Source organism: Arachis ipaensis, chromosome B10, assembly GCF_059453495.1.
Source record: "Arachis ipaensis isolate K30076 ecotype BB chromosome B10, ASM5945349v1, whole genome shotgun sequence".
Classification (NCBI taxonomy): Eukaryota; Viridiplantae; Streptophyta; class Magnoliopsida; order Fabales; family Fabaceae; genus Arachis; species Arachis ipaensis.
Window position 1 is genome coordinate 113,171,243 of NC_142435.1, and position 72,089 is coordinate 113,243,331.

The 72,089-nt window shown below is 37.1% G+C and overlaps 2 non-coding genes and 1 pseudogene across 2 annotated transcripts; all 3 read right to left on the reverse strand.

The window, feature by feature from the left end:
* Positions 1 to 15,861: 15,861 nt before the first annotated feature.
* Positions 15,862 to 15,969, reverse strand: LOC148581346 (small nucleolar RNA R71). The gene has a single exon (XR_015895740.1). It is a non-coding gene; the product is annotated as a small nucleolar RNA R71 (small nucleolar RNA).
* A 14,813-nt stretch (positions 15,970 to 30,782) lies between these two features.
* On the reverse strand, positions 30,783 to 30,890 carry LOC148581347 (small nucleolar RNA R71). The gene has a single exon (XR_015896317.1). It is a non-coding gene; the product is annotated as a small nucleolar RNA R71 (small nucleolar RNA).
* A 7,314-nt stretch (positions 30,891 to 38,204) lies between these two features.
* On the reverse strand, positions 38,205 to 40,126 carry LOC148581348 (uncharacterized; annotated as a pseudogene).
* Between the last annotated feature and the right edge of the window lie 31,963 nt (positions 40,127 to 72,089).

Consider the following 72,089-nt stretch of genomic DNA (forward strand, 5'->3'; position numbering starts at 1 on the left):
GGCGTTCAACGCCCAGTGGATGCTTCTGTTGGGCGTTGAACGCCCAAAACAGACTTTTACTGGCGTTTTCTTGCCAGTGAGCTCATTTTCTCTGTTTTGTGTGCAGAATCCTTCTGTAACCCTGTGAACTTATGCAATTGATTCTTTACCTTGTTATCAATGAACTTTATATAAACAAATAAAAATAAAAATAGGGCAAAATGCTTAGAGGATTGATGCCCCAAGGCTGGGTTGCCTCCCAGCAAGCGCTTCTTTATTGTCTTTAGCTGGACCTTGCTGAGCTTTTAGTCTAGCTTCAGCCTTGAGCACTCTTGCTCAACATTGCCTTCAAGATATTGCTTGATTCTCTGTCCATTGACAATGAACTTCTTATCAGAATCAATATCTTGAAGCTCCACATACCCATATGGTGATACACTTGTAATCACATATGGTCCCCTCCACCGGGACTTCAGTTTCCCGGGAATAGCCTGAGCCTAGAGTTGAACAACAGAACCTTTTATCCTAGTTCAAAGATTCTAGATGACAGCTTTCTGTCATGCCACTTTTTTTATTTTTCTTGATAAAGCTTGGCATTTTCGAAAGCAGTGAATCTGAATTCCTCTAGCTCATTTAGCTGGAGCAATCTTTTTTCTCCAGCTAATTTGGCATCAAAGTTCAGGAATCTGGTTGCCCAGTAGGCTTTATGTTCCAGTTCCACGGGCAGGTGACATGCCTTACCATAGACCAGTTGGTATGGAGAGGTCCCTATAGGAGTCTTGAATGCTGTTCTGTATGCCCACAGAGCATCATCCAAGCTTCTTGCCCAATCCTTTCTACGGGTATTTACAGTCCGTTCTAGGATTCTTTTTAGCTCTCTGTTAGAGACTTCAGCTTGTCCATTAGTCTGTGGATGATATGGAGTCGCCACCTTGTGGCGAATCCCATACCGGACCATGGCAGAGTAAAGCTGTTTGTTGTAGAAGTGAGTGCCCCCATCACTGATTAGTACTCTAGAGACCCCAAACCTGCTGAAGATATTTTTTTGGAAGAACTTCAGCAATGTTTTAGTATCATTGGTGGGTGTGGCAATGGCCTCAACCCATTTTGATACATAGTCAACTGCCACCAGAATATAAGTGTTTGAGAATGATGGTGGGAAAGGTCCCATGAAGTCAATTCCCCATACGTCAAACAACTCAATCTCCAAGATTCCTTGTTGAGGCATGGCGTAACCATGAGGCAGATTACCAGCTCTTTGGCAACTGTTACAGTTACGTAAAAACTCTCGGAAATCTTTATAGAGTGTGGGCCAATAGAAGCCACATTGGAGGACCTTGGTGGCTGTTCGCTCACCTCCGAAATGGCCTCCATATTGAGATCCATGGCAATGCCATAGGATCTTTTGTGCTTCTTCTCTAGGAACACACCTACGGATTATTCCGTCTACACATCTTTTAAAGAGATAGGGTTCATTCCACAAGTAGTACTTTGCATCAGTGATTAATTTTTTCTTTTGTTGCCTGTTGTACTCTTTGGGTATGAACCTTGCAGCTTTATAGTTTGCAATATCGGCAAACCATGGTGTTTCCTGAATGGCAAATAAATGCTCATCCGGAAAAGTCTCAGAGATCTCAAGAAAGGGGAGGGACGTCCCTTCTACTGGCTCTATCCGGGACAAATGATCAGCCACTTGGTTCTCTGTCCCTTTTCTGTCTCTTATTTCTATATCAAACTCTTGCAGAAGCAACACCCATCTGATGAACCTGGGTTTTGAATCCTGCTTTGTGAGTAGATATTTAAGAGCAGCATGGTCAGTATACACAATCACTTTTGATCCTACTAAGTATGATCTGAACTTGTCAATGGCATAAACCACTGCAAGTAATTCTTTTTCTGTGGTTGTGTAATTTTTCTGGGCATCATTTAAAATGCGACTAGCATAATAAATGACGTGCAGAAGCTTGTCATGCCTCTGTCCCAATACTGCACCAATGGCGTGATCACTGGAATCACACATTAGCTCAAATGGTAATGTCCAGTCTGGTGCAGAAATAACTGGTGCTGTGACCAGCTTAGCTTTCAGCGTTTTAAACGCCTACAGACACTCTGTGTCAAACACAAATGGCGTGTCAGCAGCTAGCAGATTGCTTAGAGGTTTTGCGATTTTTGAAAAATCCTTTATAAACCTCCTATAGAATCCTGCATGCCCCAGAAAGCTTCTGATTGCCTTAACATTGGCAGGTGGTGGTAATTTTTCAATTACCTCTATTTTTGCTTGATCCACCTCTATCCCCTTGTTTGAGATTTTATGCCCAAGGACAATCCCTTCAGTCACCATGAAGTGACATTTTTCCCAGTTTAAAACTAGGTTGGTCTCTTGGCATCTCTTCAAAACAAGTTTCAGGTGATCAAGACAGGAGCTGAATGAGTCTCCATATACTGAGAAGTCATCCATGAAGACTTCCAGAAATTTTTCCACCATATCAGAGAAAATAGAGAGCATGCATCTCTGGAAGGTTGCAGGCGCATTACACAGCCCAAATGGCATCCTTCTATAAGCAAACACTCCAGATGGACATGTGAATGCTGTTTTCTCTTGATCCTGGGGATCCACTGCAATCTGGTTATAGCCTGAGTAGCCATCCAGAAAGCAGTAATAATCATGACCTGCCAGTCTTTCTAGCATCTGGTCTATGAATGGTAAAGGAAAATGATCCTTTCTGGTGGCTGTATTGAGCCTTCTGTAGTCAATACACATGCGCCACCCTGTAACTGTTCTTGTAGGAACCAGTTCATTTTTTTCATTATGAATCACTGTCATGCCTCCCTTTTTTGGGACGACTTGGACAGGGCTCACCCAGGGGCTATCAGAAATAGGATAAATAATCCCAGCCTCTAGTAATTTGGTGACCTCTTTCTGCACCACTTCCTTCATGGCTGGATTTAGCCGCCTCTGTGGTTGAACCACTGGTTTAGCATTATCCTCCAATAAGATTTTGTGCATGCATCTAGCTGGGCTTATGCCCTTAAGGTCACTTATGGACCACCCAAGAGCTGTCTTGTGTGTCCTTAGCACTTGAATAAGTGCTTCCTCTTCCTGTGGGTTTAAAGCAGAGCTTATGATCACTGGAAAAGTATCACCTTCTCCCAGAAATACATATTTCAGGGATGGTGGTAATGGTTTGAGCTCGGGTTTAGGAGGTTTTTCCTCTTCCAGAGAAAATTTCAGAGGCTCTTTAATCTCCTCTGAATCCTCCAAATCAGGCTGAACATCTTTAAAGATGTCTTCCAACTCTGATTCGAGACTCTCAGCCATGTTGATCTCTTCTACCAAAGAGTCGATAAGATCAACTTTCATGTAGTCTTTTGGTGTGTCTGGATGCTGCATGGCTTTGACAGCATTCAACTTAAACTCATCATCATTGACTCTCAGGGTTATTTTCCCTGTTGGACATCAATGAGGGTTCGTCCATTTGCTAGGAAGGGTCTTCCTAGAATGAGAGTAGCACTCTTGTGCTCCTCCATTTCCAGCACTACAAAGTCAGTGGGAAAGGTGAATGGCCCAACTCTGACGATCATGTCTTCAATCACGCCTGATGGGTATTTAATGGAGCCATCAGCAAGTTGGAGACATATCCGGGTTGGTTTAACTTCTTCAGTTAAACCAAGCTTTCTGATAGTGGATGCAGGTATTAGGTCAATGCTTGCCCCAAGATCACATAAAGCTGTCTTGGTGCAATTACCTTCTAATGTGCATGGTATCAGAAAACTCCCAGGGTCTTTAAGCTTTTCAGGAAAGCTTTTCAGAATGACTGCACTGCATTCTTCAGTGAGGAGAACTCTTTCAGTTTCTCTCCAATCCGTCTTATGGCTCAAGATCTCTTTCATGAACTTGGCATAAGAAGGTATTTGCTCAAGTGCCTCTGCAAATGGAATCTTTATTTCAAGAGTCCTGAGATAATCTGCAAAGTGAGCAAATTGCTTATCCTGCTCCTCTTTCCGGAGTTTTTGAGGATAAGGTATCTTGGCTTTATATTCCTCAGCCTTAGTTGCTGTAGGTTTATTGCCTACAGAAGTGGTTGAAGAAGCCTTTTTAGAGGGGTTGTCATCAGCACTTGTGTGTGTCTGATCCCTCACTGGCAATGGAGTGCCAGAGTTAGAAGCTGGAGTGACGTTAGACGCCAGCTCCTCATCTGTTCCTGGCATTTGAACGCCAGAACTGTGCCTCTTTTGGGCGTTCAATGCCAGATCCTTGCTTGTTTCTGGCGTTGAACGCCAGTCTTGAGCATGGTCTGGGCGTTCAACGCCAGCCTTCCACCCAACTTCTGGCGTTTTAGCGCCAGAATTATTTTTCCCTGGGCTCTTACTGTCCTCAGATGGATTTTGGGTGGTTTGCTCATTTCTTGGTTTCCTGCCGCCTTGAAGTGGGGCATTTAGTGCTTTCCCACTTCTTAATTGAACTGCTTGGCATTCTTCTGTTATTTGTTTTGACAGCAGCTGCTTTGTTTGCTTTAATTGTACTTCCATATTTATATTAGCCATCCTTGTCTCTTGTAGTTTATCCTTGAATTCGGCTAACTGCTTTGTTAGAAAGTCCAATTGCTGATTGAATTCAGCAGCTTGTTTTACAAGGCTGAGTTCAGCAGTTACTGTTTTAACCTCTTCTTTCATGGAAGGGTCACTGCTTAGGTACAGATGCTGATTCCTGGCAACTGTATCAATGAGCTCTTGAGCCTCTTCAATTGTCTTTCTCATGTGGATAGATCCACCAGCTGAGTAATCTAGAGACATCTGAGCTCCTTCTGCAAGCCCATAATAGAAGATGTCTAACTGAACCCACTCTGAAAATATTTCAGAGGGGCATTTTCATAGCATCTCTCTGTATCTCTCCCAGGCATCATAAAGAGATTCATTATCTCCTTGTTTGAAGCCTTGGATGTCCAGCCTTAGCTGTGTCATCCGTTTTGGGGGAAAGTATTGATTCAAGAATTTTTCTGTCAGCTGTTTCCATGTCCTTATGCTGGCCTTAGGTTGGTTATTTAACCACCTCTTAGCTTGATCTTTTACAGCAAACGGAAACAGTAATAGTCTGTAGACATTCTGATCTATTTTCTTATCATGTACTGTGTCAGCAATTTGTAAAAATTGTGCCAGAAACTCTATAGGTTCTTCCTGTGGAAGACCGGAATACTGGCAGCTTTGCTGCACCATGATAATGAGCTGAGGATTCAACTCAAAGCTGCTGACTCCAATGGAGGGTATGCAGATACTACTCCCATATGAAGCAGTAGAGGGGTTAGCATATGACCCTAGAGTCCTCCTGGACTGTTCATTTCCACTTAGATCCATGATGGAGAAAGGGAGATGATGTCAAATAAAAAATTATTTTTATTTATTTATTTATTTACTTATTTAGAAAATAAATAAATTAAAATAAAGTAAAAAAAATAAGGTGAATATTTTCGAAAAAATTGAGGAGAGAGAAAGTGGTTAGGAAGTTTTGAAAAAGATATGATTTGGAAAAGATTTTAAATTTTGAAAAAAAAATCTGAATTTTTAGAAAATAATTTTCAAAAATTTGTTTTAGAAATAGAGAGAAAAGATATTTTTGAATTTAGTGAGGAAAGAGAAAAACAATAAAATAGCACAAGATTTAAAATTTTTTTAGATCTAATGCTCCTAGTTTTCAAAAATTTTGGAGGGAAAATACCAACGAACACCAAACTTAAAAATTTTAAGATCAAGACACAAGGAAAACTCAAGAACACTTTGAAGACTCACAAGAACACAAGAACATGAAGGAAGAACACCAAACTTAAAATTTTTTAGAAAACCAAACTAAAATTTTCGAAAAACACAGAAAAATCAACAAGAAAACACCAAACTTAAAGTTTGGCACAAAATTTAATAGAAAAATTATTTTTTGAAAAAGATTTTTAATAAAACTGGTGCCCAATCATCAAGAACATAAACCAACACTCTAGCCAATTGGGCAATAAATGTAACACTTGTTTTGAAGAAGGATATTTTTTTTTGAAAAGAAAATAAAAGACTCTGACCCAAAAGACAAAAATTTCCTAATCTAAGCAACAAAATTCACCGTCAGTTGTTCAAACTCAAACAATCCCCGGCAACGGCACCAAAAACTTGGTGCACAAAATTGTTACTCTCTTACAATTTCGCACACATGACCAGCAAGTGCACTGGGTCGTCCAAGTAATACCTTACGTGAGTAAGGGTCGAATCCCACGGAGATTGTTGGTTTGAAGCAATCTATGGTTATCTTGTAAATCTTAGTCAGAAAGTCAATTATGTTTATCAGTTTAAATAGTGGAAAATAAAGGAGTGCGAATTAAATACTTGTTGTGCAGTATTGGAGAATATGTTGGAGTTTTGGAGATGTTTTGTCCTTTGAATTTCTGCTTTCTCCCTATCTTCTTCTTCACGCACGCACGTCCCTCCTATGGTAAGCTGTGTGTTGGAGGATCACCGTTGTCAATGGCTACCATCCTTCCTTTTAGTGAAAATGGTCCAGGTGCGCTGTCACCGCACGGCTAATCATCTGTAGGTTCTCGATCATACCGGAATAGGATTCGCTATCCTTTTGTGTCTGTCACTACGCCCAGCACTCGCGAGTTTGAAGCTCGTTACAGTCATCCAATCCCAGAATCCTACTAGGAATACCACAGACAAGGTTTAGACTTTCCAGATTCTCAAGGATGCTGCCAATGGATTCTAGCTTATACCACGGAGATTCTGATTAAGGAATCTAAGAGATATTCATTCAATTTGATGTAGAACGGAGGTGATTGTCAGACACACGTTCATGGATTGAGGAAGGTGATGAATGTCACGGATCATCACCTTCTCCATAATTAGGCGCGAATGGATATCTTAGATAGGAACACGCATGTTTGAATGGAAAACAGAGATACTTGCATTAATTCATCGAGGCACAGCAGAGCTCCTCACCCCTAACAATGGAGTTTATAGACTCATGCCATCAAAAGGTACAAAGTTCAGATCTAAAATGTCATGAGATACCAAATAAATCTCTAAAAGTTGTTTTAAATACTAAACTGGTAACCTAGGTTTACAGAAAATGAGTAGACTATGACAGATAGTGCAGAAATCTACTTCTGGGGCCCACTTGGTATGTGCTGGGGCTGAGACTAAAGCTTCTCACGTGCCTGGGCTGTTTTGGGCATTCAACGCCAGGTTGTAACCTATTTCTGGCGTTGAACTCCAGTTTGTAACTTGTTTCTGGCGCTGGACGCCAGACAGCAGCATGGAACTGGCGTTGAACGCCAGTTTACGTCGTCTATCCTTGAGCAAAGTATAGACTATTATATCTGGAAAGCCCTGGATGTCTAATTTCCAACGCAATTGGAAGCGTGCCATTTGGACTTCTGTAGCTCCAGAAATTTCATTTTGAGTGCAGAGAGGTCAGAATCCAACAGCATCAGCAGTCCTTTTTCAGCCTGAATCAGATTTTTGCTCAGCTCCCTCAATTTCAGCTAGAAAATCCCTGAAATTACAAAAAAACACACAAACTCATAGTAAAGTCCAGAAATATGAATTTTGCCTAGAAACTAATGAGAATAAACTAAAGACTAACTAAAATATACTAAAATCTATGTGAAATTAACCCCAAAAAGCGTATAAAATATTCGCTCATCATTCAACCACAGAGGCGGCTAAATCTAGCCATGAAGGAGGTGGTGCAGAAAGAGGTCACTAAGTTACTGGAGGCTGGGATTATTTATCCTATTTCTGATAGCCCCTGGGTGAGCCATGTCCATGTTGTCCCCAAAAAGGGAGGCATGACAGTGGTTCATAATGAAAAGAATGAACTGGTTCCTACAAGAACAGTTACAGGGTGGCGTATGTGTGTTGACTACAGAAGGCTCAATACAGCCACCAAAAAAGATCACTTTCCTTTACCATTCATAGACTAGATGCTAGAGAGACTAGCAAGTCATGAATATTACTGCCTTTTGGATGGCTATTCAGGTTACAACCAAATTGCAGTAAATCCCCAGGACCAAGAGAAAACAACATTCACATGCCCTTCTGGAGTATTTGCCTACAGAAGGATGCCTTTTGGTCTGTGCGATGCACCTGCAACCTTTCAGAGGTGCATGCTCTCTTTCTTCTCTGATATGGTAGAGAAATTTTTGGAAGTCTTCATGGATGACTTCTCAGTATTTGGAGGCTCATTCAGCTCCTGCCTTGACCATTTAGCACTTGTTCTGAAAAGGTGCCAAGAGACCAATCTAGTTTTAAACTGGGAAAAATGTCACTTTATGGTGACTGAAGGAATTGTCCTTGGGCATAAAATTTCAAACAAGGGAATAGAGGTGGATCAAGCTAAAGTAGAGGTAATTGAAAAATTACCACCACCTGCCAATGTTAAGGTAATCAGAAGCTTTCTGGGGCATGCAGGATTCTATAGGAGGTTTATAAAGGATTTTTCAAAAATTGCAAAACCTCTGAGCAATCTGCTAGCTGCTGACACGCCATTTGTGTTTGACACAGAGTGTCTGCAGGCGTTTGAAACTCTGAAAGCTAAGCTGGTCACAGTACTAGTTATTTCTGCACCAGACTGGACATTACCATTCGAACTAATATGTCATGCTAGTGACCATGCCATCAGTATTGAGACAGAGGCATAACAAGCTTCTGCACGTCATTTACTATGCCAGCCGTGTTTTAAATAACGCACAGAAGAATTACACAACCACAGAAAAGGAATTGCTTGCAGTGGTTTATGCCATTGACAAGTTTAGATCTTACTTAGTAGGATCAAAAATATCTCCTCACAAAGTAGGATTCAAAACCCAGACTCATAAGATGGGTGTTGCTTCTGCAAGAGTTTGATATAGAAATAAGAGACAGAAAAGGGACAGAGAATCAAGTAGCTGATCACCTGTCCCGGATAGAACCAGTAACAGGAGCATCCCTCCCTCCTACTAAGATCTTTGAAACCTTTCCGGATGATCAATTGTTTACTATTCAGGAAGCTCCGTGGTTTGTAGACATTGCAAACTATAAGGCTCAGTAATGTCAAGCTATTGACAGTAAAGAAGCGCTTATTGGGAGGCAACCCAATCTTATTTATCTATGTTAATTACTTTTTCATTTTATTTTTCATTGTTATTTTATGTTTTCTTTAGGTTGATGATCATGTGGAGTCATAAAAACAGTTGCAGAATTAAAGCAGAATAAAAAATAGCATAAAAAATAACACACCCTGGAGGACAGACTTGCTGGCATTTAAACGCCAGTAAGAGTAGCAGAATGGGCGTTAAACGCCCAGTTTGGCACTATTCTGGGCGTTTAACACCAGAAAGAAGCAACAAGCTGGCGTTTAACGTCAGAACAGAGCACCAAGTTGGCATTAAACGCCAGAAAGGAAAGAAAAGTTGGCGTTAAATGCCAGAAATAGGTTGCAGCCTAGCGTTTAATGCCATAATTGCACTATAAGGGTGTTTTGCACGCCTAAATGGAGCAGGGATAAGAAGTCCTTGACCCCTCAGGATCTGTGAACCCCACAGGATCCCTACCTACCTCACCATTCAAATTCAAACTATTCCCCTCCCAAACCCACCTCCATCTCCTCCACTTCTCCTTCTACTCCTTTCTTTCTTCTTTTGCTCGAGGACGAGCAAACCTTTTGAGTTTGGTGTGAAAAAAAAAAGCGTTGCTTTTTGTTTTTCTATAACCATTTATGGCACCTAAGGCCAGAGAAATCTCTAGAAAGAAGAAAAGGAAGGCAGTTGCTTCCACCCCCGAGTCATGAGAGATGGAGAGGTTCATCTCAAGGGTCTATAGTTCAGTGGTAGAGCATTTGACTGCAGATCAAAGAGCCATGAGGAAGGAGCAACAAAGGCAAGGAAGAGAGATAGAGGAGCTCAAGAGCACCATTGGTTCTTCAAGAGGAAGAAGACGCCACCCTCACTAAGGTGGACCCGTTCCTTAATCTCCTTGTCTATTTGTTTTTCTATTTTTGGTTTTGAGCTTTACGTTTGACTATGTTTTGTGTCTTTACTACATGATCATTAGTGTCTAGTGTCTATGCCTTAAAGCTATGAATGTCCTATGAATCCATCACCTTTCTTAAATAAAAAATGTTTTAACCACAAAAGAACAAGAAGTACATGATTTCGAATTTATCCTTGAAATTAGTTTAATTATTTTGATGTGGTGACAATACTTTTTGTTTTCTGAATGAATGCTTGAACAGTGCATATTTTTGAATTTGTTGTTTATGAATGTTAAAATTGTTGGCTCTTGAAAGAATGATGAAAAAGGAGAAATGTTAATTGATAATCTAAAAAATCATAAAATTTATTCTTGAAGCAAGAAAAAGCAGTGAAAAACAAGGCTTGCGAAAAAAAATGGCGAAAAAAATAAATAAATAAATAAAAGAAAGAAAAAGGAAAAGCAAGCAGAAAAAGCCAATAGCTCTTTAAACCAAAAGGCAAGAGCAAAAAGCCAGTAACCCTTTAAACCAAAAGGCAAGGGTAATAAAAAGGATCCAAGGCTTTGAGCTTAATGGATAGGAGGGCTCAAAGGAATAAAATCCTGGCCTAAGCGGCTAAACCAAGCTGTCCCTAACCATATGCTTGTGGCGTGAAGGTGTCAAGTGAAAAGCTTGAGATTAAGCGGTTAAAGTCGCGATCCAAAGCAAAAAGAGTGTGCTTAAGAACCCTGGACACCTCTAATTGGGGACTCTAGCAAAGTTGAGTCACAATCTGAAAAGGTTCACCCAGTTATGTGTTTGTGGCATTTATGTATCCGGTGGTAATACTGGAAAACAAAGTGCTTAGGGCCACGGCCAAGACTCATAAAGTAGTTGTGTTCAAGAATCAACATACTGAACTAGGAGAATCAATAACACTATCTGAATTCTGAGTTCCTACAGATGCCAACCATTCTGAACTTCAAAGGATAAAGTGAGATGCCAAAATTGTTCAGAGGCAAAAAGCTACTAGTCCCGCTCATCTAATTGGAGCTAAGTTTTATTGCTATTTTGGAATTAATAGTATATTCTCTTCTTTTTATCCTATTTGATTTTCAGTTGCTTGGGGACAAGCAACAATTTAAGTTTGGTGTTGTGATGAGCGGATAATTTATACGCTTTTTGGCATTGTTTTTAGGTAGTTTTCAGTATGTTTTAGTTAGTTTTTACTATGTTTTTATTAGTTTTTATGCAAAAATTACATTTCTGGACTTTACTATGAGTTTGTGTGTTTTTCTGTGATTTCAGGTATTTTCTTGCGGAAATTGAGGGACCTGAGCAAATATCTGATTCAGAGGCTGAAAAAGGACTGTAGATGTTGTTGGATTATGACCTCCTTTCACTCGAAATGGATTTTCTGGAGCTACAAAAATCCAATTGGTGCGCTCTCAATTGCGTTGGAAAGTAGACATCCAAGGCTTTCCAGCAATATATAGTAGTCTATACTTTGCCCGAGTTTTGATGACGCAAATTGGCGTTCAAACACCAACTTCCTGCCCTATTCTGAAGTTAAACGCCAGAAACAGGTTACAACCTGGAGTTTAACTCCAAGAGAAGCCTCTACACGTGTAAAGCTCAATGCTCAGCACAAGCACACACCAAGTGGGCCCCGAAAGTGGATTTCTGCACTATCTGCACTTAGTTACTTATTTTCTGTAACCCTAGCTACTAGTTTAGTATAAAAACTACTTTTAGAGATTTATTTTGCATCTGATGACATTTTACACGTTTCATATTGTATTTCTGACGGCATGAGTCTCTAAACCCCATGGTTGGGGGTGAGGAGCTCTGCTGTGTTTCAATGAATTAATACAATTACTACTTGATGAGCGGATAATTTATACGCTTTTTGGCATTGTTTTTAGTATGTTTTTAGTAGGATCTAGTTACTTTTAGGGATGTTTTTATTAGTTTTTATGTTAAATTCACATTTCTAGACTTTACTATGAGTTTGTGTGTTTTTCTATGATTTCAAATATTTTCTGGCTGAAATTGAGGGACTTGAGCAAAAATCTGATTCAGAGGTAGAAGAAGGACTGCTGATACTGTTGGATTCTGACCTCCCTGCACTCAAAGTGGATTTTCTGGAGCTACAGAACTCAAAATGGCGCTCTTCCAATTGCGTTAGAAAGTAGACATCCAGGGCTTTCCAGAAATATATAATAGTCCATACTTTGGCCGAGTTTAGATGACGTAAAATGGCATTGAACGCCAGTTCTACGCTGCTGTCTGGAGTTAAACGCCAGAAACACGTTACAAGCCAGAGTTGAACGCCAGAAATACGTTACAAACTGGCATTCAACTCCAAGAATGACCTATGCACGTGTAACATTCAAGCTCAGCCCAAGCACACACCAAGTGGGCCCCGGAAGTGGATTTATGCATCAATTACTTACTTCTGTAAATCCTAGTAACTAGTTTAGTATAAATAGGACTTTTTACTATTGTATTAGACATCTTGGGATGTCTGTTTCTTAGATCATGGGGGCTGGCCATTCGGCCATGCCTGAACTTTTCACTTATGTATTTTCAAACGGTAGAGTTTCTACACTCCATGGATTAAGGTGTGGAGCTCTGCTGTTCCTCAAAGATTAATGCAAAGTACTACTGTCTTTCTATTCAATTCAACTTATTCCGCTTCTAAGATATTCATTCGCACTTCAACATGAATGTGATGAACGTGACAATCATCAACATTCCCCCACGAACGCGTGGCTGACAACCACTTCCGTTCTACCTTCGATTGAATGATTATCTCTTGGATCTCTTAATCAGAATCTTCGTGGTATAAGCTAGATTGATGGTGGCATTCATGAGAATCCGGAAAGTCTAAACCTTGTATGTGGTATTCCGAGTAGGATTTTGGGATTGAATGATTGTGACGAACTTCAAACTTGCGAGTGCTGGGCGTAGTGACAGACGCAAAAGGAGGGTGAATCCTATTCTAGTATGATCGAGAACCTCAGATGATTAGCCGTACTGTGACAGAGCATTTGGACCATTTTCACAAGAGGATAGGATGTAGCCATTGACCACGGTGATGCCTCCAGATGATTAGCCATGCAGTGACAGCGCATCGGACAATTTTCCAGAGAAGATTCAAAGTAGCCATTGACAATGGTGATGTCCTTACATAAAGCCAGCCATAGAAAGGAGTAGGATTGATTGGATGAAGACAGTAGGAAATCAGAAGTTCAGAGGAACGAACGCATCTCTATACGCTTATCTGAAATTCTCACCAATGAATTACATAAGTATTTCTATCTTTATTTTCTGTTTATTTATTATATATTTTCGAAAACTCCATAATCAATTATTATCCGCCTGACTGAGATCTACAAGATGACCATATCTTGCTTCATACCAACAATCTCCGTGGGATCGACCCTTACTCACGTAAGGTTTATTACCTGGACGACCCAGTGCACTTGCTGGTTAGTTGTATCGAAGTTGTGAATGAAAAACAATTCATTAAGACGTGTGTACAAGTTTTTGGCGCCGTTGCCTGAGATCACAATTTTGTGCACCAAGTTTTTGGCGCCGTTGCCGGGGATTGTTTGAGTTTGGACAACTGACGGTTCATCGTGTTGCTCAGATTAGGTAATTTTCTTTTTGTTTTATTTTCAAAATTTTTTCAAAAATCTTTCAAAAATTTTCCATTTGTTTTCGAAAATTATTTCAGAATTTTTAAGAATGAATTCTAGTGTTTCATGAAGCATGTTGAAGCCTGGCTGGCTGTAAAGCCATGTCTAAATTTTTTAGACTAAGGCCTCCACATGTCAGGGAATTGCTTATATCTTCTAAAGCTTGGCTGGCTATTAAGCCATGTCTAACCCTCAGATTGGAGCTTTAGACTAAGAATTGAAGATTCATGGAATTCATATTAAAAATTTTGGAATCCTTATTTTTCTTTTTCACAAATAATTTTTGAAAAATACAAAAAAATTTAGAAAATCATAAAAATAAAAAATTATTTTGTGATTCTTGTTTGAGTCTTGAGTCAATTTTTAAGTTTGGTGTCAATTGCATATTCATCTTGCATTTTTCGAAAATTCATGCATTCATAGTGTTCTTCATGATCTTCAAGTTGTTCTTGGTAATTCTTCTTGTTTGATCTTGATGTTTTCTTGTTTTGCATCTTTTCTTATTTTACATGTGCATTTTTGCATCCATAGAGTCTAAACATGAAAGATTTCTAAGTTTGGTGTCTTACATGTTTTCTTTGCATTAAAAATTTTTCAAAAATATGTTCTTGATGTTCATCATGATCTTTATAGTGTTCTTGGTGTTCATCTTGACATTCATAGTGTTCTTGCATTCATCACATGTTTTGATCCAAAATTTTCATGCATTGCATCATTTTCATGTTTTTCTCTCTCATCATTAAAAATTCAAAAATAAAAAAAAATAAAAAAATATCTTCTCCTTTTTCTTCTCTTAAAATTTCGAAAATTAGATTTGACTTTTTCAAAAATTTTTAAAATCTAGTTGTTTTTATGAGTCAAATCAAATTTTCAAATTAAAAATCTTATCTTTTTTCAAAATCTTTTTCAAAAAATCAAATCTTTTTCATTTTTCTTATTTATTTTCGAAAATTATAAAAATATTTTTCAAAAATCTTTTTCTTCATTTTATATCATAATTTTCGAAAATAACATCATCAATTAATGTTTTGATTCAAAAATTTCAAGTTTGTTACTTACTTGTTAAGAAAGATTCAAACTTTAAGTTCTAGAATCATATCTTGTGATTTCTTGTGAATCAAGTCATTAATTGTGATTTTAAAAATCAAATCTTTTTCAAAACTAATTTCAATCATATCTTTTTAAAAATAGCTTATTATCTTATCTTTTTTCAAAATCATATCTTTTTCAAAAATTTGATTTTAAAATATCTTTTCTAACTTCTTATCTTCTTATCTTTTCAAAATTGATTTTCAAATTTGTTTCAACTAACTAACTAACTTTTTGTTTGTTTCTTATCTTTTTCAAAACTACCTAACTAACTCTCTCTCTCTAATTTTCGAAAATATCTCCCTCTTTTTCAAAAATTCTTTTTAATTAACTAATTATTTTAATTTTTTATTTTAATTTTATTCCTAATTTTCGAAAATTCTCTTTCTCTCTCATCTCCTTCTATTTATTTATTCATCTACCAACACTTCTCTTCATCTCACATCTCTTCCTCACTCACCAAAAATCCGAACCCCCTCTCTCTCTGAGTTCAGATTTTCTCTTCTTCTTTTCTTCTACTCACACAGGGACCTCTATATTGTGGTAAAAATGATCCCTATTATTATTTTTCTGTTCTCTCTTTTTCATATGAGCAGGAGCAAGAACAAGAATATTCTTGTTGAAGCAGATCCAGAACCTGAAAGGACTCTGAAGAGAAAACTAAGAGAAGCTAAATTACAACAATACAGCAAGCACCTTTCAGAAATTTTCGAACAGGAAGAGGAGATGGCAGCCGAAAATAATAATAATGCAAGGAGGATGCTTGGTGACTTTATTGCACCTAATTCCAATTTACATGGAAGAAGCATCTCCATCCCTACCATTGGAGCAAACAATTTTGAGCTTAAACCTCAATTAGTTTCTCTGATGCAGCAGAACTGCAAGTTTCATGGACTTCCATCTGAAGATCCTTTTCAGTTCTTAACTGAATTTTTGCAGATCTGTGATACTGTTAAGACTAATGGAGTAGATCCTGAAGTCTATAGGCTCATGCTTTTCCATTTTGCTGTAAGAGATAGAGCTAGAGTGTGGTTGGACTCTCAACCCAAAGATAGCCTGAACTCTTGGGATAAGCTGGTCACGGCTTTCTTAGCCAAGTTCTTTCCTCCTCAAAAGCTGAGCAAGCTTAGAGTGGATGTTCAAACCTTCAGACAGAAAGAAGGTGAATCCCTCTATGAAGCTTGGGAGAGATACAAGCAACTGACCAAAAAGTGTCCTTCTGACATGCTTTCAGAATGGACCATCCTGGATATATTCTATGATGGTCTGTCTGAATTAGCTAAGATGTCATTGGATACTTCTGCAGGTGGATCCATTCACGTAAAGAAAACACTTGCAGAAGCTCAAGAACTCATTGACATGGTTGCTAATAACCAGTTCATGTACACTTCTGAGAGGAATCCTGTGAGCAATGGGATGCCTCAGAAGAAGGGAGTTCTTGAAATTGATACTCTGAATGTCATATTGGCTCAGAACAAAATATTAACTCAGCAAGTCAATATGATTTCTCAGAGTCTGAATGGAATGCAAGCTGCATCCAACAGTACTCAAGAGGCACCTTCTAAAGAAGAGGCCTATGATCCTGAAAACCCTGCAATAGCAAAGGTGAATTACATGGGTGAACCATATGGAAACACCTATAATCCCTCATGGAGAAATCACCCAAATCTCTCATGGAAGGATCAACAAAAGCCTCAACAAGGCTTTAATAATAGTGGAAGAAATAGGTTTAGCAATAGCAAGCCTTTTCCATCATCCACTCAGCAACAGACAGAGAACTCTGAACAAAATACTTCTAATTTAGTAAACTTAGTCTCTGATCTATCTAAGGCCACTGTGAGTTTCATGAATGAAACAAGGTCACCCATTAGAAATTTGGAAGCACAAGTGGGCCAACTGAGTAAAAGAGTCACTGAAATCCCTCCTAGTACTCTCCCAAGCAATACAGAAGAAAATCCAAAAGGAGAGTGCAAGGCCATTGAAATGACCATCATGGCCGAATCCAAGGAAGAAGGGGAGGACGTGAATCCCAAGGAGGAAGACCTCCTGGGACGTCCAGTGATCAATAAGGAGTTTCTCTCTGAGGAACCAAAGGAATCTGAGACTCAACTAGAGACCATAGAGATTCCATTAAACCTCCTTATGCCATTCATGAGCTCTGATGAGTATTCCTCTTCTGAAGAGAATGAGGATGTTACTAAGGAGCAAGTTACCAAGTACCTTGGTGCAATCATGAAGCTGAATGCCAAATTATTTGGTATTGAGACTTGGGAAGATGAACCTCCCTTGTTCACCAATGAACTAAGTGATCTGGATCAACTAACATTGCCTCAGAAGAAATAGGATCCTGGAAAGTTCCTAATACCTTGTACCATAGGCACCATGATCTTTGAAAAAGCTCTGTGTGACCTTGGTTCAGGGATAAAGCTCATGCCCCTCTCTGTAATAAAGAAACTGGGAATTTTTGGGGTGCAAGCTGCTAAAATCTCATTAGAGATGGCAGACAATTCAAGAAAACAGGCTTATGGACAAGTAGAGGATGTGTTAGTAAAGGTTGAAGGCCTTTACATCCCTGCTGACTTCATAGTCCTAGATACTGGGAAGGATGAGGATGAATTCATCATCCTTGAAAGACCCTTCCTAGCCACAGCAAGAGCTGTGATTGATGTTGACAGAGGCGAATTAGTCCTTCAATTGAATGAGGACTCCCTTGAGTTTAAAACTCAAGGACATCCTTCTGTAAACATGGAAAAGAGGCACAGTAAGCTTCTCTCAAAACAGAGTCAACCAGAGCCCCCACAGTCAAACTCTAAGTTTGGTGTTGGGGAGTTTCAACAATGCTCTGAACATCTGTGAGGCTCCATGAGAGCCCACTGTCAAGCTATTGACATTAAAGAAGCGCTTGTTGGGAGGCAACCCAATTTTTATTTATCTAATTTTATTTTTATTTCATGTTTTATTAGGTTCATGATCATGTGGAGTCACAAAATAAATATAAAAATTGAAAACGGAATCAAAAACAGCAGAAGAAAAATCACACCCTAGAGGAGGATCTTACTGGCATTTAAACGCCAGTAAGGAGCATCTGTCTGGCGTTCAACGCCAGAACAGAGCATGTTTCTGGCGTTGAACGCCAGAAACAAGCAGCATCCTGGCGTTCAGATGCCAGAAATGCACAGTGAAGAAGAGCTGGCACTGAACGCCAGAAACAAGCATCTGGCTGGCGTTCAACGCCAGAAATATGCTGCATCTGGGCGTTGAACGCCCAGAACAAGCATCAATTCGGTGTTTAAACGCCAGAATTGCATGCAAAGGCAATTTACATGCCTAATTGGTGCAGGGATGTAAATCCTTGACACCTCAGGATCTGTGGACCTCACAGGATTCCCACCTACCTCACCCTCTCTCTCTCCATTCATGGTCATCCCTTTTGTTTTCCATTTACCACTCACATCCATACACCCACCTACCTTCAAAACTCAACATCTCTTTCCCACCCAATCCCACCCATATCGCCGAATACACACATCTCTCCATCTCCTCCATATCTTCTTCTTCTTCTTCTTCTTCCATTCTTTCTTCTTTTGCTCGAGGGCAAGCAACATTCTAAGTTTGGTGTGGTAAAAGTATAGCTTTTTTGTTTTTCCTTAACTATTAATGGCACCTAAGGCCAGAGAAACCTCAAGAAAGAGAAAAGGGAAGACAATTGCTTCCACCTCTGAGCCATGGGAGATGGAAAGATTCATCTCACAAGCCCATCACTAAGAAAAGGATGGAGTAAACAAGAGAGCACATTCATGGATCTCAACAGGCACATGAAGAAGCTCATCATCAAGAAACCCGTGAGATACCTCAAGGGATGCACTTTCCTCCATAGAATTTTGGGAGCAAATCAACACCTCCCTAGGAGAATTAAGTTCCAACATGGGACAACTAAGGGTGGAACATCAAGAGCACTCAATCATCCTCCATGAAATTAGAGAAGATCAAAAAGCAATGAGGGAGGAGCAACAAAGACAAGGAAGAGACATAGAAGAGCTCAAGGACATCATTGGTTCCTCAAGAAGAAAATGCCACCATCACTAAGGTGGACTCATTCCTTGTTCTTACTTTCTCTGTTTTTCGTTTTAAGTGCTTATCTACGTTTGTGTCTTATTACATGATCATTAGTATTTAGTAACTTTGTCTTAAAGTTATGAATGTCCTATGAATCCATCACCTCTCTTAAATGAAAACTGTTTTAATTCAAAAGAACAAGAAGTACATGAGTTTCGAATTTATCCTTGAACTTAGTTTAATTATATTGATGTGGTGACAATACTTTTTGTTTTCTGAATGAATGCTTGAACAGTGCATATATCTTTTGAAGTTGTTGTTTAAGAATGTTAAATATGTTGGCTCTTGAAAGAATGATGACAAGGAGATATGTTATTTGATAATCTGAAAAATCATAAAAATGATTCTTGAAGCAAGAAAAAGCAGCAAAGAACAAGGCTTGCAGAAAAAAAAATAAATAGCGAAAAAAAATAAATAAAATATATATAGAAAAAGAAAAAGCAAGCAGAAAAAGCAAAAAACTCTTAAAACCAAAAGGCAAGAGCAAAAAGCCAATAACCCTTAAAACCAAAAGGCAAGGGTAAATAAAAAGGATCCCAAGGCTTTGAGCATCAGTGAATAGGAGGGCCTAAAGGAATAAAATCCTGGCCTAAGCGGCTAAAACAAGCTGTCCCTAACCATGTGCTTGTGGCGTGAAGGTGTCAAGTGAAAACTTGAGACTGAGCGGTTAAAGTCAAGGTCCAAAGCAAAAGAAGAGTGTGCTTAAGAACCCTGGACACCTTTAATTGGGGACTTTAGCAAAGCTGAGTCACAATCTGAAAAGGTTCACCCAGTTATGTGTCTGTGGCATTTATGTATCCGGTGGTAATACTGAAAAACAAAGTGCTTAGGGCCACGGCCAAGACTCATAAAGTAGCTGTGTTCCAGAATCAACATACTGAACTAGGAGAATCAATAACACTATCAAAACTCTGAGTTCCTATAGATGCCAATCATTCTGAACTTCAATGGATAAAGTGAGATGCCAAAACTATTCAAGAGGCAAAAAGCTACAAGTCCCGCTCATCTGATTGGAGCTATGTTTCATTGATAGTTTGGAATTTATAGTATATTCTCTTCTTTTTATCCTATTTGATTTTCATTTGCTTGGGGACAAGCAACAATTTAAGTTTGGTGTTGTGATGAGCGGATAATTTATACGCTTTTTGGCATTGTTTTTAGTATGTTTTTAGTAGGATCTAGTTACTTTTAGGGATGTTTTTATTAGTTTTTATGTTAAATTCACATTTCTGGGCTTTACTATGAGTTTGTGTGTTTTTCTGTGATTTCAGGTATTTTCTGGCTGAAATTGAGGGACTTGAGCAAAAATCTGATTCAGAGGTAGAAGAAGGACTGCTGATGCTGTTGGATTCTGACCTCCCTGCACTCAAAGTGGATTTTCTGGAGCTACAGAACTCAAAATGGTGCGCTTCTAATTCAGTTGGAAAGTAGACATCCAGGGCTTTCCAGCAATATATAATAGTCCATACTTTGGCCGAGTTTAGATGACGTAAAAGGGCGTTGAACGCCAGTTCTACGCTGCTGTCTGGAGTTAAACGCCAGAAACACATTACAAGCCAGAGTTGAACGCCAGAAATACGTTACAAACTGGCGTTCAACTCCAAGAATGACCTCTGCACGTGTAACATTCAAGCTCAGCCCAAGCACACACCAAGTGGGCCCCGGAAGTGGATTTATGCATCAATTACTTACTTCTGTAAACACTAGTAACTAGTTTAGTATAAATAAGACTTTTTACTATTGTATTAGACATCTTGGGACGTCTGGTTCTTAGATCATGGGGGCTGGCCATTCGGCCATGCCTGAACCTTTCACTTATGTATTTTCAAACAGTAGAGTTTCTACACTCCATGGATTAAGGTGTGGAACTCTGTTGTTCCTCAAAGATTAATGCAAAGTACTACTGTTTTTCTATTCAATTCAACTTATTCCGCTTCTAAGATATTCATTCGCACTTCAACATGAATGTGATGAACGTGACAATCATCATCATTTCCCCACGAACGCGTGGCTGACAACCACTTCCGTTCTTCCTTCGATTGAATGATTATCTCTTGGATCTCTTAATCAGAATCTTCGTGGTATAAGCTAGATTGATGGCGGCATTCATGAGAATCCGGAAAGTCTAAACCTTGTCTGTGGTATTCCGAGTAGGATTCTGGGATTGAATGACTGTGACGAACTTCAAACTCGCGAGTGCTGGGCGTAGTGACAGACGCAAAAGGAGGGTGAATCCTATTCCAGTATGATCGAGAACCTCAGATGATTAGCCGTGCTGTGACAGAGCATTTGGACCATTTTCACAAGAGGATAGGATGCAGCCATTGACCACGATGATGCCTCCAGATGATTAGCCATGCAGTGACAGCGCATCGGACCATTTTTCAGAGAGGATTCAACCATTGACAATGGTGATGTCCTTACATAAAGCCAGCCATAGAAAGGAGTAGGATTGATTGGATGAAGATAGTAGGAAATCAGAAGTTCAGAGGAACGAACACATCTCTATACGCTTATCTGAAATTCTCACCAATGAATTACATAAGTATTTCTATCTTTATTTTCTGTTTATTTATTATATATTTTTGAAAACTCCATAATCAATTATTATCCGCCTGACTGAGATCTACAAGATGACTATAGCTTACTTCATACCAACAATCTCCGTGGTATCGACCTTTACTCACGTAAGGTTTATTACTTGGACGACCCAGTGCACTTGCTGGTTAGTTGTATCGAAGTTGTGAATGAAAAACAATTCATTAAGACGTGCGTACAAGTTTTTGGCGCCGTTGCCTGAGATCACAATTTCGTGCACCACTACTGTTTTTTATTCAATCACGCTTGTTTCTATTCTAAGATATTCACTCACACTTCACCCTGATGAATGTGATGATCCGTGACACTCATCATCATTCTCATCTATGAACGTGTGCCTGACAACCACCTCCGTTCTATCTGCACTAGCTTGAGTGTGTATCTCTTAGCCTCTTAGTCCATGATCAGAGTCTTCGTGGTATAGGCTAGAATTATTGGCGGCCATTCCTGAGATCCGAAAAGTCTAAACCTTGTCTGTGGTATTCCGAGTAGGATCTGGAAAGGGATGACTGTGACGAGCTTCAAACTCGTGAGTGTTGGGCGTAGTGACAGCCGCAAAAGAATCAATGGATTCTATTTCAATATGAGTGAGAACCGACAGATGATTAGTCGTGCGGTGACAGCGCACTTGGACCATTTTCACTGAAAGGATGGATGGTAGCTATTGACAACGGTGATCCACCAACATACAGCTTGCCATGAAAGGAGACCTGCATGCGTGAAGAAGAAGACATTATGAAAGCAGAGATTCAGAAGACAGAGCATCTCCAGAACCTCAACCTGTTCTCCATTACTGAATACAAGTATTTATTTTATGTTATTTACTCTTCATAAATCCAATCATTTTTATTATTAATTTCCTGACTAAGAGTTACAGAATAACCATAACTTTCTTCAAGGCGACAATCTCCGTAGGATCGACCCTTACTCACGTAAGGTATTACTTGGACGACCCAGTGCACTTGCTGGTTAGTTGTGCGGAATTGCAAAAGTGTGATTGTGATTTCATGCACCAAAGAACATGTCTCAATTTATATAAGAATTCTTTTCATAAATATATTTAACAAAAATATAGTGCCACTGCCACCTAAAGAGGGTTTTGTCACTCATCCTTACAAGAGCTCAAGGTAACTAATAATAATAAATAGTATCCTTGTAATTATTTTTAATATGCAATTAGTCTTGCTTTATTTGTGTTATTTTGTGCATGCAGTGATTCAAAGAAATTTATTATAAGTTTAATTTATATATGGAAGTTAGTTAATCAAATAGTATTGGCTGCAAATTCAAAGAAATTAAAGCACTAACTAGTTGAATTGCTGATACACGTGGCAGAGAAGTATGATAGAAAAGGCAAGAGGTATTAGGATCTCTTCTACAAGTGCCACAAGGACAAGGTATAGGGATGTTTGTTTATTATGTTTTATTTAGTTGATACTCGGTAAAATATTATCTTTTAATTAGTATTAGTTATAGGCATTTTTGCCATTGGTTTCATTATTTTCGGAATTATAAGCATTTCAGAGCCCCAGAGTACCTAGTTTGCACCACCATTGGTTTCATTATTTTTGGAATTATAAGCATTTCCACTCATGTCCATTCCTGTCATGGCTTGCAAGTGAGCCTTTTATTACTTTTTATTATTATTAGTTTTGTTGTTTCTAGGAGTAGTATCTGGGATTTTCTTTCGAAAAAAATGTGGATGTTTTTACATATTGAGTTAGGAAGTTAGAAAAAAATGTTGTTGCAAGCTTGTTATTTTGTACATTGAGTGTTTATGGATTATACTTTTATAAATAATATATATAGCTTTACACTAATTTTGATAAGTTTTTCTATTGACTTCCTTTCTTTTGCTGAGCATTATGTTAGGCTTCTCAATTGCTTCTTTGATGTTTGACTATTTTTTATTCTTTCTCTGTGTTTACTTAGTTTTCAATGGATTTTGGTCAACTTAACTTCTTTTTAAAACAAAAAATAAAAATCTTGGTTTATGATAGTTGCTTTTGTTGACATCCAAGATGAGTTGATGAGAATTGAATAAGGTAGGGTTCTTATTAGAAGATTAGGAATTTGGGAAGAAAAGGTAAAAAGTGTTATCACTATAAGGGTGGCATGCTACTAGGAGAAGCCTCTGATTAAAGATAAGAAACTATGTATTGAAAGAGAGGTTTTCTAATTAAAGTGTTATCACTATAAGGGTGGCATGCTAGTTTCTACTTTTGAAAATTTTGTTCTTAGACAAATCATGATGGCCTTCACTAGACTCTTGCAGAAACTATTTTTGTGTGTCATTATCTTAATTGCTATATCTCTTTGTCTCCATCTCTATAATCTCTCTTTACACAATACAAGCACTTCTCATAACATAAGAATTTGAGTTACTTGAGAATTTGATAAGAATTTGTATATCTAGTGTTATTCTTCTAATTTGATGCCTTGGATTTATAGGTTACTTCGCAGGAGGGTATTGAAACAAAGAAACTTGCTTTGGATATTGCTAATATTTCCATAAAAGAAAAATTCTCAAGTTCTCCCACTACTAGTAGTAATAAAAGATAGTAATCACCTTGCTTAAGCTTACTCGGACACATCCTGACCTTGCAGGTTCTTTTACTTAATCTATTGCCTTAGTTTTTTATTTAAAAAAATGACTCTACTTAGTTTTAGCTTTGAATGATAAGAATACATGAAGCTTATCATTGATTATTGTAGCTGAATTTAAAATAAGTTGCACAATAATTGCTGCAAATTTTTTATTAGTGTAGCTATTGGCTTAATCCTTTGAGCGAGAGACACAGCAAGTACAACATAGATTGTTCAACACATAATTTACCTATGCTTTTGATCATTGATCATTGTTTATTGGTAAAGGAATAGCATGCTGCTTCCTATACAAAAACTCTTTTTTTTTCCAGTCATCTATATATAGAGGAGAATCATATAGAGGGGAATCTAAGAAGCACAGCAAATCGAAAGGACACCATCATTTGACTCAGCAGAAAAAGCAGGAGATTAAGGAAGCTTTTGAATTATGACACTGATGGCTCAAGTTTTCTGCATTCTATCTATAATCAAAATAGTAATGACTATACTTTAATGTATATTTTAAAATGCTAATACTATGATTTATAGGTATTATTGATGCCAATGTGCTGATAAATTGCTTATTTTTTATTGTGTATTATTTTGTTGAGAATTATTGATAAATATGTATTTGAAATACTAATTGAACCTTTTAATATCTATTTTAATTAGAAATTTTTTATTAGTTATTTTGTCTCTATTATAAATTTTTTCTATTGTGCGCAAATTTAATTTATTAATTAAAATAATTATACATGTATGAACAAAAAATTTTAATTTTATTATTTTTTGTATTTTTATTATAAAAGTAACTTTTATTTTTGTCAAAAAGGTAACCTTTCTATTAGTTGCATATTTTGAATATTAGACAACACTTGTATGGTTGTATATCCAAAAGAAAAGGCAACACTTGTATAGGTTGCATATCCAAAAGAAAAGGCAATGCTTTTAAAGGTTGCATATTCAAAACTAATAAGCAACACTTCAAAGGATTACAAATTCAAACTTATAAGCAACACATAAAAGGGTTGCCTTTTATGGCAAATAGGCAACACTTTTTAGTAGTGGTCAAAATATAAGAGAAAAGATAACACTGCAAAAGTATTGTCTCAAACACACCTCTGAAGTATTGTTGTTTTTCAACCAAATGCAACACTTACCAGGTGTTGCCCTCAAAATCGTTGCTTTTGAAGCAAAAAAAAAGTGTTACCTTGATCTAAGGCAACGGTCGCATCTGCAACGCCCCCCAAAAACGTTGCGTTAGGTCCAAAAGTGTTGCCATAGATCAAAAGCAACTTTTTGTCAGCCTTTAGACAACACTTTTTAAATGTTGCCTCAACCTGAAAATGTCGTGTTACGTTTGTTGGGAGGTTTGGGTTAAAAGCTCTTTTGCATGTTTTGGCATTGTGATCAGCAGTGACGGATTTAGAAAATTTTAGAAGTGAGGAAAAAATAATATAGCAAAATAATAAAAAAATATTAATATTAATATATTTAGATATTTAAATTTTGGAGTATATTAGTTAGTCAAGTTTCTAAAAAATAATATAATTAACACATCTAAAAGTATATTAATTTAAAAATACTTTTTTCATTTCAATGTTTTGGTAATATTGCATGAGTAATACATTTATTATTAGAACCGCCGCCATTGAGTTCACCAAGAAGAAGGACGACGAAGACAGTGAGTTTGGAAAAAAGGAATCGGGAGAGAAGACCACACCGGAGTGGGAGCTGACTCCATTTCCCATTCTTCTTCTTCTTCTTCTTCTTCTTCTTCTTCTTCTTCTTCTTCTTTTTCTTCTTTATTTTATAATATTTTTTGTTAGAGGTAATTTGGTAATAAATTTTAAGATTTTGGTAAAAATGATGATTTTAAAACTAAGTTAAACTTTAGGGATGATTTTGTATGCAAAAAAAGGTTGGGGACGAAAAAAAAAATTTCTACTTATACCTTAGGGACCAAAATCGTACTTCACCCTTATTAATACTAACATCTAGTCAAGCATCTAATATCCATCAAATCAAATTTTTATTGATTATTTTTTATATGATACAAAAAAAAATTATACCTTAATAGCTACAAAATCTATAAAGAGTATAACTCGAATGAATTAATTTAGAATGTTCTCTATTTTTTATTTTAGTGTTTGAATTTTCACTAAAATTATGTGAGAGGAATAAAAAACTTGTTAGAAAAATAAAAATTCAAATTAAATAATACAACCACAATTCTCATTATATGTAGGTATAGATAAAATAATATCTTTTTTCTATTAAAAATATTTAAATAATTTTTTGATATTTAATTAAAAATTTGGCATTTTATGATATTATGGTAAAAACTTTTTCGATAAAAATAATATTAAAAGTATAAACAAAAATAAATTAAACGAAACAATAAAAAGTAAATAAATGATATATATTATAAAAAATATTTAATATTAGTAATCCCATTTATATTTAAAATTTTAAGCTTGACTTTAGATAATTAAATAATTAGATTATTATTAATTATTATTATTATTATTTATTTTAAATTTATATAATACAATAATTTTTATCATTGTATTAATATCTAATAACATAAATATTTCTTACATGATTTTCTTTTGAAGTGTGGGGACAAATAAGTTATTACAATGGGACAATTATCTACACATATATATTTATTATTAATTTTTTAAAAATTTAATAGGGCAATTGCCCCCACACTAGTATATGTAGATCCGTCATTGGTGATCAGGCTCACCACACTTTTCACATGTTATCCTGGATATTTTTTTTTGTTTTCGTTCCATTTGGTCCATCTTTAACATGATCACGTCTTCTCCTTTTTGTTGGGCGTCCAATAGGCATTTTGAATTTGGGTGGGAGTGGAGTTAAGTAATCAGTCTTCTTCAATTCCAATATTTTTTACTATTCCCTAGGTTGAGGCAATGGTTATAGGTGGCTGTAAAGCATCCATCTTAAGCCATTGGTGCACATAACTCTCTGGTCTATCACTCCTTTTTGAAATGGCCGTGATGAGCGGATAATTTATACGCTTTTTGGCATTGTTTTTACATAGTTTTTAGTATAATTTAGTTAGTTTTTAGTATATTTTTATTAGTTTTTAAATAAAATTCACATTTCTGGACTTTACTATGAGTCTGTGTATTTTTCTGTGATTTCAGGTATTTTCTGGCTGAAATTGAGGGACTTGAGCAAAAATCAGATTCAGAGGTTGAAGAAGGACTGCAGATGCTGTTGGATTCTGACCTCCCTGCACTCAAAGTAGATTTTCTGGAGCTACAAAACTCCAAATGGCGCGCTCTCAATTGCGTTGAAAAGTAGACATCCAGGACTTTCCAGCAATATATAATAGTTCATACTTTGCCTGAGTTTAGAGGACGCAAATTGGTGTTCAACGCCAGTTTCATGCTGCATTCTGGAATTAAACGCCAGAAACAGGTTGCAAAGTGGAGTTAAACGCCAGAAACAGGTTACAAACTGGCGTTCAACTCCAAGAGAAGCCTCTACACGTGTAAAGCTCAATGCTCAGCCCAAGCACACACCAAGTGGGCCCTAGAAGTGAATTTTTGCATCATTTACTCATTTCTGTAAACCCTAGTAACTAGTTTAGCATAAATAGGACTTTTTACTATTGTATTTACATCAGGAGTTTTATCTTCGGATCATTTTTAGTCTTGGTTACTCCGGTTCCCCTCTGGGGCCGAGACCAATGAACTCCATTATCACTTATGTATTTTCAACGGTAGAGTTTCTACACACCATAGATTAAGGTGTGGAGCTTTGCTGTTCCTCACGAATTAATACAAAGTACTATTGTTTTTCTATTCAATTCAAGCTTATTCCGATTCTAAGATATTCATTCGCATCTCAATATGAATGTGATGATCGTGACAGTCATCATCATTCCCAACCTATGAACGCGTGCCTGACAACCACTTCCGTTCTACCTTAGATTGAATGAGTATCTCTGGGATTCCTTAATCAGAATCTTCGTGGTATAAGTTAGAATCCATGGACGGCCATTCTTGAGATCCGGAAAGTCTAAACCTTGTCTGTGGTATTCCGAGTAGGATCTGGGAAGGGATGGTTGCGACGAGCTTCAAACTCGCGAGTGCTGGGCGTAGTGACAGATGCAAAAGGATCAATGGATCCTATTCCAGTATGATCGAGAACCGACAGATGATTAGCCATGAAGTGACAGCGCATTGGAACATTTTCACTGAGAGGACAGGATGTAGCCATTGACAACGGTGATGCCTAATATACAGCTTGCCATAGAAAGGAGTATGAATGATTGGATGAAGACAATAGGAAAGCAGAGGTTCAGGAGGAACGAACGCATCTCTATACGCTTATCTGAAATTCTCACCAATGAATTACATAAGTATCTCTATCTTTAATTTTATGTTTTATTCATCTTTTAATTAGTAAATCTCTATAATCAATTGAATCCGCCTGACTGAGATTTACAAGGTGACCATAGCTTACTTCAAGCCAACAATCTCCGTGGGATCGACCCTTACTCACGTAAGGTTTATTACTTGGACGACCCAGTGCACTTGCTGGTTAGTTGTGCGAAGTTGTGACAAAGAACTAAGATTATGAACATGCGTATTGAGTTTTTAGTGCCGTTACCAAGGAATGGAACCGTCACGATTTTTGTGCACCAAGTTTTTGGCGCCGTTGCCGGGGATTGTTCGAGTTTGGACAACTGACGGTTCATCTTGTTGCTCAGATTAGGTAATTTTATTTTAATTTTAAGCTTTTTATTTCTTATTTTCGAAAAATACAAAAAAAATCCAAAAAAAATTATAAAATCATAAAATCAAAAATAATTTTTGTATTTCTTGCTTGAATCTTGTGTCAGTTTTTAAGTTTGGTGTCAATTGCATGTTTTTAAAATTTGTGCATTTTTCGAAAACTCATGCATATATTCTTCATGATCTTCAAGTTGTTCTTGGTAAATCTTCTTGTTTGATCTTCATATTTTCTTGTTTTGTGTATTTTCTTATTTTTCATATGCATTCTTGAATTCTTAGTGTCCAAATATTAAAAATTTCTAAGTTTGGTGTCTTGCATGATTTCTCTTATTAAAAATTTTTCAAAAATACATACTTGATGTTCATCATGATCTTCAAAGTGTTCTTGGTGTTCATCTTTGCATTCAAAGTGTTCTTGCATGTTTCCTTTGTTTTTATCAAAAAAATTTTATATCGAGTCTTTTTTATGTTTTTCTCTTTCTTTATTAAAATTCAAAAATCAAAAAAATATCTTTCCCTTTTTCATTCATAAATTTTCGAAAATTTGAGTTGACTTTTTCAAAACTTTTTAAAATTTAGTTGTTTCTTATGAGTCAAATCAAATTTTCAATTTAAAAATTCTATCTTTTTCAAATCTTTTTCAAAAATCAAATCTTTTTCAATTTTTCCTTCATATTTTCGAAAACTTTATGATTGATTTTCAAAATCTTTTTCTTATTTTGTTCTAAACTTTCAAAATCTTTACTAACAATTAATGTGATTGATTCAAAATTTTTAAGTTTGTTACTTGCCTAATAAGAAAGGTTCAATCTTTAAACTCTAGAATCATATCTTTTTAGTTTCTTGTTAGTCAAGTAATCAACTTTGATTTCAAAATTTAAATCTTTTCAAATTTCTTTTTCAAATCTTTTTCAAATTAAGTTTCAATCATATCTTTTTCAAAATCAATTTCAAAATCTTTTCTAACTTCTTTTCTAACTTCCTATCTTTTCAAAATTTGATTTTCAAATCTTTTTCAATTAATCACTTAACTTTTTGTTTGATTCTTATCTTTTCCAAAACTACCTAACTAATTCTATCTCTAATTTTCGAAAATCACCTTCATCTTTTTCAAAATTCTTTTTTAAATTAACTAATTGTTTTAAATTTAATTTAATTTGATTTAGTTTTTCCTTTCTTAATTTTTGAATTTTTAATTTTAATTTTTATTTAAAAACAAAAATAATTTTATTTTATCTAATTTTCGAAAATTCTCCTCCCTTACCTCCTTCTATTTATTTATTTATTTACTAACACCCCTCTTTCACCCAAGAATTCTAACATATTCCCTTGCGTTTGGATTCTCATTCTTCTATTCATATCCTCTTCTACTGACATAAAGGAATCTCTATACTGTGACATAGAGGATTCCATATTTTCTGTTTTCTTCTTTTTCATATGAGCAGGAACAAGGATAAGGACATTCTTGTTGAAGCTAATCTCGAACCTGAAAGAACTCTGAAGAGGAAGCTAAGGGAAGCTAAAGCACAACTCTCTGGAGAAAATCTGACAGAAATTTTCGAAAAAGAAGGAGACATGGCCGAAAATAATAACAATGCAAGGAAGATGCTTGGTGACTTTACTGCACCTAATTCCAATTTACATGGAAGAAGCATCTCAATCCCTGCCATTGGAGCAAACAATTTTGAGCTGAAACCTCAATTAGTTTCTCTGATGCAACAGAATTGCAAGTTTTATGGACTTCCATTCGAAGATCCCTTTCAGTTCTTAACTGAATTCTTGTAGATCTGTGATACTGTTAAGACCAATGGTGTTGATCTCGAGGTCTACAGGCTTATGCTTTTCCCATTTGCTGTAAGAGACAGAGCTAGAATATGGTTGGACTCTCAACCTAAAGATAGCCTGAACTCTTGGAATAAGCTGGTCACGACTTTCTTAGCCAAGTTCTTTCCTCCTCAAAAGCTTAGTAAGCTTAGAGTGGATATTCAAACCTTCAGACAAAAGGAAGGTGAATCCCTCTATGAAGCTTGGGAGAGATACAAGGAACTGACCAAAAAGTGTCCTTCTGACATGCTTTCAGAATGGACCATCCTGGATATATTCTATGATGGTCTGTCTGAATTATCAAAGATGTCATTGGACCATTCTGCAGGTGGATCCATTCACCTAAAGAAAATGCCTGCAGAAGCTCAAGAACTCATTGACATGGTTGCAAATAACCAGTTCATGTACACTTCTGAAATTAATCCTGTGAGTAATGGGACGCCTATGAGGAAGGGAGTTCTTGAAATTGATACTCTGAATGCCATATTGGCTCAGAATAAAATATTGACTCAACAAGTCAATATGATCTCTCAGAGTCTGAATGGATTAAAGGAATCATCCAACAGTACTAAAGAGGCATCTTCTGAAGAAGAAGCTTATGATCCTGAGAACCCTGCAATAGCAGAGGTGAATTACATGGGTGAACCCTATGGAAACACCTATAATCCCTCATGGAAAAATCATCCAAATTTCTCATGGAAGGATCAACAAAAGCCTCAACAAGGCTTTAATAATGGTGGAAGAAACAGGTTTAGCAATAGTAAACCTTTTCCATCATCCACTCAGCAACAGATAGAGAATTCTGAGCAGAATCCATCTAGCTTAGCAAATATAGTCTCTGATCTATCTAAGGCCACTGTAAGTTTCATGAATGAAATTAAACAAGGTCCTCCATTAGAAATTTGGAGGCACAAGTGGGCCAGCTGAGTAAAAGAGTCACTGAAATTCCTCCTAGTACTCTCCCAAGCAATACAGAAGAGAATCCAAAGAGAGAGTGCAAGGCCATTGATTTGACCATCATGGCCGAACCTACAAGGGAAGAGGAGGACGTGAATCCTAGTGAGAAAGACCTCTTGGGACGTCCAGTGACCAATAAGGAGTTCTCCTTTGAGGAACCAAAGGAATCTGAGGCTCAATTAGAGACCATAGAGATTCCATTGAACCTCCTTCTGCCCTTCATGAGCTCTGATGATTATTCTTCCTCTGAAGAAGATGAAGAAATTACTGAAGATCAAGTTGCTTAGTACCTTGGTGCAATCATGAAGCTGAATGCCAAATTATTTGGTAATGAGACTTGGGAAGATGAACCTCCCTTGCTCACCAATGAACTGAATGCATTGGATAGGCAGAAATTACCTCAAAAGAAACAGGATCCTGGAAAATTCTTAATACACTGTACCATAGGCACCATGACCTTTGAGAAGGCTCTGTGTGACCTGGGGTCAAGAATAAACTTAATGCCACTCTCTGTAATGGAGAAACTTTGGATCTTTGAGGTGCAAGCTGCTAGAATCTCATTAGAGATGGCAGACAACTCAAGAAAACAGGCTTATAGACTAGTAGAGGACATGTTAGTAAAGGTAGAAGGCATTTACATCCCTGCTGATTTCATAATCCTAGACACTGGGAAGGATGAGGATGAATTCATCATCCTTGGAAGACCCTTCCTAGCCATAGTAAGAGCTGTGATTGATGTGGACAAAGGAGAGTTAGTCCTTCAATTGAATGAGGACAACCTTGTGTTTAAAACTCAAGGATCTCCTTCTGTAACCATGGAGAGAAAGCATGAAAAGCTTCTCTCACTGCAGAGTCAACCAAAGCCCCCACAGTCAAACTCTAAGTTTGGTGTTGAACCCCCACATTAAACTCTAAGTTTGGTGTTGGGAGGTTCCAACCTTGCTCTGATTATCTGTGAGGCTCCATGAGAGCTCACTGTCAAGATATTGACATTAAAGAAGCGCTTGTTGGGAGGCAACCCGATGTTATTTAATCATATCTATTTTATTTTATTTTTGTTATTTCGTGTTTTATTAGGTTGATGATCATGTGAAGTCACAAAAACTACTGAAAAATAAAAAAAAAACAGAATGAAAAATAGCATGAAAACAGCACACCCTGGAGGAGAGTAGTCTGGCATTTAAACGCCAGAAACAAGCATCTGCCTGGCGTTAAACGCCAGAAACAGGCTACATTTGGGCGTTTAACGCCAGAAACAAGCAGCATTCTGGCGTTAAACACCAGGATTACACAGCAAGGGCGTTTTACATGCCTAATTGGAGCAGGAATGTTAAGTCCTTGACCCCACAGGATCCCCACATCTTCTTCTCTCCTTTTCACACCTTTTCATAACTCTCTTCCCCAAATACCCTTCACCAATCACCTCAATCACTCTTTTCCATCACTTCTTCACCACTCACATCCATCCTCTCTTCCCCATAAACCCCACCTACCTTCAAAATTCAAACTAATTTCCCTCCCAAACCCAACCCTAATGGCCGAACCCTACACCTCTCTACACTCCTATATAAACCCCTCATTCCTTCTTCGTTTTCACACAACACAACCCTCTCTTCTTCTCCTTGGCCGAATACATCTTCTTCCCCCATCTCTTCCATTTTCTTCTTCTTCTACTACTTTCTTTCTTCTTTTGCTCAGGGGCGAGCAAACATTTTAAGTTTGGTGTGGTAAAAGCATAGCTTTTTGTTTTTCCATAACCATTTATGGCACCTAAGGCCAGAGAAACCTCTAGAAAGAGGAAAGAGAAGACAATTGCTTCCACCTCTGAGTCATGGAAGATGGAAAGATTCATCTCAAAGGTCCATCAAGACCACTTCTATGAAGTTATGGCTAAGAAGAAAGTGATCCCTGAGGTTCCTTTCAAGCTCAAAAAGAATGAGTATCCAGAGATCCGACTTGAGATCCAAAGAAGAGGTTGGAAAGTTTTCACCAACCCCATTCAACAAGTCAGGATCCTAATGGTTCAAGAGTTCTATGCAAACGCATGGATAACTAGGAACCATGATCAAAGTGTGAACCCGAATCCAAAGCATTGGCTTACCATGGTTCGGGGGAAATACTTAGATTTCAGTCCGGAAAATGTAAGGCTGGCGTTCAACTTGCCAATGATGGAAGAGAACGCATGCCCCTACACAAGAAGGGTCACCTTTTATCAAAGGTTAGACCAAGTCCTCATAGACATATGTGAGGAAGGAGCTCAATGGAAAATTGACTCAAGAGGTAAGCCGGTTCAATTAAGAAGGCATGACCTCAAACCAGTGGCTAGGGAATGGCTAGAGTTCATTCAACGCTCAATCATTCCTACTAGTAACCGGTCTGAAGTTACTATAGACCGGGCCATCATGATCCATAGTATCATGATTGGAGAGGAGGTGGAAGTTCATGAGATTATACCTCAAGAACTTTACAAGGTGGCTAACAAGTCCTCCACTTGGGCAAGGTTAGCCTTTCTTCACCTCATATGTCACCTCTGCAATTCGGCTGGAATTGACATAGAGGGAGACATCCTCATTGAAGAGGACAAGTCCATCACTAAGAAAAGGATGGAGCAAACAAGAGATCATGGACCTCAACAAGAGTATGAGGAAATTCCTCACCATGAAATCCCTGAGATGCCTCAGGAGATGCACTTTCCTCTACAAAACTATTGGGAGTAAATCAAACACCTCCCTAGGAGAATTAAGTTCTAATATGGGACAACTAAGGGTGAAGCACCAAGAGAATTCCATCATCCTCCATGAAATTAGAGAAGATCAAAGAGCTATGAGGGAGGAGCAACAAAGGCAAGGAAGAGACATAGAGGAGCTCAAAAGCACCATTGGTTCTTCAAGAAGAGGAAGACGTCACCCTCACTAAGGTGGACTCATTCCTTAATCTCCTTGTCTATCTATTTTACTGTTTTTTTATTTTTGAGCTTTATGTTTTATTTATGTTTGTGTCTTTACTCGATGATCATTAGTGTTTAAGTGTCTATGTCTTAAAGCTATGAATGTCCTATGACTCCATCACCTCTCTTAAATGAAAAATGTTTTAATTACAAAAGAACAAGAAGTACAGGGTTTCGAATTCATCCTTGAAACTAGTTTAATTATTTTGATGTGGTGACAATACTTTTTGTTTTCTGAATGAATGCTTGAACAGTACATGTGTCTTTTGAATTTGATGTTTATGAATGTTAAATATGTTGGCTCTTGAAGAATAAGGAAAAAGGAGAAATGTTATTTGATAATCTGAAAAATCATAAAAATGATTCTTGAAGTAAGAAAAAGCAGTGAATACAAAATCTTGCAAAAAAAAAAAGAAAAAAAATATAAATATAGCGAAAAAAAAGAAAGAAACAGAAAAAGCAAGCAGAAAAAGCCAAAAGCTCTTTAAACCAAAAGACAAGAGCAAAAAGCCAATAGCCCTTAAAACCAAAAGGCAAGGGTAAATAAAAAGGATCCCAAGGCTTTGAGCATCAGTGGATAGGAGGGCCTAAAGGAATAAAATCCTGGCCTAAGCGGCTAAACCAAGCTGTCCCTAACGATGTGCTTGTGGCGTGAAGGTGTCAAGTGAAAACTTGAGACTGAGCAGTTAAAGTCAAGGTCCAAAGCAAAAAAAGAGTGTGCTTAAGAACCCTGGACACCTCTAATTGGGGACTTTAGCAAAGCTGAGTCACAATCTGAAAAGGTTCACCCAGTTATGTGTCTGTGGCATTTATGTATCCAGTGGTAATACTGGAAAACAAAGTGCTTAGGGCCACGGCCAAGACTCATAAAGTAGCTATGTTCCAGAATCAACATACTGAACTAGGAGAATCAATAACACTATCTAAACTCTGAGTTCCTATAGATGCCAATCATTCTGAACTTCAATGGATAAAGTGAGATGCCAAAACTATTCAAGAGGCAAAAAGCTACAAGTCCCGCTCATCTGATTGGAGCTATGTTTCATTGATATTTTGGAAACTATAGTATATTCTCTTCTTTTTATCCTATTTGATTTTCAATTGCTTGGGGACAAGCAACAATTTAAGTTTGGTGTTGTGATGAGCGGATAATTTATACGCTTTTTGGCATTATTTTTACATAGTTTTTAGTATAATTTAGTTAGTTTTTAGTATATTTTTATTAGTTTTTAAATAAAATTCACATTTCTGGACTTTACTATGAGTCTATGTGTTTTTCTGTGATTTCAGGTATTTTCTGGCTGAAATTGAGGGACTTAAGCAAAAATCAGATTCAGAGGTTGAAGAAGGACTGCAGATGCTGTTGGATTCTGACCTCCCTGCACTCAAAGTGGATTTTCTAAAGCTACAGAACTCTAAATGGCACGCTCTTAATTGCGTTGGAAAGTAGACATCTAGGGTTTTCCAGAAATATATAATAGTCCATACTTTGCCCGAGTTTAGATGACACAAACTGGCGTTCAACGCCAGTTCCATGCTGCATTCTAGAGTTAAACGCCAGAAACAGGTTGCAAAGTGGAGTTAAACGCCAGAAACAGGTTACAAACTGGCGTTTAACTCCAAGAGAAGCCTCTACACGTGTAAAGCTCAATGCTCAGCCCAAACTCACACCAAGTGGGCCCCAGAAGTGAATTTCTGCATCATTTACTCATTTCTGTAAACCCTAGTAACTAGTTTAGCATAAATAGGACTTTTTACTATTGTATTTACATCAGGAGTTTTATCTTCGGATCATTTTTAGTCTTGGTTACTCTGGTTCCCATCTGGGGCCAAGACCAATGAACTCCATTATCACTTATGTATTTTCAACGGTAGAGTTTCTACACACCATAGATTAAGGTGTGGAGCTCTGCTGTTCCTCACGAATTAATACAAAGTACTATTGTTTTTCTATTCAATTCAAGCTTATTTCAATTCTAAGATATTCATTCGCACCTCAATATGAATGTGATGATCGTGACAGTCATCATCATTCCCAACCTATGAACGCGTGCCTGACAACCACTTCCGTTCTACCTTAGATTGAATGAGTATCTCTGGGATTCCTTAATCAGAATCTTCGTGGTATAAGTTAGAATCCATGGACGGCCATTCTTGAGATCCAGAAAGTCTAAACCTTGTCTGTGGTATTCCGAGTAGGATCTGGGAAGGGATGGCTGTGACGAGCTTCAAACTCGCGAGTGCTGGGCGTAGTAACAGACGCAAAAGGATCAATGGATCCTATTCCAGTATGATCGAGAACCGACAGATGATTAGCCATGCAGTGACAGCGCATTGGACCATTTTCACTGAGAGGACAGGATGTAGCCATTGACAACGGTGATGCCTAACATACATCTTGCCATAGAAAGGATTATGAATGATTGGATGAAGACAATAGGAAAGCAGAGGTTCAGGGGGAACGAACGCATCTCTATACGCTTATTTGAAATTCTCACCAATGAATTACATAAGTATCTCTATCTTTAATTTTACGTTTTATTCATCTTTTAATTATTAAATCTCTATAATCAATTGAATCTGCCTGACTGAGATTTACAAGGTGACCATAGCTTGCTTCAAGCCGACAATCTCCGTGGGATCGACCCTTACTCACGTAAGGTTTATTACTTGGACGACCCAGTGCACTTGCTGGTTAGTTGTGGGAAGTTGTGACAAAGAACTAAGATTATGAATGTGCGTATTGAGTTTTTAGCGCCGTTACCAAGGAATGAATCCGTCACAATTTCTGCACACCAGGCCGTCATTGCATGCACACAAGGAAGACCTATAAGAAAAAGGTAGATAATAATGTATGAATCGAAAAACAAAGTAATGTAACATAAAATATAGTAACATATAAAGTGTATTTTATACCTATCAATTGCCACATATTTCAGGTACATGTGCTCTTGCCTAAATGCACCCCAAGTTTTTTATTGTGTATTTGGACCTCAAATACATGACAATCATTGTCTCCAGTCCATTCATCTAGTCTTTTTTGTTGAATTGAAGCTAAAGTGCCTGTGTATGTACTTAAGACCTTCTTGTATCTAGCGATTCTTCTCATGTTATAACAACGTAGCTCTTCCAACCTTGTCAGAATGGGCTTCCCTCTGTAATGGACAATTTTGGCATTCCATACTTTAGTCATGTTATTAGTGATGTTATCAAGCTTTATCCAATGGCTAAAGTGTGCTTTGACCCAACAAGAAGGCTAAAATTTGGCAACATAAGCCCAAGCAGCCTCATTGATCCTCTTAAGCCTTTTCATATTTGGTTGGAACTCAGTATCTGTACTACCTTTTGCACAAGCCTGCATAATATTCTTTATTTGTTTGTCCTTGTATTTGTTTATAAAATTTTTTCAAATGTGTCTCACATAGTTTCAGTGGTGAGCATTGGGCATGACCTCTTGAAGGGCTGGAAGTAATCCCTGAGAAATAACAAGCACGCATACAAATTAATTAGAGTTTACTCACTACTATAAAACATAACACAAATGAACAAAGAAAGCAAACTAATTAAATATGGGTAAATACCTTCTGCTGGTATGAAATGAAGTTCCAACCTTTCACTATGCAATACCCTAAATCTTCTTGCAGCTTTGTCAAGAACCATTTTTAACTATCTTTTGTGTCACTATCTGCTATAGCATAAGCAATCACATAAAAGTGATTGTTTTCATCCTGTTCGACTGCTGACAAAAGCTGTCTCCCATAATAACCTTTGAGGAAGCAACCATCTAAACCAATCAAGGGCCTGCATCCAGCCTTAAAGCCTCTTTTGTAGGCTTCCAAATAGATGTATAGTCTTCGAAACAAGGGTAGTGATTGAGGGATTAGCTCTACCTCCAAAAGGGCAAAACTCCCAGGGTCGCTCCTCAAAATCTCATGTAGATAGTCCCTGAGTTTCCCGTATTGTGCCTTTTTATTACCATATACCTTTCCCTAGCAGTTCTCAAAGCTCTATAAAGTATTTTATCATTAGTCACCACATTGTAGTAAATCTTTATATGGTCAAATGCTTCTACATGTGTCAGATGTGGCTAACTTAGAAGTATCTTTTCTAATTTTTCTGCAATCTAATTCTGATCAGCCGTATAAATTCCAAACTCTCTTCCACATGTATGAATTGAATTGTATGTCTTGATTTGGTAACCCCCTATTTTAGAATTCTTCGCACAATAAATCAACCAATGCCAGTCATTCTTCTCTTGCTCATTACCGTTACCTCTATTGTTTGAAACAACAACATTCATATTCAGATCTTGTTTTTCTGTTACACCAGTAGCATTCAGATTCATATCAAAATTTTTTGCAGCACCAGCAATATTGGCATTCACATCAGAGCTCTTTGCACTACTTACAACATTCAGATTCACATTACAATTGTAGTGAATAGGAACATCATCTAAATGCATAGTCTCTTTCGCCACCTCTTTTGTCTTTTTCTTTGCCTTAAGCCTTCCCTTAGCCTTTTCTTTCTCACCTTCCTTTCCCATCATATGTTCTCCATACACACAAGCTGCCCTTACCCTTCTCTTGTCATTTTTTATATAAAAGATCCTCCTCCCTTTTTCAATGATAAAGTCTTTCAAAACCAATTTAAATTGATCTAGAGATTCAAACTCCATACTAAGCTCAAAATTAACTTCACCAAATACTGCAAATGGATTAAATTGTGCCAAGGCAAATCCATCACCACCCTCATCACTTGAGATTGGGGAGTTAGAAAAGCTTCTGATTCATACTAAAAGACAAAATCTAACTCACTATCATGCTCTTCATTAGAATATTATTGTTCTCCAATAGTAGTAGCACGCTCTGAAGCATCAAACCCAGTAGTAGTAGCACCAGTAGAAGTAGGCCCATTAGCAGTAGGAGTAGCCTTAGAACCTTTGGATTTGCATTTTATTCCTCCAAGACTAGCAGAATTTTTTGTGGCACCCTTTACATACTTTTTCTTTGGACTTATCTTTCCCTTCTCTACCTTCTTTCTTTTATTATCATTCTTTGTTAAATCAGATTTCTTCTTCATTCCCCTTTTTACCAACCTTGTTTATAATCATACACTCTTCATCACTTGTATTTGAAAAACCAGGTGGAGGTGGTTTATAGAGTTTGTTCTCCGCATTTTTGTAGCCATCATCCTTATCAGAACTCTCCACATCTGCATCATGCTCCAGCTCATCTTCTTCAAAAGGCACTTCAAAATCTTCTATTATTGGGTGATCAAAGTAGATATAAAACTTATTAGTATTCATTTACCATCTTATTCTTCTGCATCTGCCTGATTTCCTTATCCTCATGAATAGGATGAAGACCAAATTCAAAATCAGGAGTAGCTGTGTCATACAAATACATTTCTTTATAAGCATGGTAACCGAACTCTATAAATAATTTTTTCAAGTCAAAGTAGTATACCAGGTCAATGTCCATGTTGAAAAATCTTTTACTTCTCCATTGATGTAAACAATAACTTCTTTATTATCCTTCACAAAACTCCCACCATAATGAAAGACAGGAACCACATTGTCAATCATCTATAAGTCATATAAATAATAGTAAAAATATGTCAATATCCAAGTTTAGTCAATGCCTTAAGTTTAGTATATTTTATGCCATATAAGCCAAATCCACCGATTAATTATATTTTAACAAGTTAGATAACAAATGGCCAACTAATACTATAATGCATGAATAATTACCCTGAACCCAAAATATTAATCAAATTTGAGACTAATACACCAAGTATTTTCGAACAATAATGCAACAATGGCAGTGAAGTACTAACCTTGACTTCCATCAATCACAATAGAGACAGAGAATTGGTTTGTGAATGTGTCACCACTAATGATATGAGACTAAGAGAGAACCTCGTCACAGCAACAATGAAAGATGAAAAGAACAGCGAATCAAGAGATCAAAAGGGTAAGGTGATTGGGTTGGAGGATACCAAGGGTTTTTCATAATACCAATGTTAATGAATGGGGTTTGGGTTTGGATACCTAATTCTCTAAGTAGAAAGGCAGTGTTTTGTCCAGAGAGAAAATGATGTCCTTTTATGCTTCAATTTGGGGGATCTATTAGTCCGATTAGCAATACGTGGCAACGTTACGGCAACATCAGCAACATCAGCAATTTGGGGGATCTACCGTTAGTGGTTAACAACTTTGACTAACGGAGAGACCTAAATGTCTCACTTATGTAAAGTTTGGAGACCTTGATTGTAATAAAAAAATTTCGGGGACTAAAACGTCCGATACAAAATTTCTTAGGAACTTTTTGGGTATATACTCATTCTTTTATTTGACATTATTGTATTTATTATTAGATTGTTGATGCTAATAATGGCTATAAACCGACACCAACTAGCCTTTGAAATCAGGTTTGAATCTTGTACTTTTCTATCTAGTAAAGTCTTTAGTCATTATTAACATATTGATAATAACAAACTTCTTGCAGGTGTGTGACACTTTGATCAAAGACTTCTCCACGAGAAAGTTTGAAGAGTAAAGACAACATGATTTTCTATCACTATTCTTCGCTGAATATTTGTGATAGGTTTTATTATCATTGTAAATGCTAATGTTTAGAACTCAAATATTATATGCAATCACATTTCATTGTAACTTTACAATCACAAGACATGTTCTTGGATGGTACTATTTTAATTTTCTACATTTTAAAACCTACTTCTTAGATTAGATATATAAACTTGTTATTGATATTGTGCTTAATAAAATATTTCATTTTGTAGTAATTAACTTTATTATATTTATATTATGTGCAAATAATAATAATTTTCTTAAAAAATAAATTGATATTTTAGAAAAAAATGGGTTTAGCTAACCCGTGTTCTAAGGGCACAAGTTAAGGTTGCTAGTAATAGAAAGTTTTAAAAACTTTACTTTAATAAATACACAACAAATGCATTGAAATTTTAAATTTTGCATCTTTTCTATAAAGACTTTCTTAATTTGTAACTTTATCATATGTCCTAAGGGCACATGTTAGTTAAACTCAAAAAAGATAGGTTGTTAGCTCTAATAAAATGAGTATAATCTTACACTACAAGAAAAACGTTAAATACCATCGGATTTAACATCGGAGCATAGTTGTAAAAACCAGACCGGATTGGCCGGTTCGACTGAAAAAATCAGTGAATCGAATCCCCATCTGGTCCAGTCCAATCCAAAGACCATTTAAGGTCAAGAACCGATCAAGCCGGTGAAAACCAGTCAAAATCGATAAAAACCGATCCAACCGAACCACTCAAGAGAAGATTCCAAAATTGATGAAGATGTGGTTGAACTTGGGTTCTCCTTGCCGTTAAGCTATGGTATTCCTTGCTATTTCATATGCTAATTATTAATTATATAGTAAAATCGCACAATAATTTTTTTAGATATTATTTTAATTTTACATTCACTTATATTTAAATTAATTATATTTTTTATTAATTATAATATAATTATATTTTTATGATTATATGATATTTATTAATATTATTTTAATAAATACATATAGTATATAACGATATAATAGATATTAAAATACTTTAATATAAAAATAAAATTAAAAAATTTTTATCATGAAAAAATACTAGAACTTTATATACTAATTTAATCATAACTAGATTATAACTTGTTGATTATAATTTGTTGAAGCTAGCTTAATTATTTTTAAAATATTAGTTAAGATATGTATTTTAAATTTTAATTTTAGGTTTTTCACTATTTTATATTTTTTATTTAAATAGGACTGGTTCTATCGGTTCAACCAATACCTTATCGGTTGAACCAATGAACCAATGACGATAGCCTGACCGATTTGGTCACCGATTCGGTTCTTACAACTATGCATTGGAGGTTAGTGTCGGGTTTAGCGGCGGATTTTGCAATAAATTCGTTGGGCAAAAGATTTACTGTCGGATTCTGGTTTTCGATGGTAAATCTACCGGTAATAGTTAGAGAAAAAAGCAAAATAATTGGCACCATGGTTACTGTTAGATTCACAGGCGAATAAATCCGGCAGTAACCTTGATTAGTGAAACATTGCGTTTTGGCCAACCGCAAAGTTTTACCAGCGAATTTATCCGCCGGTAAATCCGGCGATAAGTGTGCCCTAAATTCGAACTGCAAACCCTCTTCTCCCTCATATTGAATTAGTCTCTCTCTATCCCTCTCGCTCCCACTCTCTCTCTAACCCTCTCCCCCTTCCCTCAATGTTCTCTTTGGCAACCTCCTCTAACGGCCCTCTCTCGTCGTCCAAACGGAACTGCCACTGTTGGTGCCGCTTCTGCCGCTGCTCACCGCTTTTGTCGTTGTTGTTGCTGCCGCCTCTTCCGCTGTTGCTCCCTCCAGGTAGCACCCTTTTCTCCCATTTCTTAAATTTGGTTCTGACTTGGTATTGGATGACAATTGATGAGAATATATTCTAACTTGATTCTAAATTGGAAGTCGAGAATAGATTCTAAATTTTGTTGTTTATTGTGTTGTTCTAAATTTTATCTAATTTTGTACTCCACTAATTAGTTAACAATGTAAATTATATAGTGGCTAATATAATTTAAATTTAGAGACAAATACATATTTACAATATTAGCTTGAATAACGTCTAGTAATTTATACAAACTAAAATTTAAAGTTTTGGTTTGAATTTATAAAAGTATGTGAAGTAATAGGTTTTATATAATATTTAATCTCATCAATATAAGGGTCGAGTTAGAAAGAGAATATCATTAATATTTAACAATGCTTGATGATATGCATGTTTTAGTAATGTTAAATGTAACACCCTACCACACCGAGCTTTACGCTTAAGTTCGTAAAACAGAGGTGGTGAGGTACTACGACCTCTAAAAAAAATATATACATAGTATAGTTGAAAGGAATTTATATTCGAGGAGCCTTGAAAGAAAGTTTAAACAAGAGTCACAAAACGAAAAGCACAACGCTCACGTAAACAGGAACTTGCATATGAAGAAAAGTAAATACACGTATATGTAATAAGAGCAGAGTGTCAAAATAACCAGAATACCAAGCTCTGGGCTCAACCTGCGAAGCCAAGGCTAGCCGGAGAATATGTACATACATACATATATAAAGTATATCCCGTAAAACCCCGACATACATAAAGAAAGCACCTAGTTCTACAAAAAGCCTCTAAGAGGATTAAGCATAAGATATTCATACATAGGAGAGTCTATAAATATTTATACATAACTGATAACCCAAAATATAACAACCCATCTTCGCTTGCCATAAGAACCTCCAGACGCTCACCGAGGCGCATCTCGACCTGCATATGAAAACAACAATATTTGTATGGAATGAGAACCGGAGATTCTCAACATGGTAGTGGTCCCACATAAATAATATATAAGGTCCCAGGAAAGCCAGAGGCAATCCTAGAACTTCGACACTCAGATTTAAACTTTGAGGATTAAATTAAACTAGTAATCATGTAAGACGTCTAAGGTTCTCAAGTTCTAAATCTAGCCCTTTCTCATTACTTCACCGTCACCTCCTCCAAACCTCCGAAACACCAGTGGAACTACCCTCGTCAAACCTCCACCATACGAGGGATATCTCAGTTGCATAGACAAGCAAAGCATGCAAGTAAAACACAATTAAGGAAACAAATACTACAGTTAAGTCATGTAGCATATAGGCATATTACATAAAAATTAGGCAAACCAACACATGCCCACTCAAACAAGTCATACAAATACATATGATGTATGTCTATTCTACTGGCCGTGAGCTCACGTGTCGGTTAAATCTCCAGAATTTGACACATTCGATAGCTAACCCGGATATTGTCTCTAGGTTGTGCATCCCCAAGAGGAATTTTAACGAAGGAGAGTGCCTTTCCACCTTCTCCTAGAGGTATCAAGAAGGAGTGTGCATTTCCACATCGAAGGAGTGTGCCTTTCTACCTTATAACCAGAGAAGAACGTGGAAAGAAACAAAATGATGGAGTGTGCCTTTCCACCTTCCCCACACCCCCATCTCGACAAGTGAGGAAATTCTTCATCCTCAACTTGCCAAATCCATGAGTGGGGCAAAACCACCATCCTCACAAAATTATTCATAATCTCATTCCGTTCACAATCACAGGTCAAACCTCATCATTCTCAATTCTGTCATCCTTCATATTATCATTAGTATTTCCGCACTTCCTTAGCCAGGAAATCATTACTTTAAAACATTTCTTTATCGCCAAGTTAACACTCTCTCAAGGTTCTCCCCTTTCACCAAGATTAAAATTAAGTATTAGGACCTTAGAAAGTAAAAATAGAGGTTTAGAGGTTACAAAATAGATTGAAAATCACAGAAAGACACTTTTCTCAAAACAGGATGTCTCGCGTATGCGAGCTCTATCCACATATGCAAGCCATATCTCGCATACGCGGGTCCTGTATGTAACATCCCTTCCAGCAAAATACCTTACTTAAGTCAGGGTATTTCTACTAGAAAGAACATTACATAACCTTTTCTAGTATTAAATACTTAATTACCGAGCCTTTGTATCGATTTCGCGTTTTAGTTTTTAAGAAAATACTGGAAAATTTTGTTTTTATTCATATTTAAATTTTTCAAAAATGTGGGATGTTACACTGTATCTTCTTAAAAAGCTGTTACAAAACCTACGGGAATACTTTTGTACACCGAACTTCCGACGCATATAACATTTTCATTAAAAACTATTTTTTGTCTGTTCTTCAACGACGTAATCTTCACGGACCCAATTTTCATTTAAGATAAGTTTGGAAAAGTTTAAGGGTCCGAAAATTGAGTTATGGCTCGCCAAAGTTCAGTCAAAATCAAGATTTTCACAAAATTCTCTAAACCTCCATTTTTACCACATTTCATTTTAAAACCAATGTTCACTCTTCAAACCATACCCATTGTGTATAAATTAAGATTACAACCATCCCATCTCATCTCCTCTCCTTCACATCATTCTCTAAATTATATTGAATTACACTCTAAACATCCAAAATCATATAACATAACTCATCATGGTTCATTATCATTATCAAATATTAACATAAACAATCAATAATATCATTACTCATTAACTCCATAATATCATTATTCATTAACTCATTATCAACATAATTTCATGTTTACATCAAGGTCACTAAACATTAACATATTCACACAATTCCAACCTATCCTATGGTCTTTTAACCTATGTTTTCACAAAACATTATATATTATCTATGAGAAACCAAAATCATACCTTAGTCGATTCCTCCTTAAGCCCGAAAAATCACTAACACCACCGTCCCACCAATGTCCCAAATGCCAAAATACACACCAACAACAACTCAGCCTCCAAGATCCAAAATCAAGCTTCCAACACCACCAATTTGGTTCTAAATCACATATATACAATCTAATGCCATACCAATATTACTAAAATTAATATATAGTTTACTAATTTAACAATTTTACAAGGGTTAGAGGTTTCTCACCTTACTAACGAGAGTTTGGGACAAGACCCAGCAAGCCCATAAAGCTAGTTCGATCCTAAACACCAAAATTCAACAAAATCTCAATACAACGACTTCAAGATTTCGAAAAAGAAGGGGTGAGAAGCTGGAAAAGAAACTAAGGCTTACCTTCCAAATTGTTTAGTGGATTTTGTAGAGCTTGATGCAGTGATCGCGTGGCCACAAACGGTGCGGCGATCGGAGCTCGAAAGTGAAAGATATGTGAGATTTAATGGAGAGTTAGGGTTATTGGTGCACGAATTGTAAATCACACTTTTTACAACTCGTACCACTAACCAGCAAGTGCACTGGGTCGTCCAAGTAATACCTTACGTGAGTAAGGGTCGATCCCACGGAGATTGTTGGCTTGAAGCAATCTATGGTTATCTTGCAACTCTTAGTCAGGAAAACAATAAAATAATTCACTTATCAAATTTGATTGCAAGGAATAAAAGCGCAGAACACAAATTATACTTGTATGCAATGATGGAGAATATGTTGGAGTTTTGGAGATGCTTTGTCTTCTGAAATTCTACTTTCCTCTGTTTTCTGATTCATGCACGCACGTCCTCCTATGGCAAGCTGTGTGTTGGTGGATCACCATTGTCAATGGCTACCATCCATCCTTCCAGTGAAAAGGGTCCAAATGCGCTGTCACCGCACGGCTAATCGTCTGCAGGTTCTCAATCGTACCGGAATAGGATTTACTATCCTTTTGCGTCTGTCACTACGCCCAGCACTCTCGAGTTTGAAGCTCGTCACAGTCATTCAATCCCTGAATCCTACTCGGAATACCACAGATAAGGTTTAGACTTTCCGGATTCTCTTGAATGCTGCCATCAATCTAACTTATACCACGAGGATTCTGATTAAGAAATCCAAGAGATATTCATTCATTCTACGGTGGAACGGAAGTGATTGTCAGGCATGCGTTCGTGGGGGAATGAGGATGATTGTCACGTTCATCACATTCATGTTGAAGTGCGAATGGATACCTTAGATAGGAACACGCATGTTTGAATGGAAAACAGAAATACTTGCATTAATTCATCAAGACACAGCAGAGCTCCTCACCCCCAACAATGGAGTTTAGAGACTCATGCCGTCAAAAGGTACAAAGTTTAGATCTAAAATGTCATGAGATGCGAAATAAACCTCTAAAAGTTGTTTAAATACTAAACTAGTAACCTAGGTTTACAGAAAATGAACAAACTATGATAGATGGTACAGAAATCCACTTTTGGGGCCCACTTGGTGTGTGCTGGGGCTGAGACTTAAGCTAATCACGTGCATAGGGCTGTTTTGGGCGTTCAACGCCAGCTTTGGATCCTTTTCTGGCGTTGAACTCCACTTTGTAACTTATTTCTGGCACTGGACGCCAGACTGCAGCATGGAACTGGCGTTGAACGCCAGTTTACGTCATCTATCCTTAAGCAAAGTATGGACTATTATATATTGCTGGAAAGCCCTGGATATCTACTTTCCAACGCAATTGGAAGCGCACCATTTGGAGTTCTGTAGCTCCAGAAAATCTACTTTGAGTACAGGGAGGTCAGAATCCAACAACATCAGCAGTCCTTTTTCAGCCTGAATCAGATTTTTGCTCAGCTCCCTCAATTTCAGCCAGAAAATACCTGAAATTACAGAAAAACACACAAACTCATAGTAAAGTCCAGAAATATGAATTTTGCCTAGAAACTACTGAAAATAACTAAAAACTAACTAAAACACACTAAAAACTATATGAAATTAACCCCAAAAAGCGTATAAAATATCCGCTCATCAGTTATGGATCTCTCTTCTTCTCCTCCCTATTGGTTTCAACATTTTCCATATCATGAGGAAGAAGGTTGTATTGTGGTTCTTATATGTTGGGCTATAGGCCCGGTTTGGACCCGGTCCAACCAGTTCAACCCGTTCGATCCAATTTTAGGTCAAAACCTTTAAAATTAGTGTCAAAATTCGTCTTTTAATTATTTCTACTCCATTAAATTATTAAATTTAATTTTTTAATTTCTTTAAATAATAATTTATTTATTGTTTAATTATTTATTTAAATAATAATAATTTCTCTAATGGGTTAGATAGGTTTAGATTCAAGGGTTCTAACTTTGCAAAGTTTCATGTTTGAATATGTTTTGATTGTTGTGCAGTTTATCACCGTGAAGGTTAGCACTTTTTTAGGGGAGGTTATGTCAAATTTCTTCCAAATAATATAATTGTAAGAAGATTTGTGTTAATTGGTATGCTCTTTGCAGACATGACAACAGGTAGAGGTGTCATGGATCAACCTCGTGGTCGTAGTCGTGGTAGAGAGAGGGTTTCTACTGGTACCCCTAGGACTTCTCAGTCATCCCCCTCTACTCCGACTACCTCGATGACGTCACAAGCAATGGGTGCACCGCACCAGCCGTTCATCATGGTCCCTAACCACAACTACGTGGCTCCTTCTACCTCGACAACACCGCCTTCATCCGCTCAGCAGCCTACTATCTCGACGACACTGCATCCAGCGACAGACACCGTGGTGCTGGAATTATCTCACAAATCTCAGCCAGATGCTCCTCTACCACCTCCCATCGTACAAAGGAAGATTTGGCTTGTGGTTTGTTAGTGTGAGTACTATTTTAAGTCTTTTATATATGAACCATTTTAGTTTGTCAGTTTAATTTAGTTACACTCAATTTTCTAGTTTTAGTAAATTTAGGTTGTTAAGATAAATTCTATTTAGGTTAGTAGGTTTGAACTACTAAAAGTGTTTGATCATTCTTGATTGTTGATGGATGTTGCTTCTTAATTCATATAATACCATATAGATAAAACTATTAATCTTAATTAATTGAACTATTTATTATTAATTGATGGATGTTGCTGCTTGATTCTTGATTCTTGTTTGTTAATTGTTGATAGATGTTGTTGTTTAAGTGAATTGTTGATGGATAGAGTTTTTGGTGCATTCTAATTATAAATGAAACTTGATAAACCACTATTTTATGGTTTATAATGTATTTAATTGTGTGGTTTTATCATGATCTTTACCCACTTATTCATATAATTAGCATGCATTTATATTTTCTTCCTAAAATCATTACATGATTGAAAACTTGCTTCCTAGAGACTTTTAATTATGTATTTTAATTCTCCTTTATTCCATTCGATGCCGTGATCTATGTGTTAAGTGTTTCAGGCTTTATAGGACACGAATGAGTTGGAGATTGGAAAGGAAGCTTGCAAAAATGGAAGGAACACAAGAAATTAAGGAGATGACCAGCGAGAAGTGACGCGGCCGCATGACTCACGCGACCGCGCGGATTGGAATAGCATAAGTGACGCGGAGGCATGGACGACGCGTCTGCGTGGAGAAGCAAAACGCCGAATGACGCGTCCGCATGAGTGACGTGATCGCGTGACGTGCGCGATCTGCATAATCTGCAGAATCACTGGGGGCAATTTTGGGCCCTGTTTCGACCCAGTTTTTGGCCCAGAAAAGCAGACTAGAGCCAGGGAACATGCAGAGACCAAAAACAACGTTCATTCCACATAGTTTTAGTTTTTCAAATCTAGTTTTCCTCTCCTCTAGGTTTTTTTTCTCTCTCTACACATTCATAGTTCTTAGGACTTTTAATTGCTTTTTGCATTGGGATATTGAGAAGAGTTGTTACCTCATCAAGACTTCGTCATTCTAGTTCGTTTTCTTTACTTGGCTTTACTCTTCCATGTCCTTTAATTTATTTCAATTTTACTATTGGATTATTTTAGAATTTATCAATACAAGAGTTACTTTTATTTTTAATTAATTCCTTTGAAGTTTTATTTATCATGTCTTCCTTTAATTCCCTTTCCTATGTTATGAATTCCACATTCACAATGAGCGAGTAGTTCCCTAACTTGATGGGGAGTTGATTGAAAGGAACCCTTGAGTTGGAGTGCTCAAGGGAGAAATTATAATTGGGTTTATTATTGGTTTTCTCTCTAGTCACTAACGCCAGTCCTTCCAAGTAAGTGGATTGGGACTTGTGAATAGAAACAGCATTCCAATTTGTTTGACTTTCCCTTACCTAGTAAGGGATAACTAAACAGAACAACCCCCAATTATCAATTAATCTTAAAAGTACTGCAACAAGAATAGGGCTTCCAACTAATCTACTCCCAGTCAATGCTTTTATTTAAATTACATTAATTCTCTTATTTAATTTCCTGTCATTCAACTCAAATCTTTTTTGAAAATCATCTGATTAATAAAATAGCACACTTTCCTGCAACTCGTTGGGAGACGACCTGGGATTCATACTCCCAGTATTTTAACTTTAATTTCTGTGACATCCTTTTAAATTGATAAGTGGATTTCTGGTTGGTTGAGAACTATACTTGCAACGCATATCTTATAACAATTCTTAACTCGCCAATTTCCGCCACGTCAATTTTTGGCGCCGTTGCCAGGGAGTTGCAATAGAGTGCTAAAGTTATTGATTGGATTTTATTTATTTGCATTTTATTTTATTTTGCTACTATGAGCTGCTTGTTTCTTTCGTTAGATGATGCGTTCACTTCCTTATCCAAGCTTGCCAGTATTCGATCCTGAGATTGAACGCACTATGTCACGAATAAGGCAAGCTCGGCGTCGGTTAGTCCTCTCTGAGGGCGGATCTGAAATGTCATTTGAGGAAGAAACCAGCCCCCGTTCTACTGATTCAGTTGATTTACGTATAGGTGACATGGAAGCACCTAGGAGAGTTACTATCCAGGAGGCTGGAGCCCCTGATTTTACAATGCAACTGTTTCAAGCGCATCTCCAGCGGTGGCTACAGACTTTGAAATAAAGACCGCACTGCTCAATTTGATGCCCAAGTTTCATGGCTTACCTGCTCAATAGCCTATCAAGCACCTGAGAGATTTTCAAGCAGCCTGTTCTACTATCAGGCGTGATGGTGCAGATGAAACTTCAATTTTGCTGAAAGCCTTCCCATTTTCTCTTAAGGGAAAGGCAAGAGAGTGGTACTACACTCAACCCGCTGCAACTGTATCCAACTGGGATACACTCAGAAGAGAATTTTTGGAAAAGTTCTTTCCAGCTGAAGTTACTGATAAACTGAGGAAGGATATTTCCATGATTGTTTATGATGAATCTGAAACTCTCTATGAGTATTGGGAGCGCTTCAATAATCTTCTAGAAGCTTGCCCCCACCATATGATTGACAAGATAGTGTTACTCGGCTACGTCACACAGGGCATGAGACCCCAAGATAAGACCACATTGGAAAGTGCTAGCAATGGGTCTATGAAAAAGTACAAGACCACTGATGAGGCATGGCAATTGATTAGCGACTTAGCTGAATCTACTAGGAATCACAGGCAGAAACAAGGCCGTGCAAAAGCCGTTGCAGAAGTATCCTCTAGCAGAGAGACTGCTGCTTTAACTCAGAGTATCTATGAAATGACCAACTTGCTGAAGCAGATGCAATTGAACCAACAACAAGTTCAGCAAGCTCAACCTTCTCCACCACAGCAAAACCAACAGTTAGTCCCACAGAGAGTTTACAGAATCTGTACTGATTCTAGCCACTATACTGATGAATGTCCGCAGCTCCAGCAGGAAGACAACACCGTGGCAGCCACTCATAACTTCTATGACCGCCCCAACCAAGGGTACAATCAAAGTGGCAATTACAACCATGGATGGCAGGACAATTCTAACCAGAATTGGAGGGACAACAATAACAGAGGAGGCAGAGATAATCAGGGAAATCAGAGGTGGAATAACAACAACAGGCAGCAGAACCAGTACCAGCCTTACAGAGCACCTCACCTGAGGCAATCCCAAGGACCACAGAATACCCAACAGCAGACCTCTCAAATTACTTATCCTTCTTCTTCTGCTAATGATGACTTACTACAATCTATTGATCGGAGACAGCAGACCATAGAAAATAACATTAATGCCACTCTGAATGGTCTGAATGCTACTTTGCAAGCTCTTGTCTCCCAGATTGGATCAATGAATAACTCCAATAACCAACCTTTGAGCTCCAGTGGAATTCCCTCTCAACCATTACCCAATTCCAAGGGCGGTATTAATGCCATCACCCTAAGGTCCGGAACCACACTGCAGGAGAGGAACCAGAAGGAGCCAAGCCCACCAGAACACACCTCAGCTGGAGAGGTAGTAGAAATAGAAGATGTTGAAGAGGAAGAAGACATACAGGACATAACTGAAAAAGAAAAAAGTTTAACCACAGGAGGAAGCATCAAAAGGCGCAGACACTGCAGAAGACACCACTCCTATTCTATTTCCACAACTTGCAAGGAAGCCCAGGAAGCAGCTGGAACCTGATCCAAAAATGGTAGAGATATTCAAAAAGGTTGAGGTAACTGTTCCTCTATTTGATGTTATTCAACAGGTACCTAAGTATGCAAAGTTTCTAAAAGATTTATGTATACATAAAGACAAAATTAATGAATTAGAAACTATTCCTTTAGGAAGTTCCATATCTGCTTTAATGGGTGGTCTACCTGAAAAGTGTAGTGACCCAGGTCCTTGTATGGTTAATTGTACTATTGGTGGTGTAGTATTTTCTGATTGCATGTGTGATTTAGGAGCATGTGTGAGTATAATTCCTTTGTCTATATATGATATTTTGAGGCTTCCCCCCTTAAAAAGGTCAGCAGCTCATTTTGTGTTAACAGATAAAAGCATTATTACAATGGCTGGAGTTGCTGAAGATGTATTAGTAGGAATTAAGGGACTTATGTTCGCCACTGATTTTTATATCCTGGAAATGCCCCAAAATGACTCAGACAAGCCATCATCAATCCTACTCGGAAGGCCATTCCTGAAGACCTCAAAGTTTAAATTAGATGCTTTTTCAGGAACATACTCTTTTGAAATAGATGGCCGAGTAGTGATCTTCAATCTGAATGGAGTTATGAAGCATCCTCCGGAGGATCACTCTATCCTCAAGTGTGACATTATAGATGAAACCGTGGCTGAAGTCCATCAGGAGGAATTTGAAGAGAAGCACGCAGGACAAGGTCCAAGTGTAGGGACATTCTCAGAGGACAATGACAGTGCTCTACCACTGTTACCAGCTCTAGACAACCCAGAGCCTGACCATGATCAGAAGTTAGAATTGAAACCCCTTCCTCCACACCTCAAATATGCTTACCTTGAAGATGGGCAGAGGTTTCCAGTTATCATTGCAAGGGAACTTACTTCTCAACAAGAAGAGCAGTTACTTAGTGTGCTGAGGAGGCACAAGAAGGCAATTGGTTGGAGTTTGGCAGACATAGTAGGCATAAACCCTCAAGTCTGTGAGTATAGAATATTTTTAGAAGAGGGAGCAAGACCTGTCCATCAACCCCAGAGGAGACTGAACCCCACTATTTTAGAGGTTATCAAAAAGGAAGTGACCAGACTACTAGAGGTAGATATCATCTATCCCATCTCAGACAGTGAATGGGTAAGCCCAATACAAGTGGTGCCAAAGAAGTCTGGAGTCACTGCAGTGAAGAATGAGCATGGAGAGCTCCTGACAACCAGAGTTCAGAACGCCTGGAGGGTCTGCATTGACTACAGACGCCTCAACCAAGCAACCCGCAAGGATCACTATCCTCTTCCATTCATTGATCAAATGCTGGATCGCCTGTCAGGTAAATTGCATTATTGTTTTTTAGATGGTTACACAGGTTATTTCCAAATTCATATAGCTCCTGAGGATCAGGAAAAGACCACTTTTACGTGTCTTTTTGGGACTTATGCTTACAAGAGAATGCCCTTTGGCTTGTGCAATGCACCAGCTACTTTTCAGAGGTGCATGATGAGTCTTTTCTCTGATCTTATTGAGGACTGTATGGAGGTTTTTATGGATGATTTTAGTGTATACGGCGATTCCTTTAGCCTTTGCTTAGATGGATTATCTAGAGTATTAGATAGATGTGTCAGTACAAACCTTGTATTAAATTTTGAGAAATGTCACTTTATGGTAAAACAAGGTATTGTACTAGGACATGTTGTGTCTAATACTGGCATTTCTGTAGATCCAGCAAAGGTGGATGTTATTTCCAGTTTGCCTTACCCCTCTTCTGTGAGGGAAGTCTGTTCGTTCCTTGGCCATGCAGGTTTTTGATGAACGGATTTTTGACGGTTTAGAAATTCACTAATAAAATCTCGTTGTAAAGTATAGTTTCTAAACCAAGCACTAATCCTTTCATACAAAAAGTTGTTTGTCACTAGTACAAACCCCTAAAATTTATAAACCAAAGTATTGGACCTCGGGTCGTTCTCCCTAGGAATTGTAATGAAGTGTCTAGTTATCGGTTGTGAGTTATATTTGGGGTTTTTAGGATTTTTAGACAAGAATTATAAATGGTAAGAAAAGTAAACTAACAACTATAAAAGGCTCTTGGGGGGTGTGAGAACTAGAAGTCCTATCCTAGTTATCCTTCTCAATTGTGATGAGAATTGTTCATTGCTACCACTTGGTTAACCCTTACTAAATAAAGGAAAGTCAAGTGGATGAATTGACTTGAGCCACAAGGTCTAGCCAACTCCCAAGAAAAGACTAGCTTTAGTGCACTCCAAACCAATTAGAAATCTCTCCAATTATCAATTAACAAAGGAATTAGATAACTCAAGTGTCACTAATTACTCTACCTAAGCCAAGAGGAACAAAATCTACACTAAAACTAAAAGAGACATTTCAACAAACACATAAAGTGCAATAGAAGTAAACATTATTAAATGCAAGAATTAAAGGAATCTACAACTACAAAAACAAGAGATCAACAATAAAAAAGCAAAGAAGACACATTTATTATGAATTACCTCTTATTGAATTGGAAGAATGTAGAAGGAACAATACTAGATCTACAACAAAATATAAGAACAACATAAAGGAAATTACAACAAAAGAATAGAAGAAGGTTGAATGTAGCAACAAAGAATTGAGAGATAGAAGTGGAAGAAAGCAAAGATTAAAACTTAAATCTAAGAACTAAACCTAATCCTAATCCTAATTCTATAGAGAAGTGAGAGCTTCTCTCTCTAGAAACTAACTCTCACTACTAAACTAAGCTAAAACTAGAGTAATGGTAACTAAATTCTAAAGTATGAAAAGTATCTTTATTCCCCATTCAATCCTTGGCTTAAATAGCATCAGAAATGAGTTGGATTGGGCCCACAAGGCTTTAGAATTCGCTGGCCACGTTTTGCTTTAAGTGAACCAGGTGGCAGCAACGGCGCGTGCGCGTACTATGCGCATACGCGTCACCATGCACGGTTCAACCATAGCAAATATTATATCGTTTCGAAGCTCCAGATGTTAGCTTTCCAACCCAACTAGAACCGCATCATTTGGATCTCTGTAGCTCAAGTTATGGCCGATTAAGTGCGAAGAGGTCGGGTTGACAGCTTTTGCGTTTCCTTTATTTCTCCATGAGTTCTCCATTTCTACATGCTTTTCCTACATTCCCTTGGTCCAATCCTCGCCTCCTAAATCTAAATCACTTAGCAAACATATCAAGGCATCTAATGGAATCAAGGAGAATTAGATTTAGCTATTTTAAGTCCTAAAAAGCATGTTTTCACTCTTAAGCACAATTAAAGGAGAAGTTATAAAACCATGCTATTTCAATGGATAAATGTGGGTAAAAGGGTATAAAATTCCCTAAATCAAGCACAAGATGAACCCTACAAATGGGGTTTATCAACCTCCCCACACTTAAACCAAGCATGTCCTCATGCTTAAACTAAGAATGAAGTAAGGGTATAGCATTTATTCAATGGAAACTAACTAAATGCAATCTACCTATATGCAACTATCTAAATGAATGCAAGTGCTTGGTCAAAATAAATCAATTCCCAAGAAACATATATGCACAAGGGCTAAGGACTAGCAAGTCTAATCCACAATTGAATTGAGTTATTAAATATTTTTACAAACTTGCTTGAAAATTATGATCATAGGTTAAAACATGTAATTGAGCATCAAACCCTCACCGGTAGTGTTTGCACTTTATTCACTCAAGTGTTTAGGGTTGATTCTCTCAATTCTCTCCTAATCATGCTTTATAAGATTTGTTTTTCTTCTAACAATCAACAAATATTTCATGCATGCATACATATATCATGAGGTCTTTTCGTAGGTTGTAATGGGGTTAGGGTCAAGGTAGAATGCATATTTGGTTAAGTGAGCTTGGAATTTGAATCTTTGATAAGCTTAAACTTTCCACTTAACCCATATAATAACCTATACAATTAAATTCTACTCTAACTACCCATTCTACTCACTTTTTCACATACTTAAGTTCTAACCTAACTACCCATTCTTCACTTTTTCACATACTTAAGTTCTAACCTAACTACCTATTCTTCACTTTTTCACATACTCATGCATTTTCTTTTTCATTTCGCAACACTTATGCATTGATCTTATTGAGCTTCTCTTTGGGGCATTTTGTCCCCTTTTTATTATTTTTCTTCTTTTTTTTTCCTTTTCTTTCTTTTTCTATTTTTTTCTTTTCTTTTCCATATTGTTTTTCTTTTTCTTTTGTTCTTTTGTTTTTCTCATTTTTTTTCTTTCTATATACAAGAGCATCAATGCATAAGGTTTTACATTTGATCAATACATGAGTATGTAACCAATTCCCAATATTTTCAATAACAATACAAAATACCCTTTTATTCACCCAATGTCCCAAGGTTCCCACACTTGAATGATACTCACACACACTAGCCTAATCTAATCAAAGATCCAAATTAAGGGACAATTATTATTTTTCGCTTTAAGGCTTGTAATGTGCTAAAATAAAGAATAAGTGGGTTAAGCGTAGGCTCAAATTTGGCTAACAAAGGAAGATAAAAGGTAAGGCCATTTAGGTAAGTGAGCTAATGAAATGATGGCCTCAATCATATAAATGCATGAATACACAAAATAATGGACATAAAGAATCAAACAAATCAAAGATTACAATCATAGAAAGAGAATAATGCACACAAGAAGGAAAATAAGTGGTTATAAGATGTAACCACACCATTAGGCTCAAATCTCACAAGCTTGTGTTCTTAGCTCAAAAACATGATCCACAATATATATAATTCAAGCAAGTTCTATGAAAAGTTTTCACTCAAATCAATTGAGATGCCCTATGGATAGAAATCTTGAAAAATTTCATTATTTGAAAATTTTCATTATTTTGACTAAGCTTATTGTGTATACATATGCAAAAATAAGAAAATGAAAGTAAAAATCCTAAGAACCTAAAATGAAATGCAAAAGTGTCGGGATTAGAAATTTGTCACCCAAAATCGCCGACCGGTCGGACGACCTCCCCACACTTAAAAGTTTGCACCGTCCTCGGTGCACTCAAAGATGAGCAAGGGGGTACGGCGAATCTCCAGATTGCTGCGTGTTCTTAGTCTTGCTTCCATGTTTGCTTGTGGTTCATTTATCATGAAAAACAAAAATACAACACCATAAGATGAGAAGATATAAAAGCAAGGAAGCATACATTGTTGGAATGAGGTAAATCACTAGAATTGAGTGAGTGAATTAGTGTGACATTAAGAAATATTAGGTGTGTGAATTCTAAATTGCGCGGTTTAGAACACACATTAGTATAAAGAGCTATGTCACAAAAGAAGCATGCACGTCACTTATCCTAGTGTGCTTGAGATGCTTTAAGTAAGCTTGTAAGGTAAGACAAGCATTAGAGAAGCATGAAAGCATTTAAGCCAAACATATATGGATGCGTATAATCATGAAATACAATGCATTAAGGTAAATGCACAACATCATCCATCAAGAGATTGCCTAATCGAGGGAAAAGGATCCAAATCACATGATGGCTAGCTACAACATGCAATTCAAAAGAGTTATAAGCTCGAAGACAATTCTCATCACTTGGTATTTTTCAAAAGGTAAGCATGAAGAACTCAAAACCAAGTAACAAAATATAACCTCAATCATAGAATCCAACAAAGATTATCTAAAAACATTCATGCTAAAATAGCATTTAGGCAATAAGGGATATAGCAATGTATAGTAAACAAAGTCAATACTCCAACACTTATGATGAAAAGAGAGAAAATAAAATGAAAACTAAACTAAAACTAGCTAATCAACTAACCAACTAACTAATTAACTAACTAAAATAAATGGTTATCCATGGTGTTTGGAAGTGTTGGATGAGGGGTAGGAGAAGGGAAGAAGAAAGGAGAAGGAAAGAATTGGAAAGAGGAGAAGAAAAGAAAAGTGGATGGGAGAAAGAAATCCGCGCGTACGCACACATGGCGCGCGCGCGTCGTTGGCTTATTTTGATAGTGGCGCGTACGCGTCGTGTGCGCGTGTGCGCAAGTGGGGTTTGTGCCAGAGGCACAACGTTGGCGCGGCGCAGGCACAACTCTCTGGAAAATGTATGGAGGTTGGAACTTCTCAATCCGCGCGTACGCACGCATGGCGCGCGCGCGTGGATGGTCGAAAATGCTGGAAGTGCGCGTACGCACCATGTACGCGTACGCGTGGATGGTGCTCTGTTTTTCAAAAAAAAAATTTCTATGTTTTTGCACCAATCCAAGCATTCCAAACCTCCAAACAGCTACCAAAACACCATAAAACCTTATTTAACATACTTAAACTACCAAACATACTCAACTAACTAAACAAAACATGAAATTAAACTAATTCTACCAATATATATAAAAGAGAAAATGAAAGGATTTTACCATGGTGGGTTGTCTCCCACCTAGCACTTTTGTTTATTGTCCTTAAGTTGGACTTATGGGGAGCTCCTCATCAAGGTGGCTTGTGCTTGTATTCATCTTGGAACTCCCACCAATGCTTGGTTCTCCATTGTGCCCCAAGATTCTTCATGGATTGAGCCAAGTCTTGATGGAGTTCTTCACAAGCTTGGGGCTCCCAAAGTTGATCCTCTTCTTGTAATCCGGGATCCCACACTTTATTTTCACACCCGTCTTGAAGTTGATCATTATTATTAATCCATCCGGGTGGTGAACAAGATGAATTCTCTATGAAATGCCTAACAATCCTCCTAGACCCATCTATTTGAACACTATTCCCACCTTTGTATTCAACTCTTGAAGTATCAACCAAAATGAGCCTTGATTTGCAACGCCAACCACGAAACATCTTTCGCTTACGCTTCATCCCACAAAGCATCCTAAGTTGACCATCCGTTTCAAGCAAGCCATACTCAAGTGGGCCAATAAAACTAATAGAAATGAATTTTACCCACTCAAGTGAAGGAGTAGATGACAACCTAGGCAAAGATGCTTCCAAAAATCTTGACAAAGCATAACCAACCCTCGTTCTTCTATTTCTAGGGACTTCCAACTCTTCACAAGATCTCTTAATCTCAATCCTTTGTTCAACAATTTTATCTAAACCTTTTCCTTTACTCAAATCATAATAGGGAGATTGATAAAAATTTACCTCCTCAACGCTTTCAAATCCAACCAGAGAAGGTTCTTCATGCTTAAAGGATTCTTCACCACTAAGACTTGATGCTTGATCTTCATCACCAAGGGAACTCAATTCTTTCTCTATCCCATACAAGTCTTCATATGGGATATGACTTGGAAGGTGTGCACTTTCCTCCCTAGCATCAAGTTCAATCATCTTGGAGGGGTTTTGTTCCCATGGAGGCTCCGCATCTCCTAAGTCTTCTACCACTTCTTCCTTGTCTTCAACAATTAAAGCTTCCTCCAATTGTTCCAATACAAAGCAACTTTCGTCATATCCCACTGGAGTTTCCGATCTCTCCTTCATGCTATGTCCTTCATTCGATTCTCCACATGTAGCCATGGGAGTTCCTTGAGTGTTCAAGCATTGGGAGGCTAATTAATTTGTTACCGCATCCAAGGCGGCCATGAAATTTTGCACGTCCCTTTTCATCTCTTCTTGCCCTTGAACAAGAACACCAAGGGTTTCATCCATTAGAGATTGGGGTGGGTGGAAGGGTTCATCAAATTGGGGGGAGGGTTCATAGTAGGAAGGTGGTTCTTCTTGGTAGAATTGTGGTGATTCTATGTTTTCCACTCTTTCCACTTGTTGCACAACACATTCCATGGTTGCTTGAAATTGATCCAATGCTTCCTTGAGACGATCCCTCGACTCTTGTTCCTCTTGGATAATATGATTAGGATCATGTGGCTTTTGGATCAATGGATATGAGTATTCTTCCATGGAAGGTTGTGGTGAAAAGTAGTATTCATCTTGTGGTTGAAAATTTTCATATATTGGAGGTGGTTCATCTTGATAATAATGTGGAGGAGGTGGCACTTGAAAATATTGATGTTGGAATGGTGGTGGCTCTATATGTGGTTCATATTGCTCATATGGTTGTTGGTAGGATGGATATGGATTAGGGTCATATGAAGGTGGTTGGTAAGAAGGGGCTTGTGAGTATGGTTGAGAGTTATGTTGAGGGTATGGATCATAGGCATATGGTGGTGGTTCTTGAAAATCACAAGGTGAGTCACCATAGCCATTGGATTGGTATGCATCATAGAATGGCTCTTCTTCATAGTGCATTGGTGGAGGTTGTTGCCATGAAGATTGATCATATGCATATGGCTCCTCCCACCTTTGGTCATCCCATTCTTGATACACATCTTCATTATAGTCCTCATCACCTACAACATAATTGTAACTACACTCATAGCCAAAGTGAGAATTCATGATAGCAAGAGGAAAATGAAAACAAAATCAAATAAGAAGCAAGAAAATTAAATCCTAAAATTAGCAAGAGCTAACAAAAGCAAACATATTCACACTATTCACATATATACAATAACCAATAACATAACACCATTGCAATTCTCCGGCAACGGCGCCATTTTGATGAACGGATTTTTGACGGTTTAGAAATTCACTAATAAAATCTCGTTGTAAAGTATAGTTTCTAAACCAAGCACTAATCCTTTCATACAAAAAGTTGTTTGTCACTAGTACAAACCCCTAAAATTTATAAACCGAAGTATTGGACCTCGGGTCGTTCTCCCTAGGAATTGTAATGAAGTGTCTAGTTATCGGTTGTGAGTTATATTTGGGGTTTTTAGGATTTTTAGACAAGAATTATAAATGGTAAGAAAAGTAAACTAACAACTATAAAAGGCTCTTGGGGGGTGTGAGAACTAGAAGTCCTATCCTAGTTATCCTTCTCAATTGTGATGAGAATTGTTCATTGCTACCACTTGGTTAACCCTTACTAAATAAAGGAAAGTCAAGTGGATGAATTGACTTGAGCCACAAGGTCTAGCCAACTCCCAAGGAAAGACTAGCTTTAGTGCACTCCAAACCAATTAGCAATCTCTCCAATTATCAATCAACAAAGGAATTAGATAACTCAAGTGTCACTAATTACTCTACCTAGGTCAAGAGGAACAAAATCTACACTAAAACTAAAAGAGACATTTCAACAAACACATAAAGTGCAATAGAAGTAAACATTATTAAATGCAAGAATTAAAGGAATCTAAAACTACAAAAACAAGAGATCAACAATAGAAAAGTAAAGAAGACACATTTATTATGAATTACCTCTTATTGAATTAGAAGAATGTAGAAGGAACAATACTAGATCTACAACAAAATATAAGAACAACATAAAGGAAATTACAACAAAAGAATAGAAGAAGGTTGAATGTAGCAACAAAGAATTGAGAGATAGAAGTGGAAGAAAGCAAAGATTAAAACTTAAATCTAAGAACTAAACCTAATCCTAATCCTAATTCTAGAGAGAAGTGAGAGCTTCTCTCTCTAGAAACTAACTGTCACTACTAAACTAAGCTAAAACTAGACTAATGGTAACTAACTTCTAAAGTATGAAAAGTATCTTTATTCCCCATTCAATCCTTGGCTTAAATAGCATCAGAAATGAGTTGGATTGGGCCCACAAGGCTTTAGAATTCGTTGGCCACGTTTTGCTTTAAGTGAACCAGGTGGCAGCAATGGCGCGTGCGCGTACTATGCGCGTACGCGTCACCATGCGCGGTTCAACCATAGCAAATCTTATATCGTTTCGAAGACCCGGATGTTAGCTTTCCAACCCAACTAGAACCGCATCATTTGGATCTCTGTAGCTCAAGTTATGGCCGATTAAGTGCGAAGAGGTCGGGTTGACAACTTTTGCGTTTCCTTTATTTCTCCATGAGTTCTCCATTTCTACATGCTTTTCCTACATTCCCTTGGTCCAATCCTCGCCTCCTAAATCTAAATCACTTAGCAAACATATCAAGGCATCTAATGGAATCAAGGAGAATTAGATTTAGCTATTTTAAGTCCTAAAAAGCATGTTTTCACTCTTAAGCACAATTAAAGGAGAAGTTATAAAACCATGCTATTTCAATGGATAAATGTGGGTAAAAGGGTATAAAATCCCCTAAATCAAGCACAAGATGAACCCTACAATTGGGGTTTATCAGTTTTTACAAGAGATTCATTAAGGACTTCAGTAAGGTAGCACTTCCCTTATCCAGACTACTGTAGAAAGATATTGAGTTCGAGTTCAGTGAAAATTGCAAACAAGCATTTGATAAGCTGAAGACTGCCCTGACTCAAGCTCCAATTGTGAGCGGACCAGACTGGAGCCAACCATTTGAAATAATGTGTGATGCTTCCAACCATGCCGTAGGAGCAGCACTGGCTCAGCGTGAAGGTAAGGATCCTTTTGTTATTACTTATGCGTCTAAAACTTTAGATGCCGCTCAGTCCAGTTACACTACTACTGAGAAAGAGCTTCTTGCTATTGTTTTTGCTTTGGATAAATTCCGAGCCTATTTACTTGGTACTAAAGTAGTAGTGTATTCAGACCACGCAGCTCTAAAGTATTTATTAGCTAAAAAGGAGTCCAAACCAAGGCTTATACGTTGGATACTGCTATTACAAGAATTTGATTTGGAAATTAAGGACAGGAGTGGTAACCAGAATTTAGTGGCAGACCACTTGAGTCGCCTTGAACATATTACAGATGACTCCACTCCTATAGCTGATAATTTCCCATTTCATAACCTGCAAGTAGTATTTGAGATAGTCCCTTGGTATGCACCTGTAGCTAATTATCTAGTTAGCCGCACCTTTCCTCCAAACTTTTCTAAGCATCAAAGAGACAAGCTGAAAAGCGAGTCTAAATTTTATATATGGGATGACCCATATTTATGGAGATGTGGCGCTGACTAGGTAATTAGATGGTGTGTGCCTCAATCAGAATTCCAGTCCATCTTAGAGGCCTGTCACTCATCTGAGAGTGGAGGACATTTTGGCCCTCAAAGAACTGTTAGAAAAATCTTAGACTGTGGATTCTGGTGGCCTACTCTTTTTAGAGACGCTGCTGAATTTTGTAGATCTTGTTTCCCATGCCAGAAATTTGGTAATATATCCAGGAGGGATGAGATGCCTCAACAAATTATGCTTTTCTGTGAAATTTTTGATGTTTGGGGCATTGACTTCATAGGTCCAATTCCAAATTCTAATGGTTATTTTTATATATTGTTAGCTGTAGATTACGTTTCCAAATGGGTGGAAGCAATTTTTACCCGCACTGATGATGCTAACACTGTTGTTTCCTTTGTGAGAAACCATATTATTTGTCGCTTTGGATCACCACGAGCAATTGTGAGCGATCAAGGCACCCATTTTTGTAACAGGAGACTAACAGGATTAATGAAGAAGCATGGGATAATTCATAAGGTTGCAACAGCATACCACCCTCAGACTAATGGGCAAACCGAGGTGTTAAACAGATAAATAAAGCGTATCTTGCAGAAGATAGTCAAACCTCATAGAAGAGACTGGAGCACCAGGCTACAAGATGCACTTTGGGCGTACAGAACCGCATACAAAACACCCATTGGGATGAGTCCTTTCCGCTTAGTTTATGGAAAAGCTTGTCATCTCCCTGTTGAAGTAGAACACAAAGCTTTCTGGGCAGTAAAGGAGTGCAACATGGGAATTGAGGAAGCCGGAGTTGAAAGGAGATTGCAACTGCAAGAATTGGAAAGCCTTCGCCTGGAAGCTTATGAGAACTCAAGACTAAACAAGGAGAAGATGAAGGCTGTGCATGATCAGCACATCAGGAGGAAAGAGTTCCAACCTGAGGATTTAGTTCTCCTTTACAAATCTCGACTGAGGCTCATGCCAGGCAAGTTGAGATCAAGATGGGAAGGTCCATACAGAGTAGAGAAGGCTGAACCGTACGGAGTTTATCACCTAAGCCATCCTTCAAGCTCTGAACTTATCAAAGTTAATAGACATCGTTTAAAGCTGTACCATGGCGAGCAGCTGAAGAAAAACAAGGAGCTCGAGATCTTCCTCTTGGAAGATCCCCACATAGCCGAAGATTGAGCTAGTGGAGCGTCCAACTTACGGACGTTAAAGCAAAGTGCTAGGTGGGAGACAACCCACCATGGTATGATCGTTCTCTTCTTTATTTTTAATTTTCCTATTCAATTACTCTTCTCTTTATTAGTACATTTCGTGCATCTGCATTTACATACCTTTAAATTATAAAAAAAATGTTACGCGACGCGACCGCATCATTGACGCGTCCGCGTCGCAAGGAGATGGGAGAAAATAATAAACGAACAGAGAGTCATGCAGGAGCGTGGCTGGAGGTGTGCCCGTGGCACAAATCGTCCCACACGACCGCGTCGCTGACGCGTCCGCGTCGAGTGGGAATACTGGCCTCCCACGCGGCCGCGTGACCTGGACTTCGACGTAAAAAAGGTGCACAACAGAAAGTTGTGCTAGAGTGGTGCTGGATTGGTGCTGAACGCATAATCCTTTCCACGCGGCCGCGTGACCGACGCGACCGCGTCACCTCGCAACAATTGACCACTCACGCGATCGCATGCCCCACGCGATCGCGTCACCCAAAAGTTGGCACTAATATGATTTTGAACAGAGAGTTGTGCGAGTGCGAGGCTACCCTCGCGCCATTAGCCTAAAAAGGGTCACGCGACCGCGTGACCGACGCAACCGCGTCAATCAGTTTAAGCACAAGTCGCGCAACCGCTTGCCTCACGCGACCGCGTCGCTTGCGCCGCACAGTTTTCCTGTTTTGCCAATTATCTAATCTTTTTCTCCCCATATCCTATTTTCTCTTTTCCCTCCTTATTTCTTTTTCTTCCCTTCCCCCCTTCTTCCTTCTTTCTCACTTTTTACACACTCTCTCTCTCTCTCACCCCCATTAACAAGGTTTTTCTTTTTCTCCTTCCCTCCTTACTTTTCTATTCTTCTTCTTATTTTTATATGTTATCTTCTTTTCTTTTCGTTTTGCCTTCATTATTCATATTTTCTTTTTCTTTCTTTTCCCTTTTTATTTGGTGTTATAAATTTATGTGAGTTATTATTTCTCATTATATGCTTGTGGATTGTTATAAATTTGTTTGACAATTATATATTACTTTTTCAAGGGATGCTTGCATGTTCAAATTCATGCTTTCAATAACTTAACTATCATGCATGCTATATGTTTGTGAAAAGGCCCATATGGGATTACGCATTTTTCTATCATGGCTCACGCGACCGCGCGGATTGGAATAGCATAAGTGACGCGGAGGCGTGGACGACGCGTCCGCGTGGAGAAGCAAAACGCCGAATGACGCGTCCGCATGAATGACGCGATCGCGTGATGTGCGCGATCTGCATAATCTGCAGAATCGCTGGGGGCGATTTTGGGCCCTGTTTCGACCCAGTTTTCGGCCCAGAAAAGAAGACTAGAGACAGGGAACATGCAGAGACCAAAAACAACATTCATTCCACATAGTTTTAGTTTTTCAGATCTAGTTTTCCTCTTCTCTAGGTTTTTTTCTCTCTCTACACATTCATAGTTCTTAGGACTTTTAATTGCTTTTTGCATTGGGATATTGAGAAGAGTTGTTACCTCATCAAGACTTCGTCATTCTAGTTCGTTTTCTTTACTTGGCTTTACTCTTCCATGTCCTTTAATTTATTTTAATTTTACTATTGGATTATTTTAGAATTTATCAATACAAGAGTTACTTTTATTTTTAATTAATTCCTTTGAAGTTTTATTTATCATGTCTTCCTTTAATTCCCTTTCCTATGTTATGAATTCCACATTCACAATGAGCGAGTAGTTCCCTAACTTGATGGGGAGTTGATTGAAAGGAACCCTTGAGTTGGAGTGCTCAAGGGAGAAATTGTAATTGAGTTTATTATTGGTTTGCTCTCTAGTCACTAACGCCAGTCCTTCCAAGTAAGCGGATTGGTACTTGTGAATAGAAACAGCATTCCAACTTGTTTAACTTTTCCTTACCTAGTAAGGGATAACTAAACAGAACAACCCCCAATTATCAATTAATCTTAAAAGTACTGCAACAAGAATAGGGCTTCCAACTAATCTACTCCCAGTCAAGTCTTTTATTTAAATTACATTAATTCTCTAATTTAATTTCCTGTCATTCAACTCAAATCTTTTTTGAAAACCATCTGATTAATAAAATAGCACACTTTCCTGCAACTCGTTGGGAGACGACCTGGGATTCATACTCCCAGTATTTTAACTTTAATTTCTGTGACATCCTTTTAAATAGATAAGCGGATTTCTGGTTGGTTGATAACTATACTTGCAACGCATATTTATAACAAGTCTTAACTCGCCAATTTCCGCCACGTCAAAACTCTGCCAAATTTTCTAAAAAATCTAAATATAATTAAAGTTTATAGGTTACTTAAAATAACTTTTAGTAAACTAATAATCTTAATTTTTTCATTGATAGGTTTGCGCCAAATAACAATGCATGTACACAGGAGTGTACTAATATCATTAAGCTAATGTACGACCACCCATGGCCGAGCTACAAGAAGATCTCAGCTAAGATCAAAGAGTGATGGTTTCAGAAGTGGACGGTAAAAACTTAATATATTCAAACCTTAGTTAGTTTATATCTTCTATTTTGTTTAATTATGTATTTAATTTCAATTTATTCATGCTAAATGTTCTTTCTGCGGGAGAAATTTATATGGATAAGACTCACGATCTCATGATCAGGAAGATCTTCGACCATCAGATGGCTAGGCGGCTTCAGCAGATGTTGGACGACGTACATGAGCACCGCGATCACCTCACCATTTGGCTCCACCCAGAAATTAAGAAGGCACTGTACGTCCATTGGGAGACTGATGAGGGATTCAAGCATCACTGTCTCACGAATAGAGCTAACAGGGCATCAGCTAGGTCATCAAAATATATTGGTGGGTCAGCGACTTTCATGAAGACAAAGACCAGACTGGTAAGTAACTTGTTTTATTTTGTTGTTAAGTTCGCTTAGTCTTAATATATTGCCATTATTACTTGACTTAACATGTGGTTTAAAATTGTGTAGTCTAAGTCGTTAGATCGTGATGCGACGATGACGGAGACCTTTAATTATACTCACGCATTGAAGGAGAACAAGGAGAGATTTGATGATCAACAGGCTGCGAATCATTATGTAAGTAAACATCATGTGATATACCATTTTTAAATTAACTACTGCAATCCTAATCATAAATATATTATACAGGAGTCCTACACGCAGAGATTAGAGGTCACAACCCAGCAATCTCATCGTACTGGAGACGACGGCAACAACTTTGCTGCATCAGTCGTTGATCCTGACATGGTTTCGCACGAGACCGCATCTGAGCTATACAAGAATCGCGTCTACGGCTGATAAACCACTATTTTATGGTTAATCTTGTGCTCAATCGAGTGATTTTTATCAAGAATTTGCACACTTATTCATACAATTTGCATGAGTTTACAATTCTCTCCCAATTTTGTTCTATGGCTGAAAACCTGCTTCCTAAGCCTCTAAATTGTGTATTTTAATTTCCCTTTATACCATTCGATACTGTGATCTGTGTGTTAAGTATTTTCAGGCTATATAGGGCAGGAATGGCTTAGAGGATGGAGAGAAAGCTTGCAAAAATGGAAGGAACACAAGAAATAAAGGAGAAAACCAGTGAGAAGCGACGCGCACGCATGGCTCACGCGTGTGCGTGAATTGGAGTTTTCACTGCGACGCGTGTGCGTACCTGACGCGTACGCGTGACACGCGAAGATGACCAGCGACGCGTACGCATGACTGACGCATACGCGTGACGTGCACCACATGCAGAAAATGCAGAAGACACTGGGGGCGATTTTGGGTTGAGTTTGGACCCAATTTTCGGCCCAGAAATACAGACTAGAGCCAGGGGACAAGCAAAGACTCAACACACATTCTCATTCGCATAGTTTTTAGTTTTAGATTGAATCTGAGAGAGAAACTACTTCTTCCTCCAGGTTTCTTCACATTCATAGTTTTAGAGTTTATGCTTTTGATTTGGATATTGAGAAGAGTTACTACCTCCGTTGAAGTTTCCATTATTCTAGTTTGTTTCCTTATTCCCTTACTCTTTTTCATTCATTAACCCTGTTCAGACATGTTTATGGTTTTTGGGATTTATTATTGCAAAGAACTATTTTTACCTTTAATTAATTTTTAGTTATTATTTTATTTAGTTTATCATGTCTTCTCTTTATTCCCTTTGTATGCCTGTGAACGTTGTATTCATGCCAATGGAATAGACTCCCAACTTGACTTGGGAGTTGATTAAAAGGAGACCCTTGAGTTGGATTACTCAAGTGTTGATTTTAATTGGAAATTGTTGGTCAATTCTCTAATCACTAACGCTAATCCTTCCATAGGAGAGGATTAGGACTTGTGAATAAGAGTTAGCTCAATTACTTGACTTTCCTTTATTCAGTAAGGGTTAACTAAGTAAAAACAACAACCTCTTATTATTGTACTTGAGAAAATCCAACAAGGATAGAACTTCCGATTAATCTTCTCTCGATCAAGGCTTTTAATTCAATTCTCTAAATTCTCTCGTTAATTTTTATTGCTTTAATTAATCATTATTTTAATTTCCGGCTCTCCAACTCTAAAATTTCTCAGCAAATTCCTGACTAATAAAATAGTATTTTTTTGTCAACTCGTTGGGAGGCGACCTGGGAATTCTACTCTCAGTATTTTTATTCTTAATTTGTGACAACCCTTCTAAATTGATAAGCAGAATTTTCATCGGTTAAGAACTGTACTTGCAACGCTGCTCTTATTATAAATTCTTAATCGGCAATTTTCCGCACATCAACGGCCTGGGATCATTCTTCGTCAACAACCTCCGCACATCCACATTGAGACAATCATCCACTTCTGCCACCAGTCGGCCCGTCAATACGGAGGATGGCGTCGATTTGAGAGAGCAGGTGCTGCTCGTCACCCGGAGCCTTCACTAACAGGCTCAGCAGCTGCAGGAGTCTGAGAAGAGGTACCAAGCGATCTTCTCATGTATAACAGACACATATGACCTCAGGCTGGAGTGGAGGCTGGAGCTGAAGCAGCTTCAACAGACGGAGTGACAGATGGCGGTGTACCAAGATCAGATGCGGCCAGTGGTAGTGACGGCGCTGCTAGAAGGGGCACAGACATCCCCATCTAGGCTGCTGCCTTAGCAAGACCGCGGGATGACGATGACGACTATTAAGATCTTTAGTAATTAGGATTTTGTTTTAGACTATTTGATTGTATTATGTCCCCTATTATTTGTCTTTTCATTTCATTTGTATACTTGATATTTAATTTAACATGTTTGATTTCTATTATTTAGAATTTGACTACTAATTGTGCAAAAATAAATTTGTATAAAAAATTTAAAATTGAACCACTAATTGCGTAAAAAAAATTTAACAAAAAAAAACAAGAAATTGAACTTACTGTCAAATTTACCAAGAAAAAAATTCGACTGTAAAAATGCAGGAACAAAATAGTTTAGAGCCAAAGTTACCGTCGAAAAAATCCGCCGTTAACTGGCATTAGATATTCGTAGCTTAAAAATCAAATTCTGTCGCCACAAGTTACTAGTGGACAGCAAAATCCTACGGTAAATAAGTATTGGCAAGATTCATACCATCGGATTTAATCCAATGGTAATCTTATTACCGGAAGATTATTTTCATTTTTCCATCGGTAAATCCGACGGTATTCAGCATTTTTTTGTAACATTAAAAAATGATTTAAGGTTTTAGTGGCAATAACAATGAAAACTAAAAGTGAATAACATTATAATCTTATAATTATTTTTAGTGGCCATATAAATTATCGAGAAAATGACCACAAAAAATTATAACTTTTAGTGGCCATTAAAAAGGTCTTTACCGGCAATTGTATAATTGCCATTAAAACCTTTTAGTGACAAAACATAAGCATCTAATGTCTAATTACCGATAAATGTATTAGCGGCTAATTTTATTATCGCTAAAAACAAAATAAGTGGTTGTTAAAGTGATTTTTCTAGTAGCGTTATCATCAACGACCTAAATTTGTTTATTTTTAAAACTGGGTTAAATGGGATAATAGGCTGAGATATTTTGACATGAGAAAAGTTTGAGGACTAATAATTTTTTGTTGCCTACGTTATCTTTTAATCTAGTAGTCCATTGATTAATTTATTGTAGATCTGAACTTTATTTAAGGGTCTGTCATTAGTTAATGGGTTGTTGCATGCACAAAACGAAATTCAAATATTGATATTTACTTAAGTGGACGAGTGAACTAATAATTTTAATTTATATTGGTCGACATTTTGAGCTAGTAGTTTAACACCTTTAGTCCAAGAACCTAATTTTATATTTTTAACAAACACTTTTAAATATTATTAACTAAGTAATAGTTAAAAATAATAAATTAAATTTATTCTTTAACAACACTGTTTTGAAAATTTATGACCCTTCCAAATCCACATATTCATCTTCTAACACAATTCACAGGAAGTAAATAAGAGACAACAGTTTATAATATTGGGTGATAAAAATTACAAAAAAATTTCTAATCTTTTATCATGAAAATAAATATATTTTTTTATTAAATTAAAATACAAGTCTTTGATTTTTGTAGATGAAAATATATAGGCATAGTTATAAAAAATAGATTGAATTAGCCGGTTCTATAAAAAAATTGGTAAACTAGATCTCTAACTGATTCGATTTAGTCCTAGGGCCATTTAAGGATAAATATTGATAAGAACTAGTCAAATTAAAGCGGGTGAAAATCAGTTAAAATCAGTGAAAATTAGTAAAAAATTGATTCAACCGAACCATTTAAAAAAAATTCCAAAATTGATAGAAATGTGATTTAAATTTGGGTCCTCCTTGTTATCGTATATTTCCCTTGCCATTAAGCTATATTTTTTTATTATATATACTAATTATTAAATATATAGTAAAAATATATAATAATTTTTTAGATATTTTTTTAATTTTATACTTATATTTAAATTAATTATATTTTTTATTATTCGTAATTATTAATATAAATGTTATTAAACATATATAAATAAAAAATATCAAATATTTTTATTAATTATAATATAATTAATTATTTATGATTATATAATATTTATTAATATTATTTTCAATAAATACATATAGTATATAAGAATATAATAAATATAAATTAATTAGTTAGTTATTAAAAAAATAGTTACTTTAATATAAAAATAAAATTAAAAATTTTTTATTATAAAAAATACTGAAACTTTATATACTTATTTAATAATAATCGGATTATAATTTATTGATTATAATTTGTTGCAACTTGATTGTTTTTAAAATATTAGTGGAGATATGTATTTTAAATTTAATTTTAGATTTTAAATTATTTTATATTTTTTATTTATATAGAACCGATTTTATCGATTCAACCAATGATTTATCGGTTAAATTAATAAACTAGTAACTCAATAGCTTGGTCGATTTGATCATCGATTCAGTTTTGACAACCATGCATATAGGTCTTTATAAGCGATAATTTGAGTTAAGTATTAAAAAAACTCGTGTTTTCCGTGGTTTACAAATATCAAATACTTATTTGTAATTAAATTTAATAAAAAAATTATTTAACTTCAAAATAGAAGTTAAAATTTATTTCTTATTTTCTC